Source organism: Arachis ipaensis, chromosome B3 (assembly GCF_059453495.1).
Source record: "Arachis ipaensis isolate K30076 ecotype BB chromosome B3, ASM5945349v1, whole genome shotgun sequence".
Classification (NCBI taxonomy): Eukaryota; Viridiplantae; Streptophyta; class Magnoliopsida; order Fabales; family Fabaceae; genus Arachis; species Arachis ipaensis.
Genome location: NC_142438.1, coordinates 141,946,844 through 142,004,871, shown reverse-complemented (window position 1 = coordinate 142,004,871; position 58,028 = coordinate 141,946,844). Strand labels below are relative to the sequence as shown.

Genomic DNA, 58,028 nt, shown 5'->3' with positions numbered 1-58,028 from the left:
TTAAAAGATCTTATAAAAAAGTAAAAGTAATTTTATGTTTAGATATCTCGTATAAAAAGATCTTTTTATCTATTAATTATGTTTGGATATAACAATATAAAAGTATTTTTTTGTTTATTTATTATATGAAAAATATCTTTTTTCTAAGAAAAAAAGATCTTTTAAAAAAAATATAAATTACAACTTCTCAAAAAAGATGTTTTTTTTTAATATTTTTTTTTACTATTAGAAATTTACCGAACACGTTAAAAAATAAAAAAAATCTTAGTTTTAATATAAATATGGTGGTTACTTGTACAAATATCACTAAGGCCCAATTTGGTAAACAGTTTTAAAAGAAAGAAAGAAATTTAAAAATTAAATATTGTTTACAAGTACAATTTAAGATAAGAATTTTATAAGATTTATATTTAATTTATTTCTTTTTTAATTAATTATGTTATCTTTTTATTATAAAAATAAGATTGTCAAGAAAGATTAAGTTTTTAAAATTTTCGTTATTTATTTTAAATTCATAACAAAATAAATTTAACAAGCTTGAATATTCTTGTCACTCTCTCTTTCTCTATCTCCAAAATTTTTGGTGTCCTTTTTGTGAAAAGGGTTATAACTTAGAACCTAGAAGTAACGTTGGTAGGATGGGGAAGGCGAACGTGTAAAACAAGTGAGACATTAACATTACCAAATGGGTCATTCATTCTGTAGTTAGTTACTTCCACCACTTTCTGTCAATGCTGCTTGCTTTCTACATTTTGAGGAATCAAATTCACACTTTATTTATTTATTTTTTCAGGGCCACATAAACATTAATAAAAGGTAAATGCTATCCTATTCTCTCTAAAATAACATGTAAATTATCATTTTTAATGTGTCATATTTTAATTAGGTGTTTATTTTAATCTAGTTACCTTCTCCACTCTTTCATTATTGTTGCGCCTCTCAAGCATTACCGTCTCATTGGTGTTTTGTTTTTTCTTCCTAAATCATTATTTTAGAAAAGGTACTCAAACCCTCTCTAATTGCGTTTACTCCTCCTCACTTCTTCGTTGTCGGCATTACGCCTTCAAAGCATCATCGTCTCATTGGGTGTCTTATTTCTCTTCACAAATCATTCTTTTAGAAAAGGGCCTCCCAAGCATCACCGTCTCATTGGGTGTTTTGTTTTCTCTTCCCAAAGAAAAGGTACTCCAACTCTCTCTAATTGTGTTTACTCCTCCTCACTTCTTTGTCGTAGTTGTTGTGCCTCTTTTGCCGTCACCGTCTTCCAAATATATTATTAACTCTCATGAGATTAAAATAAATCAGGTTAAAATAAACACCCAATTAAAATATATCACATTAGAGAAGGTAACTTACATATTATTTTAGAGAGGGTATGATAACATTCACCTAAAGATGAATACTACATATTATAGTAGCCTATAGTAAGACATCATTTTTATGCAATGTTAATGTTTCTTCATGTATTTCGTACCAAAACTGAAAAGAAAATAATTGTTTGATGAATGTTTTTGATGCTGATTTATCTGAATTATGGTAAAATTAAATGGTAAAATTATTATTATCATTAAAAAAATGAATGATAAATTGATAAGAAAAATAGTTTTAAAATTTTAACTCATATTTCTATTTTTTTAATTTTTAAATAAAATCTTTTTTTAAATTGTTAATTTTTTTGAAATTTTAAAAAATAATATTTATATTGAAATTTTTATTTATTTAAATATTTAGATAATTAAAAGATAAATTAGGATTCTGATTGATAAAAGAAGTGTTCAAGTACATTGCGTCTTCGAGCGTAGAATCGTAGCCGCTTCGGCTAAGGTTCAGTTACTTTTGAGTTTTTTTCTCAGAAAACATAATAAGATCTTGTTTTTCTTTTTTCGGAAAAATAATTATCATAATTAAAAATCATTTTCATTTTCCATAATTAAAAACACTACTTTTTGGTTCTCACCTGAAGTAGCACCTCGTACGTATCCTTCACCATTATTTCCAATTAATTATTAATTATATTATACCTCCAATTCCACCTGTCAAAAGCATCATAAAAATCATTGTTCTGTTTTTTTTTTCCTCTTTCTAATTTTACTATATATATATATATATAAGAATATAATATATGCGTATTCAAAAAACTATTTGATATTGGGCACAAGAATATAAGGATTCTACACTCTCACAATTCTGTACGGAAATTCTGGAGTTTGATAAATATTGATTGGTGTATATATATTTTTTAATATATACATACATACATGCATACACATACATAGATAAATATTAGATATATATAATTATATACATGCAATTGAATTGCATTTTGGGTATCCTGTGTCTCTGTTAATTTTGTATTGGAATTTTCTTGGTTAATTCATTTATACGCAACTACTCCGTATTCATTCACAACATGGAAACAGAACTTTCTTCGAAGAGTTTTGCTGCATTGAGTACGTTTTGTGTTCTGCATTTGTTGTAATTCTTTTTTCAATTTTGTTGTTGTTTTAGCAGTTATTGAGGTTTCTTTCGAGGTCAGTAACTGTTTGTGGATTGCGTTGATGGTGAATTGGGATGTCTTTGATGGAGGTTGAGTTACAATGGTGCTCTGTTATTTTTGTTGCAGGCACAATAATAACTATTCAATTTGGTTTCTTCAAGATTTTGAATTGAATGAAACAGTTCAAATTGGGTGCCAAAGAGGTTAGTTTCTTTTTCTTCTGTTTGATTTGATCCTTTTAATGAACCTTGGCAATGTGTTTTGTGTCTGTGTTACTGCTCCTCTGTTTCCTTTTCTGGATCATAACCAATTCCAGATCTTATTTTTGTAGTGTTTCTCATTGGAATTTGACAATTTTTGCCTTTTCTTTTTTGTGATTTTTTCATTCTGCTTAACACATTGTCCTTGCGTTTTCATTTATGAGAGCTATTTATGTATCTATAATCAAAATTCATGTTTAGTTGCTGTGCCATCATTTCAAAAGAATGATATAAACTTACCTAAAAACCCTTATTTTAGTTTATCACTGTAGTGTGGCCTAAGAGGTATGATTTTCCCCTCTTTTTCTTTTTGACTGTAAAACTGTGATAAACTTAAGTTTGGTCCATTTTGTTCATGTAAGTTTCCAATTGCACAGTTCTATATGCAATGTATCAATGAACATAGCCAAAATTTCCTTTTTCTTACAAGTGATATTTTGCAGGATAATTCTCTTAGGCACAAACCAAAAATGGAAAATGCTGTTGAACCTCCTAGCAGTCCGCGACACAGAAATGTATGTAGTATTAATCTACTGTGTTAAGAACATCTTTTGATAGATCATGAACAATACACTTAGAAGTGTTTCTACTTTTCTTCTGACTAAACATGAATTAAGTTTTAAAATTAAACGGAATTTTTTTCTTCATTCTATTGTTAATTTTTAATCCCCTGCATTGAATTAGATAAAGTTGTTTAAAGCGGTCTTAATTTAAACAACGTGAATAATTTGAAAATTATGATGAGTAAATGAAATGTCGTGATGCTATAGGTATCAGCCAGGTGGAATCCACTTGAAGCATGTAGGCCTAGAATTGATGAAGCTCCTGTGTTTTATCCTACTATTGAGGTACCTCTAACTACTTTTCTTAGTGTTTCTTTCAATGTTAATTATATGTTATTCTGAATTCTGAATTAAATTTATTATACTGTTATCAGGAATTTGAAGATACTATTGGCTTCATAGCTAAGATCCGCCCCCAGGCTGAATCCTACGGCATATGTAGGATTATACCCCCAACTTCCTGGGTTCCACCGTGTCCGCTCAAAGAGAAGCATGTGTGGGAAAATGCTACATTCCCTACCCGTATTCAACAAATTGACTTGCTTCAGAATAGAGAGCCAATGAGAAAGAAAAGTAAGGGAAGGAAGCGAAAGCGTAGAAAGCAATCGAAAATGGGCTCATGTAGGAGAAATGAAAAACCTAGTTCGGAAGGTGATGTTACTTCTGAGCGTGAAGAGAAATTTGGATTCCAATCAGGTTCAGATTTCACACTCAAGGATTTTGAGCAATATGATAGACTTTTTAAGGATTCCTACTTTGGCCTGAATGATCCCGCCGGAGATCAAAAGATTGGTGATAATGATCAGCAGAAGAGATGGGAGCCCTCTGTGGAGGCAATTGAGGGCGAATATTGGCGGATAGTAGAGCAATCTACAGATGAAGTTGAGGTATTATTTATGGTTTATTGACAACATTGTCGTTCTTTACTTTTAGATAATTGGACAAACACTTTATAATTTTCTCTCTGATTTGTTAGGTCTATTATGGAGCTGACTTGGAAACTGGAGCACTTGGAAGTGGTTTCCCAAAGTCATCATCTTTTACTAAGAGCGCAGATCAATATAGCATGTCTGGTTGGAATCTAAATAACTTCCCAAAATTGCCAGGCTCTGCATTATGTTACGAGGGAAGTGATATCTCGGGTGTTCTAGTTCCATGGTTGTATGTTGGAATGTGCTTTTCAACATTTTGCTGGGTAAGTATTGAGAAACACATATTTCTAAGTCAAAATCTATGAATGAGACTGAAGTTAAGGCATATTGACTAATTTTACCAATCTTTTTTAACCTCTCTTCGCATAATTGGTGGGGTTACTTAGTATAAGTTCTATCCATGAACACTCGGTTGAAAATCCCAACTACAGTTTATTTTATTATACAAAAATTAAAAAGAACTATGTCAGTGTGTTAGTACTCAGAAAATTATGTTGATATATTTGAAATGTTAAGCAATAACTTGCTACACTTTGCATTTCATTTGTTTCAAATCTGAATACCTTCCTTCTCCTTGGAGCAGCATGTTGAGGATCATCACCTCTATTCACTTAATTATCTGCATTGGGGCGAGCCAAAAATATGGTACGGTGTACCTGGAAGCCATGCCACAGCTTTGGAGGATGCAATGAGAAAGCACTTGCCTGATTTATTTGAAGAGCAACCAAATCTACTCAATGAATTGGTAGGACAGTTGAAGCCATGCTTTTATTTTAGTTGCTTTTGTGCTACTCAATTTACAAATGGAAGTTGAGAAAAGCTAATTACAATGACATTTCAAAAGCGGGGGTTATTAGGAATAAATTTATTTGTATGATTATGAGATATTTTCTATTTTCTCCCTGTTGCAGATATAAATAATATTAGGCTTCCCATGTAACAATATAATCTTTTAATCCTCACAACTGTAATATATCTTTATATTCTATGTTCTTTTCATGATGTTTGGTGACTTTATTATGACTATTGGTTATGACTTCATCTTTGAACAGGTGACTCTCTTATCTCCTTCAATTCTTAAATCTGAAGGTGTGCCCGTATATCGTGCTGTCCAGCATTCTGGAGAATTTGTTGTTACTTTTCCAAGGGCATACCACTCTGGCTTCAACTGTGGCTTCAACTGTGCGGAGGCTGTGAATGCGGCTCCCGTCGATTGGTTTTTGCATGGCCAGAATGCTGTCGAGCTTTACAGTATGCAGCGTCGTAAGACATCATTATCGCATGACAAATTGTTATTCGGATCAGCTCAGGAAGCTGTAAGAGCCCTGTCAGATCTAACTCTTCACGGAAAAGAAAATGTCAAAAATTTTAAATGGAAAAGTTTCTGTGGGAAAGATGGAGTTCTGACCAAGGCACTTAAGGTAATGATTTCTTGCACTCTCTCTCTCATTACCCTTCGGCACATTAGAAAGATCCATTATAATTGGGAAGGCTTTCATTATTTATTAATTTACTATGCAATTACCTGTTTAAGTTTTTCTGCATTATTGTTAATTTGTTATTTTGACAGATGAGGATAAAGATGGAAAAGGAGAGGCTTGACTTTCTGGCTCATTTAAAGAGGTTTCGGATGGATGATGACTTTGATTTGCACAAGGAAAGAGAGTGCTTTTCTTGTTTCTATGATTTGCATCTATCTGCTGTTGGATGCAAGTGTTCTCCTGACCGTTATTTTTGTCTTAGACACTCAAATTTGCGTTGCTCGTGTACAATGGATGCAAGATTTGTTCTGTTTCGTTATACTACAGAAGAGCTAACTACATTGGTTGAAGCACTAGAAGGAGACTTGCATGCTATTGAAGTGTGGGAAAATCGAAGTTCTGGAATGGCTTCTGCTAATGCTGAAGATGCTTGCAAAAAATTGGTCATGGACAACGAAGCTATGGCGGAGCAGGAGCTACCTATGGATTTGAACACTGATCTTTTGTCTGGTGAGCATGATTTGCTGCATATTTCTGATAGCCATGACAATAAAGGTGAAGTCTGCTATTCAGTGGCGAAAAAGGAACGAGACAATATGGAACTTGGAGCTGGTGGTATCCTATCAGACTCGGAGAATAAAGGTTTTTCATCGTGTTCAAGAGATGATGAAAATTTCTTTTCACTTGATGGCTATAAATTATTCGGGGTTGATCTGCAAATGCATTCAGATTCAGGTGAGCAGCTCAACAGTGTATTTAAAGAGGGAGATATAGACACCTTTGATAAAACTATATCATTGACAAACCAAAGCTTCTTGATCCAAGAGTTTGGTAATTCTGTTGAGCTTGTAAGTTTGGGCTCAGTTTTGCATGGGAAGAGGTGGTGCAATGAACGTGCAATATATCCAAAAGGTATCATGCTTTGTGAAATACTTTTAAGATCATACCATTAATTTTTTTTGAAGAGCAACTTTTTTATTGTTTTGGTAAACTTATCCAGGATTCAAGAGCCGCGTTAAGTTCTTTAGTATTCTTGATCCAACAAGACCCTGTTATTATGTTTCTGAAATCTCTGATGCTGGATTTCTTGGTCCTCTTTTCAAGGTATTATTTCTGACCTTGTATCTTTCTTTGGTTTTACACCTATGATTGACGAGTTCTTGATCGAAGTTTATTACACATTTTGTAAAATATATTCCAGGTTACCATGGAAGAACATCCAACTGAAGCTTTCACAAACACATCAGCGGATAAGTGTTGGGAAACAATTCTTGACAGACTAAACGCTGAGATCGAGAGGTGTAAGAGTCTAGGTGAACAAGAACTCCCTCCCTTGGAGGTTTTGCAAAGCATTAATGGTCATAAAATGTTCGGATTCCTTAAGCCATCCATTATTCAGGTAACGCAATCTCAAATATTGAAGATCTTTTTAGCCACTGAAGTTATGATCTAACTTCTGAAGTTTTAATCAATTCTGGCGAACAATTTCAGGCCATTGAAGCTCAAGATCCCAGTCATCAATGTGTAGAGTACTGGCATCACAAAGAACTTGCCTCTGAATCTTCAGGCAGTGGAAATGATGCCTCTAAGTGCTCAAATGGTTCAAACAACTCTCTGGGTGATGTCAAGACCAAACTTTTCGGCTTCGATTTGATAAAGCAGGAGCAAGAAGATAACATAGAAGGACATTTTCATTCATTTGAAGAGATGAAGTCATTGCTACAAGGATTCCTAAAAAAGGCCAGTCCTGCTGAGTTGAGTGCAATGCTCAAGTTCTTTAGCTCTGATTCACATGTTACTCAATGGAGAGCGGCATTCGTAGCGTTGATCGAAGAGATCCAGAAAGGTTGTAGATAAAAGAAGAATAAGATCTCTTAGTCATTTTTCAATTTATTCAGTAGTTAGGTCCATTCATAAACTAAACTGAAGAAAATTCTGGGTAAGGCCAAGATATAAAATTTTCTTTTGTTCCTAGTAATAGAGTGAACTTGTTAGTTAGAGATGGCTAATGCTATTAAACACCCATTGTAGTTGCTAGTGCCTTTGTCCCATTTATACTTTTCTTTTTTAGATTTATATTTTTCTTTTTAAGCTAGCTTTTGGTGTCAATTAGGCTTTATTTATTTCATCCTTACTGATCTCCATTTATCTCTAAATTTCTGTATATAAACAGAAAAAAAAATGCTGCTGATATATAATTGATGATTGATATCAGTAGAAACAATACATGGAGAACTTTGCTCCTCAAATAATATGTTATATTATATTAGTATATAAATAATAATATCCAATGTATTGATTATTTTTTTTTACTGAATTAATGTATAATCTATTGAAGGTTGATTTATTATCCAATTTTTTTTCATAAACTTTGTTATATGTGAAAATAGTGATCTTGTTTTTTATTATTATTGAAAAAAAATTTCATAATTTTTTAATTATGTAATTAATTTTTTTTTACCAAAGATAGGAGATTCGAATCTGCAACCTTAGTTGAGTATGGGGAGACTATGCCATTTGAGCTATTACTCATTGGCTATGTAATTAACTTAATTAATAACCTTTATTATTACTTTTATACTAAAAAATATCAATTTATACTATTTACATGTTTTTTCGCTACTAATAAATAAATAAGTATTTGCACTATTATACTTATTGTCCTAGACGATGACTTAAGTTACTTATTTTATATGTTAAATTTATTAAATATTAAGATGAAAAAAAAATATTCAATAAATTATATAAAATAGTCATTACATATAATGTCATGTATATATTAAGATTATCTATTTTAATTATGTGAGTGATTATTGTTATTTTCACTTTTTTTGTTACATTAAAAAATAATATTTAAAACTAAAAAAGAGATAATTAATTTTTTTTAATTTGAATTAAAAAATGTCTTGTAAATATATCCAACTTTTACATATACTAAGTGTTATAATATTAAATAATATAATATTTGTTATAACAATGACTCAAAATATTAATCCAATATATATTTGCACCTAGTAAAACCTCAACGCAAGCTAGATCAACTAAAATTCATTGTTAGGGTCCATATCCAATTTAGGTTCATTACCTTAAAAACCCAATGCAGATAAAGTCCACGCGTCCCCTCTTAAATCGGCTCAGATTGGATCTCCGTTGCTAGTTAGATATGTTAATGAGTACTCAGGAGAAGCCCCTTTCCATCCCTCACTCCTATTTTAAAAAAATGCTCCCGTTCCTTCTCCGTCATTGTAAGTTCCTGTTTAATTACCCCTTAGAAAACGCAGATCTTCTCGGATATCTACGAATATTTTTTTAAAACTTTTGAAAGAAATTAACACAAAAAGATATAATATAATAATCATAAAATAATCAATTTGACATAATTCAACACAATTTATAACATATGCGTTATGAAAAATAATATTTTAAAAGAAAAAAAAAACATAAAAACATATTCCAACATAATAACATAACATAATATTTTTGGAATGATACTGAGCGACGTAGTGACAGCCTTGAGAGACAGAAAAAGTGAGTTAGAGAGAGAGGATCGAGGCTGAGAATGAGTCTGAACAAAAAAAGAAAAAATTCGAATTGGAGGCAGAAATTAGGGTTACTAAATTCAAGAAATGGATTTATGTATATATAAATTAGGATAAATTAATAATTTTATATTTGCGTATATTTAATAGGTTCCATGGGACAGGTACTTATGTCTGTGTCCCCATTAGGGGTGGCAAATGAAAAACCCGCTCTGTCTCGCCAAAAGTCTGCCATCTAGTGGGCTGGCCCGCCCCATCCCGTCTAGTAAAGCGGTCCTGAATTTCTCCCCCGCTCCATCTAGTAGGCTGGTGGGTTGGCGGTGATAGTGGTCAGGAGGGCAGTTTCGTCATCTTAGAGCTAAGGGGACGGAATTATAATCTTGTCATATTCAAGGATCTGAATTCTAGAAGAATTGTGTCATGCCAGTCTTGGACATCAAGAAGGCCAAGAGTCTGTCTCAAAAACAGTGGTGCTAAAAGAGCAACAATTTATAAGACCCATTGGATTAAGGTAGGGCAACAAGAAGTTAGATTAGATCATATTTGATTTAAATTTAAAATTTCTAAAAATACTACTAAGCAAATTAGAAAAGTTTTATTGGGCTTCTTGTTGTCCTACCTTAGTCCAATGGGTCTTATAAATTGTTGCTCTTTTAGCACCACTGTTTTTGAGACGGACTCTTGGCCTTCTTGATGTCCAAGACTGGCATGGCACAATTCTTCTAGAATTCAGATCCTTGAATATGACAAGATTATCATTCTATCCCTTAGCTCTAAGATGACGAAACTGCCCTCCTGACCATGTATCAGGCGGGCTTTCTTTTTTTTATATAAACCATTAAATATTAAATAATATATATAATTTCACAACAATTTCAATAAATTTATAATTTCTAAAAATATAAAAAAATATAATTTTTAAATTCACACACATTAAAGTATTTATAATTATAAATATGTAATAAATATAATTATAAACCAAATTTTTGAAATAAAATAATAAAACCAATATTGTCCAAAACAAAACAAATACTATCCAAAATAAAAGTTTGGCCCACCTGGAAAGTTTGCCCCGCCCCGTCCCGTCCCGCCGAAGTCCGCCAAAACCCATGGATTAGGCGGTGCGAGGTAGGCGGGCTTTTTAAGTTTGGCGGTCTCAAATTTTCAGCATAACCCGTCTTTTTTGGCGGCTTATGCGGGCCAACCCGACGGGTTTCGTCCCGTTTTTCACTCCTAGTCTCCATCCATTTTCGCGTGGCAGATCGTGAGGATTTTACGTGTCTCCATCTATCCCAAAACGCGAGTAATCCCTGCAAAGACCCATTTCGGTTGTTTTGTGATCATCCCTATTGCTAGCATTCATTGGTTCGTGACGTGGAGCTATTCTAGCCACTCAATAAATTCTCAGATAATCAAAGTTTAGGTTATATCATTTTTATAAAGTCACATGTATCCTTATTATAACAATATTAATAGAAGATAAATGGATAAACACTAAGCTATTGTTTGGATATAAGATGGAAAATAGGAGGAAAGAAAATGGGAAGAAAGAAAATGTGAGAAAAGAAAATGAAAAGAAAAGTATATATTTTTTTGTGTTGTTTAGATGAAAAAATGAATGAAAAAAAATAGAGGAGAAATTTTCTTTTGCTTGGATGGAAGAAAAAGTAAGAAGAGAAAAAATTATAATAGCATAAAATTATATTAATGTTTTTATATATTATATATAAATTATAATTCAAATGCTCTGTAATTTTATCCATGTTTGCACTTCTGCATTAGTTTTTTTTGCAATTTTGAAGAGAAAAAATTTACATGAACTCAACATACACTTTTATGTTTTTCGTTCAATTTCTTTGTTGATTCAAACAATAAAAATTTGATTTTTCCATCCATTTTCTTTTTCAGCAATTTATTTTCCTACAAATTCTTCTAATCCAAATAATGCATAAATAAGTCACATTTTTCATATATATAACAATAACTAAGATCACAAATTAGGTTAATTTACGTTGATAAATCAAAGCCACCTCGAAATTACATAAATTCTCCGAACCCAAAAATATTACCTAGTTGTCTCCATTTACATTTCTATATAAATCGAATTTAATGAATTCGAATTAGGGTAATAAGTAGTAAATCGAATCTATAAGATATGAATTACTTGACATTGTGATTTGAAAGTAAATTAAATTCAAAGGATTTGAATTATGTCATCCCCTACTAAATCGAATCTATAAATTTCGATTTATATGATCCATGCTAAATCAAAGCAATAAGGTTTGATTTATACTCACTTAGTAACAATCCATCTCATTGTAAATCGAATCTCCTTCATTCGATTTAATAGCATAGATAGCATCCAAGTAATTCAAATCTTATAGATTCGATTTACTACGAAAACACATAATTCGAACTCCATAAATTTGATTTACATAGATATGTAAATCGAGACACATACGTAGCCTTTTTTACTTTGGGGATATACATAAAATTATTTTGCAAATGGTTTATAAAGGTAATTTACCTCACATATTATAATTTGTGAAATCATAATATTTTGAGAAGTGATGTATAGACAACTTATGTTGACAAGTCTGAAAAATTTTAGAAAAAAAAAAAATCAAAATATTACATATTGATCCATAAGGATTTTTTTTTTTAAAATTGTCCATAGTCTATAATTAATAACTTTAAGTTATATATATTTTATTTATTTTATATATTTTTTTTATTTTATACAGACTTATAATTTTGTTATCAGCGATCTTAGTGATTATAAAGAGATTTTTATCTTTAAATAAATTATAAAAAAATTAAAAATAAAATTAGTTGCTATTTTTTTTGACAATTTATTTAGTTTTTGGTTTAAATTAAAATTAAATTATATTTCAATTTATATTTGTTTGTTTATCCTAATGATTGTATATAATAGATAATATATTTAAGCATATTTTGAAAGAAACTATTTAATTTTATATAATTGAAAGTTAACTATAAAATTGAAACTAAGATGAAGTAAAATACAATAAACATATGAGGAGTGAAAGTAAAATAAATAATTAAAAATAAGGTAATAGAATAATTTAAAAAAAAAAACTAAAAAAAGACAGAAAAATAATGCATGTAGTTGATAAAAATACACCGTAAAAAAAATTAGTATAATCAATGAATATAAAAGATAAAAGATAAAAATTAAGATATATTTTTGTTAAAAAATTCAAAAAAAAAAACATTATAAAAAAGAACCTATTAATCAAGTTTTATGAAAATATTATAAAAAATTTAAAATGTTAGTAAATAAAATAGTAATTCTTTTAAGAACTATTAATCAAAATACATAAAAGTATATTTTGATTCTTAGATATAGAAAATAATAAGAGAACAATTCAAATTAAATTTATTTATTTTATTATTTATTAAATAATTTAATGTTTATTTAATTTTAGTCAAATCAGATAATATAACTGAAACATATTAAAACTCTAAAGGTAAACTTAAAACTAAATATTAAGAATAAAATTAAAATAAAATTACATTTGCTATCTTATAAATTTTTTTTAATAAAAATCTCATTTATACATCTTTAAAATGTATCACTTTAATACCATGATATTTTTATTAAAAATAAAAATTATGATAAATATCTCATATATTCGTTAGTAAATTATATACAAATATTTTTTGAAGCATATCACTTTTATTATATGAAAATAACTTAAATACCTTTAAATATGATTATGATAATTCATTAAGTATTATAATTTTTTTTACTAATTTATATTTAATAATTTACCTCTAACTTTTAATTATAGTAAAAATGTAAGATAGCCAAAAAAAAAATCTAAAGCGACACAAATTTTTTACTAACAAAAAAAGATTTTTTTTTTCCATTTTTTAGACATGTATATATTTTTTTAAGTTATACATTTTAATTTATATAAATTAATGACAATTAAATGTACAAAAAAAATTAATTAATAAAGAAATAAAATCTAAGATAAACATGTCCTGAACAAATTGAAATAAAATAAAGACTTTTAATTATGATAATTAATAATAATCACATATATTTACTTCAAGATTTATACTTTGAAAATTTAGTATATTAATATTTTGTATTTTTATTTCTCAATTTTAGACTATCATAAACATTAGTTACTCTCCAATAATGACAATGCTTTTAAAAAAACTAAACATAATTAAATGATATTAAAATTATATAATAATTTTTAAAATAACAAAAAAATATACAATTATCTAAAATATAATATTTGTGTAGTAACTGAAATTTAATTGCCAATATAAAAGTAACATATAATATCATTTCGTAATCAAATAAGTGTTTAATCAAAGAATTTAATATTTATATAATAATATGACAAAATAAATTAAAGTTTGAATTTAACCATAACAAGCGCTCAAGTTTAAATTTTCATAAATTAATTTATTTTTGTTAAAGTAAATTGCGCAATTAAAAAATTCATAAAAAATTCATATATTAAAGTAGAAAAAGATTTAATTATAAATACAAAATTAAAAAATTTATTTTTAAAAGTTAAATATACAGATAAAAAATAAATTATAACTTACAAAAATTATTTTTAAAATTTATTACAATAAATAATAAAATTGTAAAAATCATGTATCTATATAATTAATTTTTATTAAATTATAAGATAGTTAAATATTTAATCAACCTAATTAATTAGTTTGTAACTGATTTGATTTAATAATTTAAAAAAATTGAATAATCCTTTTTAGAAATATGCTAATCTAAATAATATAGATTGAAGATAAGAAAAATATAACTAAATTATATTATACAACATAATATTCCTAAAAATTTGTTTTATAGCAGATCTAATGCCAATATATTTATTATCATCTATGGTATAATCTAATTTCACAATTATTTAAACGTTGTTTTTATGAAAAAATTATATTATTTATTTTGAAAAAAATATTTACTCACTATTATAATTTAAATAGAATATAAAATAGATATTAAACCAATTTCTTTTTATAATTACTCAGTCACAAATATCTATCAAGGACATGAGATTTAAGAGCATACTAAGTAAATATAATACCTACAATTTTTACACTACCACGATAAAATGATTGTCATAAGTCTTTTTAGCTTAAATTAAACCGAACAACATATAATAATAAAGAAACAATCAAATCCAAAAAAGTTATAGAACACTTATCATACACTATGACTGTTAGTATTGAGGAAGCTTTAACTATTTATTCTTTTATTAGCTATCTTTTTATCTACTCTGCACTTCATTTACAAATATGTTAAGGACTAAACCTATGCTTCAACCTTTCAAAATTTCATATATTCTTGTCAAACACAATATATTATTATGGCTTTTTTTCTTTATAGAAACCATTGAATAGAAGAACCGTTGGTAAAAAGATGAGGTTCTCTTATAATATGTATGATTTTTTATGATAATAAAATAAAAATAAAAAGTATGAAATAATATTGTGTATATTTAAGTTAATTTTAATCTTTTTTAATAACCACATTTTTTATGATGTAACTGATAAACAATGACAGTTAATACGGATTGGATATGTTTTGAGTATGCTATACATTTTATGGTTTTGTACGAAACAATATTAGTTTTAATTTATATATTTATTATTGGGTATTAAAAATAAAAAGCATTTGTATTGTTAGTATTTTTCAAACCTTCCTCAACTCTAACCGTGATTAGGACTAAAAGATCATCTACCTCATTGGAAATAAATGTAATCCAATCAATTTTTATTTGATAGTGCTATACATTCGCATAATTATAAGAGAATTAACTTTAGCGAGATAACAATATGGTATTTAGTTACCACTTGAGTATTTTTATATATAGAATTATCAATCAATTATGTATGGCTTCTAATGAAAATAATATATTCAACATGGATATTGTTTGTTAGGTAAAAGATAACAAATTGACAAAGAAAATTAATTACAATGGATATATTCATTTTAAAAATTATTTTTCTATGTAATACTATATAAAATATCATGGTCACCCTAAATTATTACATGTTCAACTTCCATTGACAACAGTAGAATGCCTAAATTAAGACATTTTCAGACTATAATATTTGTCAAACAAATAATTAATGAAACACTCATCCATACATTCTCATTTTGAGTATATTTACACATAAAAAAAAAAGTTGAAGTAGCAAAAGCGATAAAAATGTTTATTTTTATAATTTTGTGTGGCTATTTATATATAGAAGACCAGAAGACTATGATTATCTAACAAAATTAATTTTATTTATTGCAGTTAATTTAAATAAGTAAAAAATTATCTTATTTTAGTTTAATCTTTAATTCACATGATTTAAATTTAGCTCAATATATATGATTTGATTTGATTTAATTATTAGTGAAAAACATCTCGATAACTTATTTTATTCATAGATTTATTATTTTAATGATTAATTAATTTAATTAATTAATTAATACAGATAATTAGTATAATTAATTTGGTTTAATAAATAAAAAAATAAATTATAAAATACTAACAGAACATTAAAAAAAATAAATTAAAAAATACTACCAAATCAAATTGATATAAAGTAGTATGTGATATTTAAATATTTAATCAAATTAATTAGTTGATATAGTTAATTTATCATAATAAATTGTATTTAATGAGTTCAAAGAAACAAATCGCTAGACACTCTTATAAGCATGTCACGTCAACTCCATCATTAAGTGCAAAAACCTGATTTTTAATAGAATAGATAATAAATAGAATATATAAGAATATGATATGTGACATATTTTAATTATGAAATTTGTATTATATAATAGTTTTTTTCTGAATTCTTATTGCTTGTTCGTTGCTATTTTTTACGTAATTACTTAATAATTTCCACCTATAAAACTATAAACTACCTAATATTATGATTTAATTAATAAAAATGATGACATTAATATTTTTTCATAAGTCTTGTTATTATTTATAATTAAAAAATAGCTATAAATAAATTTATTTCCTTAATAAATGTTAATTTTGTTGTCAAATTCTATATTACCATTAAAATTTTAGCGTAATTGAGTCTAATTTTTACATTTTGAAATAGATTTATTCGAAAAAATTAATATATAAATCACATTATTATTACAAAATTATTTTTTTAACATAATTAGTGGTGATTATTTGAACCGTTAAATTTAGCTTCTAATGATATTAAAATCAACCTATTTTATTATCTTGTGCTTTCAAAAAATTTACACCACTTACATAAAAATATAACAATTGAAAAAAAATTTATTACAATGGGTATATTCATTTTAATAAATATTCTTCTATCTAATACTATAAAAAAAAATACATTAGCCACTTTAATTTGCTACAGGTCAACTTCCAGTAGTAGAATGCCTAAATTGAGATATATTCATCAAACAAACAATCAATAAAATACTCATCCGTACTTTCTCATGTTGGGTCCATTTATACATAAAAAAAAAAGAAGAAAAGAAAAGTTGAAATAGCAAGAGCGATAAAAATCACGATTCTTATAATTTTGTGTGGCCATCTATATATAGTAGACTAGACAACTATGATTATCTAACAAAATTAATTTGTATTTATTACGCTCAACTTGAATAAGTAAAAAATTATCTTATTTTAATTTAGTCCTTAATTCATATGATTTGAATTTAGCTCAATCTATATGATTTGATTTGATTTGATTTAATTATTAGTTAAAAATATCTCAGTTGCCTATTTTATTCATAGATTTATTATTTTAATGACTAATAAATTAATCAAATTAATTAATTAGTACACACAAAAAATTTGGTTTAGTAAATTAAAAGAAATAAATTAAAAAATACTAAAAAAATATTAAAATAAATAAATTAAAAAATACTACCAAATCAAATTGATATAAATTATAATAAATTATATGATATTTAAATATCTAATCAAATCAATTAGTTGATATAGTTAGTTTATCGTAATAACTTATATTTAATGAGTTAAAAGAAATAAATCAGAAAACACTCTCAGAAAACATGCCCATCAGCTCACCATTCATTAAGTGGCAGAAACCCAATTTTTATACAATAGAATAGATAGAATAGATTTCAGTATTGTTCTCCTACAGGGCGTAGTATACCAAGACATGTTTATAAAGCATAGCATTCACAATTTTGTCACCTTTAAATTGTTTAATACTATAGTCATAGTGTCTATCAAAGTGAAATTTCTTTTCCTCCGAAAGTTTGAATAAGATTGAACACTTGGTACACCAAGCCTCTTTTGAAGTTTCATTGTTCTTAAGATCAAATATCTGCTATTTAAAATATTCTTATGGTACGTCAGAAACGAAAAATGAATAAAAGAAATGTGTCCCGGAATTGTTAAGTGAGGTCATTTTCATCCAAAGGCTGGTCTTCTTGTCTGGCAGTGTTACCCTTCAATGCACTCACATCTCCTGTTGGCAGTTTCCTTGCTAGCCTAATCATCTGCAGAATTCAAAACTCACATAGTAATTTTCACATCACAAGAATTGTGCCACAAGTTCTTACATCTTACTACTCAGTATGCTTCCATTAGAAATCAATGTAATTAGGGACACAGTAACAAAATATATAGTGAAAAATAAGTAATATCCCAAAATAATTTCTAAGAAAATTTGTAGTCAAATATTTTGTTCTTCAAATATTTTAATCAGTCTTTACATCAAATTGTTCATTTATATATATAGAAGAACAAATATGAAAATTTTAAAAATCTTTAGCAATTGTTGTGTCTTTGTTACATAATAACAGGGATCGATTTGTCTAAACTTTTACCAAAATTTGACGTCTAATAAAATAAAAGGTTAAAGCCTGATTTGGGATTAAAAGTTGTTGAGGATTAAAAATCTTTTAGAAACTGATTTCGGTAGTACACTCTAAAAAATTGATTCTCTGATGTATGAATTTTCTGACTGAACAGTTATTAGAACTTCTTCTAAAACCATCTTGTATGAAATCTGAATATTATCATACAGAGGAAATGCAATATATACAAACTTAGGTTACCGAGTGGTCAAGATTTGAAATGCTGCTTGATTGGGCGATACGCTTGATTTCTTCAATGTCTCCATCTGAGTATGCAGCAAGGAGATTGCTAGCACAGCGATTCTGGTCACTTTTGCAAAAAGCATCAATCCTAGACACACCACACAACCATATTATCCATAGATATTAATAATTGATTAAAGTGACATTCAATCTTTTGTAGTAAAGGAAACTAACAATAGAAGAGGCAGAAACTCACTGAGAGCAGTCATTATAACACATCTCTGCTTGCTTGTAGTCATTAGTATAAAGGTAGATAATAATTGCACTGAGATATGCCTGCATTTATGAGCATCTCTGTTAGAGAAATTTCTCCCTAAAAATAACAAGCAAATTCCATCACAGCAACATACAATATATATACAGTTACAGTTCAAATGCAGAATGCAAAATTAAATCAATCCTAACCTTGCACTGGCTATTGGTAGCATTACACTTGGAAGCTGCTAAGCCCAACTTCAATTGGAGAGGCGCAGCGTCCGAATACCTTTGTGTTACAGAAACATACCCCGGAAAATGTTGCAAAATCAGCATACAAGGAAAATTGGTAGAAAATTTTGAATGGAACTTCATACTTTACTACAAAGACTTACTTCTCAAGTTTTATATAAACAGCAGTAGCAGAACGATACAGATCAAAGGTCATTTGTCCTCCTCCATCTTCCTCAAGAATTGTAATGGCATCAGTATATAGCTGAATAGCTTCTTCAGGCATGATTTCTTCCAAAGCACTGCATAGTGAGAAAATAAAGAAAGCTACATAATATCATTTACATAATTCAGCATCTCCAAGCCATAAAGTCCATTTTGTTTGTTTTCACTTGTTCTTTAACAAAATCCTTAAAGCATAGAACACTGAAAATGAAAACAAAAACCAAACAATACCGGGCACCCTTTGCAAGAGCATCTGATGCAGGTTGTGGCCTCCCACACTCAATGTACAATTCCGACGCCCTTCGAGAGAAGCTCACAACTTCTCTCCAGTTTCTGAGTTCCTTTGCCATATTAGCAGCTGATTCCATGTGCTTAGCTGCATCCCAAGGGCTGGTTTACTTGTCAAGGACACAGAAACACAGAATCCTTTTACTGTTTTACAGTGATTATAGAACAAGCAGTTATAAATAAGGATACGAAGCAAGCATCTCTTGTCCCTTGGAAGCTTTCTCATATGCTGCTTTTGATCTCTCATAGTCCTTGGCAACTCTAAATCGATTAGCTATAGAAAATAAATAGTTACATGCTTTAATTTTCATACATCTCTATCTATATTATAAGAATTTAAGGTATGAATAAATAATGTTGTTTTACCAGCCTGTTCATAAAGGGAAGTAGCACTACTCCAATCTGCAGTCCACCTTGTGCTACTGAGGGTTGTTCTGAATAAAACAAGAAGAAAAAAATATTTACAATTTGATCAGAAGCAAAATAGAAATGTTGCGTGATAATGATTGATGATGATTATATATATATAAATCGGAGATCAGTGATACGCACAAGTTATCAGCTTGGGCTATCATTTTGTGGGGATCAGAGCCAGCCATTGTACGAGGTTAATACCGAAAACCTTAATCAATTGTACGAGGTTGGTTTTGTTTTGATGAACATTGGTGTTTGATTTGTTCTCCTCAATTCTCCCACGAATGAAAAATGTACAAAATATTTAGAGAAACTAACTTATATGCCTATGTTCGCATTCTATTTTAAAGAGTGGAATTAAAATAAAAATTTAATTTTTATGTATTGTCAATTAAAGTTTTATACAAATAATTAATTAAATAGCGTGATATTAATAAAAATAATAATTATTTTGATTTACGATTATGATCCCAGACCTCTTCTTTGATTTCATTAGTTCTACGATTCTTCAAATACTCATAAGCATGCAGCAGCTTCAACCATTTTAATTTCCAGTGAAAGCCTCATCACATTAGGGTTTATTCTCTTATTTCATAGTTGCACACTTCGTTCCCTGTAATTTACGTTCTTACTACTTCATTATGCATTGCATGTCAAGTTTTTTTTTCCTTTTTGCTCCAATCATTTTTCGCACTAGGGTTTAGCTACGCAATTTCAAGATTTTCAGCTTTATAAATTCCAAGATGTTTTTCTTAATTTGCTCTGCTGCTACTTCATCTATGCATTGCATGTTAAGCTCCTCTTTTTTTTTTCCACTCAATCTTCGTACTAGGGTTTATCTACGCAATTGCAAGATTTTCAGTTTCATTGTTTTGCATCTTATTTTCTTAGAAGAATAATTACGTTTGAGCCTTTCAAAATATCTCTATAAACTTTAGAATGTTTTCTTTTTCTAGGTTTTTCAGAAAGAAAGAAAGAATAGAAACTTGAAGGTCCAAAAAGACGGAAAAGACAAAAGCAGAATCATGAAATATGGTAATGTATATCGTAGAGTTGGTGATTGACGTGACAGAATCTCATACCGTACATTTTTCTTTTTGAATTGAAACGCATGCAGGAGGTGAGGATCGATCACCAATTGTTCCTAAAAGAGAACAGGGCAACGCTGAAACTGGTAATGATTGAAGAAGATGGTGCTTTTGCGACATGAGAGCATGGCCTACCATCACTTTCAAGAAACAATGTTATCATCAGCACGGGTATGCACATGAATTTTCCACTCATCATATCTTTTTAATTATCAGATTACATGCTATATTGTTTTTAACTAGAACCTTCTTCATATTAAAATATTGTTCTGGTTCAGAATTTTTTTCGATTTAAGAAAAAAACTTATCTGAGGCATGCGTGGATCGCATAATTATAACTAATCAACTAGGCTAAAAAAGATTCTGAAACATGCAGTTTTAGAATGCTATATTGGACTGGTGATGCACTATCACTAAGTATCACTATGACATGTGCACAAAGGTAGTAGCACTTATGTGCCACCGAACCCCAGCCACAATGTGTCCACTTTCTTTGAGGCATAGGCAAAATTAAAAGGATTGCTTTAAATATTTGAAAGTTGGTCTAGGAGGCAATATTTGGACAAACCGTCCATCAAATTCCCTTACACGCCCCACCAAAACTTTCCTAACTGATTTTTTTTTTTTAATTTTCTTTCAAAAATTGCTTAGAATTGGTACCTGTGATGTCACAAATCTGATATGTACCTTGGTAATTGAGCGTGATGGCCGTCTTTTTTCTTTAACAAATATGCTTCTTTATTTACAATTTAGTTCCACCTATATACTATAATAAGGAATGTTAATTTTTTTTTTCTGTGTAGTATCTCGGCCAATAAACAAAGCATTTAAAGTTACAACTTTCTCAGTATCCAAGGTAGGTTCTAGATTTTCCATACTTAAGCTATTATGAATACTGATAGAAGTCACAGACCCTCCCTTCTCCAAAAGTGTCCTCGGCTGGTTCTTATCTCACAGAATAGAGTTCACTGCTTTTTATCTTTTTCTGTGTTGAGTTGACACTTGGATTCATTTTCTCCACTTCTGCTTCATGGGCTAGACTCTAGGAGAAACTATAAAACAATGCATTATTTTGACTCTTCCACTAAATAAATAATATCTAATTATATAAATGTTAAAGGGAAATCTTGCCAGGATGAGTTATATGTGCTACTGAAGAATTGTTCTCAGCTTCTTGTTCATACTTGTACCAAAACACAAATGGGGAACATTTATTGGGTACATGTGGGGATGTTGTGTTTATATGGAATGCTTATACTACCTTCCTTTTGTCAAGTTGATTCAGGTGATGCAGCTACTGCTGTCTACATTGTTACTCTGAGACAAGCTCCTGCTTCTCATTATCAGGATGAGTTGGCAAGAAGGGGTCACAGCTTCAGACATGGTACTTCTTTGAGAAGAAATAGACTCCATAGAACAAGGTAACCCCATCACTTTCACAGTTACAAAAGAAAAATGTTTGAAGGATTATTTTTATCTTTTTGGTAATTGTACTGTTAGATTCTTTCTAGTTACATATTTTTTCCTTTTTCGGCTCTCTTGTTCTTCTTCATTTTATTTTCCCAGTTTCGTAGGACTTATGATGTCGGAGTGAGTTAGTATTCTGTGTCTCTCTCCCCCGCCCCCCACCCAGCGCGTGCGCCCCAGTTGGTTAAAAGTTAAAATCAGAAGTGGAAGTTTTATATTTGTGGAGTGATGATATGCAATTATTAAGTGATTGTTTAATACAATGTATATTGTTCTTGGTCGTTTGCCTGAAAAACTTATCATTATATTTTCATTCCATGTTCTGAATTCTAGGTACTTTGTATCATCCTTCCTTATCTTTCCTTTTGCCAATTTCTAGAATTTTTGAGGTTATTTGTGAAATGAATGCATTTATTTGAGGGATATGGTATTTTGCTGTTCTTAGACATCAAAATCTTACGAAGCCAGTTAGGAGCCACAGCTATTACATTGCCCGAGCTCATGATTCACTTTTGAAGAAAGTGTTAGGAGGAGAGAAATATCTGAAGCTCTATAGCTATCATTACCTGATTAATGGATTCGCTGTGTTGGTTACCCCACAGCAGGTATGACACTAATTTTCACCATCTTGATTATCTCATTTTGTGTTTGGTGCATTTATGCTTATTACTTAGCTTATTGGTTCTGTATGTGATATGAGTAACTGAAACATGTTCATTTTTTGAATTACTTAATGGTAAAGGCAGAGAAGCTATCAAAGAGAAGAGAAGTGTCAAATGTGGTTTTGGACTTCTCTGTCAGAACTGCAACCACCCATACTCCACAATTTTTGGGTCTGCCAAAGGGAGCTTGGGTTGAAGCAGGTGGATTTGAAACTGCTGGAGAAGGAATCACCATTGGTTTTATTGATACTGGCATTGATCCTACACACCCCAGTTTCCAAGATGATAAATCTGAACATCCATACCCTGTTCCTGCAAATTTCTCTGGCATCTGTGAGGTTACACCGGATTTTCCATCTGGTTCTTGCAATAGGAAGCTCGTTGCGGCCCGTCATTTCGCAGCGTCTGCTATAACCAGAGGAATATTTAATTCAAGTGAGGACTATGCTTCTCCATTTGATGGCGATGGCCATGGCACGTGAGTTTTTGGCATTTCCAAATGGATCTTATGTCTCATTGTTTTTTCAATCACATGTTCTCAGCATAATAGTTACGTTAAGTGGTTGCACCAGTAAACTTTGACTTGTCAATCTTTCTTCTACTAATTATCCATTCTGATGTATCTACAATTTGCAGGCACACAGCTTCTATTTCATCAGGAAACTATGGGATTCCAGTGGTCGTTGCTGGGCATCATTTTGGAAATGCTAGTGGGATGGCTCCCCGTTCACAGTAACTAATTTCAAACTATCTGATTTAAAAAAGTTGTCTCATGAGCATTTCATGTATGATAATTCAGTATCTGGAGTTTTGCATTGTTCTGCTTCATCCTATAGTTGCACTCTATCAGGGATGTAAACTTATTGTGTACCTACACCAACAACTTAAGAATTTATTTGAAGTGGTCCTTGATCAAGTGCTCTACAACTTGATCAGTGCCAACCCATTCTTATCTACATTGTTGCTTATTTTCTCTAAGCCTTGGGTTTTTTTTTATTACTTCTATTTTAGTTGACATAAGAATGTTATGCTTATTTTTGTCTCCACATAGTTTTCTGGCAACAAAAAACAATTTATCCCTTTAATAAGTTATTCTGCATTTTCAGTATTATAGAGACAATTTCATTATTTATTTATTTTTTTAATCTGAAAACAGACATTTTATTTATCTAGCCTGGATTTCTAATATTTTCAGATGAGCATAATCAATTCTTTTGTTTTAATCTTGTTTATGTGATTTATGAATGTGAAAGGGAGCCTTGGAGCAACATTTTATCTCTTCTAGCCTCGGACCATGCATTAACGGGGGATGCTTGTGCACTGGCTGGCTGGCTGCCTTTTTTTTCTTTATGTGATTTATGAATGTGTTTGATTTCAATCTTTTACAGCATTGCTGTCTACAAGGCATTATACAAGAGATTTGGTGGATTTGCTGCAGATGTTGTTGCAGCTATTGACCAGGTACATGTATTGATAAATGATGCATTGCCAACATAATATGTTTTTGTCTGCAATATATGATAATTCTATTTGTTAAAATGTCAGTTGTTGTCATATTCTATTCTTTTGTATAATTATCGTGGATTTATGCTCATTTGCCTTGTACCTTTTAATGAGAAATATGTGATGAATGACTTGTTAACTATATAGCTATTGTTATCCATTTAACAAGGGCCTTTTTACTAGCTTCATACTACTTTTGCAGAAGTTCATTTTTTCAATAGACTGGATTGGAATTTATTCATTGACTTTTACAATGCTTCTTCTTGGTCTTGAATATAATAGTTTAAAGATAATTTTCTTTTGCCTTAAAAATATTATTCACGTCAAGTGCATCGTCAATTTTATATCTGGTAAGGCTTACAAGTATGGTTCATCATTTACAGGCAGCTCAGGACATGGTTGACATAATATGCTTGTCAATCACTCCAAATAGGCGCCCTCCTGGTATTGCAACTTTCGTCAATCCAATAGACATGTCATTGCTATCAGCTGTAAAAGCTGGTATATTTGTAGTGCAAGCTGCTGGCAATACTGGACCCTCACCTATGAGCATGTCCTCCTTCAGTCCATGGATCTTTACTGTTGGAGCAGCCTCTCATGATCGACTTTATAGCAATTCCATCATTCTTGGAAATAATATGACCATACCTGGAGTTGGACTCGCACGTAGGTTTTCTTTTTTTTTTTTACTCTAATCCTGGTTAGCTATACATTATTTTCCAGAGAAATGCCAAGTATTTTAGTTGATTTCTTACCTTATAATCAAACTTCAAGGTGAAACTTACATGTTTAATATAGAAAAGCATAGAGCAAACCATTTCTTTTTATTTTATTTTCTTTTTCGCTGTGTTCTATGATTCTATCATTAGTTTTGGACTCATGATAGATTAGGAAATATTTTCTGTTCAAAACAGGATTTCTGCATGATCAAGGTAAAGGTTCCAAACTTTCTAGGACTGTTCTTGGCTTATATGTGTGTTGGTAGGAGTTGGTAGGTTGGGTTAGTTATGTAATGTTTTTTGTAAAAATCACAAAAATGGAGTTCTTTGTTTTGAAGTTTCAGTTGTGGAAAAGCTTAACTTTTCTTTGAACATTCTCAGCTGATTGAGGAATTTGTAGTATCTAACTTAGCAATATTTTAAAAAGAATCCTATTTCGCCAAATTTCCTTATCATATTTACATCATATAGAGGATGCTTTTCAGTGCTTGTAGTTATTGCACTGCATGAGATGTAAGCATAGTGCATCTCTGCATTCTTATTCCGTTGATATTGCTGATTTAAAATGTACTAAGTTGCTATCTTTCACTGGTTGATGAACAGCTAGGAAGAACAATAAATCAGATATCGGAGATCGTCACTCATTCATTCATTATATTGTTGAGAACCAGTTCTTGTTGTCTTTAAAGATTTCTCAGTAACCATGTTTCATTGATGAAATTCTCTCACAATTTTTCACACATTCCATTTGTAAATCATATAATTGAATTGCTAATATGTGCATTATAATTTACTTTATCAATATGGCTATTGGTATTTGTTTACTACTCAATTTTTACATATTTCTTCTGTGACTTTCCACAGCTGGAACACCTAAAAACATAATGTATAAACTGGTTCATGCGCATCATGCTTTGAACAATGACACAACAGTTAAAGATGATATGTATGTGGGTGAGTGTCAAGATGAAAGTAAATTCAATCAGGATTTGGTACAGGGAAACATCCTGATCTGTAGCTATACGATCCGATTTGTGGTTGGGCTATCCACCATCAAGAGTGCCTTAGAAATGGCCAACAATCTTAGTGCAATTGGTCTTGTTTTCTGCATGGACCCTCTTGTGACTAGTTTTCAGCTTAACCCAGTTCCAATGAAAATGGCTGGCATAATAATTGCATCTGCAAATGATTCCAAGGTGAAGTTATTCCTTTCTTCTTGTTATATGCAGGATTAAATATACATGTGTATTTTATGTTCTGTGCATACCACATTTGATGCGCTCATTGAGTTCTTAATCTCATAAATTCTAAAATGATCCCCTCTCCCACAAATTTCAATTGGACAGATATTACTGCAATACTACAATTCTTCACTTGAAATAGATGAGACTTCAAAGAAAGTTGTTAAACTAGGGGCTGTTGCTAGCATCTGCGGTGGACTAAAAGCAAACTATAGCAATGATGCTCCAAAGGTTATGTATTACTCTGCTAGAGGACCAGACCCTCAGGACAGTCTTCCTCATGAAGCTGATATTTTGAAACCCAATTTGATTGCTCCTGGAAATTTTATATGGGCAGCTTGGAGTTCTCTTTCCACTGATTCCGCTGAATTCCTAGGTTTATAAATAAGTATAGCTAGTTTTTAGTAGAAAAACAAAACACAAATAATTTTTAGGTTTCTTTCAAGTTAAAACATGACACCCTTTTTTATTACAAATTTATAATCTGTTACTATTTTTATTGTTATGGTGAATTTTTTACTATCTGATCTGCAATTGGTTTGGTGAATTTTTAGGTGAGAATTTTGCTTTAATGTCTGGCACAAGCATGGCTGCACCTCATGTTGCCGGTCTTGCTGCACTCATTAAGCAAAAGTTCCCCCATTTCAGTCCTGCAGCCATTGCGTCTGCTCTTTCCACCACAGCTTCTCTGTATGACAGCATTGGTAAGCCAATAATGGCTCAGCGGTCATATGCCTCTCCAGACTTCAGCCAATCTCCGGCAACTCCCTTCGACATGGGAAGCGGTTTTGTGAATGCTACCTCAGCATTAGATCCGGGATTGCTTTTTGATTCCAGTAAGTCACTCAAAAGAATTTCTAAATTGTCATGAAGTTAAGGAAAGCTTCTACCTTATATTGAAAATTCAGCAATTATTGCAGTTTAGAGAGGTGTGTCATGTGTGCACCTTTGATACTTATCGCTTAACATGCATAAAAAGTGCACTGGGATCTTCAAACAAAACTTAGTGAAACAGTGAATTGGTGTCTTTACATGTTTATATATGTCTTTGGCTTTGTAGGTTATGAGGATTATATGTCATTTCTATGTGCTATCAATGGCTCAGCTCCTACAGTGCTAAACTACACCAATCAAAACTGTTTGCTTTATAACTCTACTTTATATGGCCCTGATCTGAACATTCCCTCAATCACAATAGCAAAGTTAAACCAAACTAGAGTTGTCCAGAGAACATTCCAAAACATTGCTGGGAATGAAACTTACGGCGTTGGTTGGAGTAATCCATATGGTGTTTCAGTGAATGTGTTGCCAACTCGCTTCTCTCTTGCCAATGGGGAGAGACAAGTCTTAACTGTGATCTTCAATGCAACCAGCAACAGCACTGCTGCAAGCTTTGGAAGGATTGGGCTATTTGGTAATCAAGGTCATGTTGTAAATATTCCTGTGGCAGTCATCACTAAAATCTCATATAAATATAACTTCACTACAAGCTAACAGGATTAGTGTCTTTACTTCTTTAGCAAGTCATTTCAATTTTTTATTTTTCGTCTGTCTTTTCTTAGCTTACAAGGTTTGATAAGGATGTTCTTTTTTTAAATTCATGTGCAGTTATGTAGATGTTACAAATAATGCTACACAACACAGGTTATATAGCATGGATGTGTACCGGATACAAAAACCAGAGATTGATTCCATTTATATACTGATCTGGTACACACCCGGGCTAGCCTACATTGTGTTGGAAGAGGCACTAGATGTAATAACCCTTGTGTTTAGAATACCTGTGTTTGCTCTATGTTTATGGCTGAGCATGCAAAGAAGCATATCTTATGCGGTGCCCATAACAGAATTTTTCCCTCCTACCATGATGCTTTCACTCTTCAAAATTATATGATTGGTATTTGTGTGGACTAGGACAAATACAAATTTTAAGAAAGAAACAATAATTTCTCTAGATGACAATTTGTGTGTCAAAAATTGCTATAAGTAGAGTATAGCAGCAGCAGGCAGCCGTCTTATTTATTCATATATACATTAATATAGTAGTCACCTTATTCATTTATACTTATATCGTATGTAAAAACCATAAACCTGCTGTTAACACGTGCTTTTCTTATGTCTATGTGTTGGGAAAATTTTGCCGAAATGCGACATTATTTTCCATTAAGAATAAACCTTAACAACAGAGAAATAAATTTGGCGATATTTATATATATAAGAGATGCTTACATACTAAGTGTTTCATTCTCTTTTCTATGGAGAATTATTACGTTCTCTCATTTATATTCTACGAAAGTACCATGCTATATATGTACTATGGCAAGATTTCAATATCAAGTTACAACTTGACCATTATTTGTGAAGTGTAGCTGCAAAAGAGATAAAATGGTGCCAACCATGAGTCATACGAGTGCTCTCCACAGTATTTATTCTGTTGAAACTTGGTAGTAACGTTTGCTAGTAGCTGCAGCATTCTTACTGTCATTGTTCTTCAAAAAAGAGTCTCTAACTGATTTTAGTTGGCGAAGAGCTTCTCGAATGCCAATTCTCGCATCTGGGGTGTCTGCAGCACAGGACAAACCAACTCCAAGAATTCCATCCAGACAATAGAGTTGTGGATTTGGACCTTCAGCAGGATCATGATCATCATCAGAAATGAGGGAGATCAGCCGAGGATCAATGACCTCCAATTTCTTTACTTTGTATGCTGATTGCACCCATCTTGTTAGGCTTAGGCCACCGGCGAAGCACTCATCTGTCGGGCTCTTCCCAGAGAACAGCTCAAGTAACACTATCCCAAAACTGTACACATCTCCAGCTGAAGATGGTTTCTCTCCCCATCCATACTCTGCATTTCAAGTACCCTTTTGGTTAAACAAAGCATTTTCATGATCTGTTATTCAATTAAAGATGTTGTTAGGCTACTAACCTGGTGGAATGTAACCAATTGAACCCTTAAGGACATGAGTGGAGCTAATGGAGACTTGATTATTTGTTGATCTTTCAATCAGCAACCTAGCCAATCCAAAGTCTCCAACCTTGGCAGTCATGTCATCATCCAAGAGAATGTTGCTAGGCTTCAAATCACAATGCACAATCGGAATTTCACTATCATTGTGCAGGTAATCCAATGCACAAGCTGTGTCAATAGCTATATTCAGTCTCTCCATAAGCTTCAAACCATTTCCATTTGCATGCTTTCTCTTCCCTTTAATCCAGTCATCTAAGCTCCCATTGCTCATGTACTCATAAACCAAAGCCAGAAACTCATTGTTCTTGAAGTCAACACTAGAGCAAGATGTGATCACCTTAACCAGATTTCTGTGCCTTGAGTTCTTCATAGCCTCACACTCAGCAAAGAAACTCTTCAGAGAACCAGTTCTTAGAATGTTAAGCACTTTCACAGCAACAATACTTCCCTCGCGTAGAAGGCCTCGATATACTGAGCCAAAGCTCCCAGATCCTATTAAATTTTCCTGGCTGAACTCGTCAGTTGCCTGACGAAGTTCATCATAAGAGATCATCGGAGCATGAAGCTTTAACAGCTCAGATGCTGCCGCAGATGTTACCTTGACTCTTCTGTTCTTTATGTATAGTATCAAGCCAATTGTGAGACATAGTATCAATGTCACCACCAAGGCTACGATGATGTAGATGGTCCTTCTTTCATGGCCATGAGGCACACATGAGAAATGCAAGCAGAGTTTTGTATTACCTTCTAAATGGACAGCAGAGAGATTCTGGAATACTCCACCACTAGGAATGGCTCCCTCTAAATCATTATAAGAGAGGTTTAAAAGCTGAAGGGCATGTAGATTTTGAAGTTCACCAGGAATGGATCCTGAGAGTTGGTTGCAGGACAGGTCCAAAGTTCCCAAACCTTTCACATCTCCAAGACTACTTGGAATGGGACCTGAAAGCATATTCTTTGCCAGAGACAGTTTTTCCAAGCTCAGGCAATTGCTAAATGAGCTGGGAATCTCACCATACAATTTGTTGATGGAAAAGTCTATGGTGGCAACACTAATCAAATTCCCAACTTGAGGTATTGGTCCACTCAAGAGGTTCATTGACAAATTTAAAACCTTGCTCAAAGTTTGGAGATTGAGTATCTCCCCAGGTATGCTTCCACTGAGTTTGTTGCTGGATAAGTCCATAAAGAGCAGGCTTTGAAAGTTCCCAAAATTACTTGGTATTGTACCCACAACTTCATTTCTTGAAAGATCAATCTGGTTTAAGTTAAGGAGATTACCAAGAGACTTTGGAATGGTACCAGATAGCTGATTTCCAGCTAGAATCAGCTCTTGTAGATCCTCTAATTGGCCTAACTCTTGTGGGATTTCTCCGGTGATCAAATTGTAGCTCAAGTTCAACAATCTCATGCCACTAAGATGGCCAATGGAAGAGGGTATGCTTCCATTGATTCTATTCCCTCCCATGTATAATATTGAGAGATTCTTGGAGAGGTTACCAATGGCTTCAGGAATCACACCTTCCAACCTGTTACCATCGATCGCAAGGAAGTTCAGTTTGGTGCTGTTTGTCAAAGAATGAATAATGTAATCCAAACCTCTTCCTTGAGAGCTAACTATCTTGTTGTATCCAATGTTATACATGCGCAGGAATGGCAAATTTCCTAGACCAGGAGGCACTGTCCCTTCCAAGAGGTTGTGAGCCATTCGGATGACCCTAATGTTAGTGAGGTTGTGCAGAGAAGCCGGAATTCCACCGGTGAATCTGTTGAAGCAGAAGTTGAACACCAAGAGATTTGGAAGTGTATGACCAACATCTTGAGGAAGCTCACCCCAGAAGGAGTTTGCAGCCAAGGCCAAGTTAACAAGGGAAGTTATGTTATATATAACTGGTGGAACAGTCCCTGTGAGATTGTTGATGGTGAGATCAAGCTCTATCAGATTCTTGAGCCTTCCCAAGTCACTTGGAATCCAGCCACTGAGATAATTGGTGCCAAGACTGATATTCCTGAGGGAAGAAATGTTTCCCAGAGAAGCTGGAATTGCACCATGCAGATTATTCTTTCCCAACTTCAAGACTTGAAGATTCCTCAAGCTTCCAATGTCTGTGGGAATGCTGCTCACAATCTTGTTTGATGATAAATCAAGAATCTGGAGCTGAGTCAAGAGGGTGATGTTAGAAGGAATCACTCCTTCAATATTGTTAGAGCTCATGTTGAGAACTCTTAAACGGATGAGGTTGCCAATGGAAGAGCTCAATTGACCTGAGAGTCCTAACCCTGAAAGATCAAGGCTAGTTACTCTTTGGCTTAGTTTGTTACACTTGACACCAGTCCAGTTGCTGCATGGGGAAGTGTTCTGGTTCCAAGAAGATAGTTTGTTGGAAGTGTCATCACTGAGCTGAGACTTGAGTGTGATCAAGGTTTGTTTATCTGTGGTGGATGATACACCAACCACATGGTTGTGAAGGAGGAGGGTGATTAACAAGGGAAAATGAAGTACAAATGCTTGAGAAAACAAACCCATGCTTTATTGTTTATTTGGTTTGGATTTCATGCAATGCAGGCTTAAGATATTATCTATTTATAGTGATGGAGATTCTCTTTTTTTCAAATGGCGATGTATGTATGTATGTATGTATGTATGTATGTATGTGTACTCAATTTCAACATCCACCGTCTCTGTTATAAGTTATAACGCAGAAGCAGCCAAGTTCTCATATAATAAACTTTAGCCAAAAAGGGAAGTCAAACTTGAATTGTGTTAATGACCAACTTTGTCTTTGAGATGTTTATAATATAATACAATTAAGATTATAATTAATTTATTACTTTTCTTAATAAGAATCTTTTAAATTATTTTTCAAATTGAAGAGTTTTATTAATTGTGATTTAATTGGGGTTTTAGATTTTTAAGAATAATTTTGCAGAATACTGTTGTGATTCTTTATATGAGTTTAAGTCATCTTTTTTTTATTAATGATGTTACGTTAGCAATTCTAATAACTTGGCAAAAGATGAAAATTAACCAATCACTATTTAGTAAAATATTTTAAAAAAATTAAAACAAAAAACTCTGATCTATTATTATTCAATTGAAACATCAAGTACTAATTAAATACAATAAACATACATTAAAAGTGTCATAATAATAATAATAATTATAAAAAATTTCAGTTACAAATATTCAAATTCTACAACTTATACATATTAAGTGATACGTGCTTCAAATGTTCGTGATATAAAGAGATCAAGTGTTATTTAGAAGATATTAGTTTACCATTTTAGAATATTTTAATTTAATATATTTTGATTTTGTTTATTTAATTACTAGATTAGGCCTTATGTTTGTGGGCTTTAGGTTTTTCTTTGTTTTAATTTAATAAGAAGTTATAAATACCTCCTTAACTATTGTAGTCGTAGATAGAATATTTAGAGGTTTCAAAATTCCTTTTTTGGTTTCGTGATGAAACCATGGTGGTGTGAACAATTGAGATTGAGGACCTCTCTTGTTGCATCGGGGAATTGGGTAGAAAGTTGAGGAGTCCATGCGATTCAATTTCCAAACTATGGCGTTGACAAGTTAGGTTGAGGAGTCTCTTTCTTGTTGCGTCAAGAAATTGAGTAAAAAGTAGAATGATTCTCTTTCTATTCAATTTCAACATATCCTTTTTTGTTTTTATTTCAATTTTAATGTATATTTTCTATTCAATTTCAATTCTTGCCTTATTTATCTTTTTATTTCTTTATCATCAAGACTCTTACCACTCTTCGAACTTTTTCTTTTTTATATTGTATTATTAAGTGTAAAATCCTCGGTGATGGACCAAACTATGTGTTAAATACTCTTATGATCATTTACAAAACGTCAATAACGTTTTATATTTTTATAATTAAAATAATATTTTTTAACAAAACGTCGATCACGTTTTGTGTTTTAATAATTAAAATAATATTTTTTATTACAAAACGTCAGTGACGTTTTATTCTTTCATAATTAAATTTTTTTTTTATTAGAAAACGTCAATAACGTTTTGTGCTATTATCACAATTGTGTAAAACACTAAAATAATCAAATACTTTTGTATTTCACTTTAAAATTATTTATATATAAAAATTTTAGCCCTATTCTTTATTTTTTAATTTCTTATACTAATTGTTAAAAATTTCTTAAATTTAATATAACATTTTTATATGTTTTCATTCTCATTCATTTATTTTTTTAATTATTTACAAACAAAAAAATCACAAAAAAAAACAAAATATAGCCATTAATGTAAATTAAAAAATAAAAAAAATAAAAATACAGTTTTGTATAACTCTAATATAAATAACCTATATCTTTTTTAAAAATAAATAAATTCAAAATCCATTTATAATATGTTTTCTAAAATATTTTTAATATAACATTTATTAAAATATATTATATAGTATAAATAATTTACCTCGTCGTACATTTTGCGGGTTTCATCCTAGTTAATTTTTAACTCTACGTACACGTCGATCTTAAGCTATAAAATCGAATTCGAGACGTGACACATAAGCAACTCAAACAACTATAACTTATATTAAGCATTATAATTTTGTGATTCTCTGTTTATTGAGCGTTTTGGAGAGTCTAAAAGTGTTTTTTTTTATTATATATTAGAGTCTAAAATTTTTAATAAGCCATAACACTACACTATTATATTAAGCCTTAATTTCGACATTTTTCTTATATTGACTTCCAATAATAAAATTGACAAAGACAAATAAATGTTCTCACTATACACCTAACTGGTTGCTAACGTAAAAAACAGTAAATAAATAAATAAAAAATTTAGGTAAACGGTAATGTTAATTGTCAGAAAGACAATAATTTAAAATTATTTTATTTAATTTAATATTTATAATTTTATATTTGTAACATCTATAATTACATATTTATTTTATTTAATATTATATAATTAATCTAATAGTAATTAAAGAATGCAAAATAATACAAGCAATAATTACAATACATAATAAGATAATTTTGAATTATTTTAGACTAATTTTTTTATTGTTTTCAAGATATTTTTGTTAATTAAAATGTGTCTTAAAAACATATATTAAGATGATTATTAATAAAAATTTTAAAATATTTTACTTAATAAATACATAACAAATATATTAAAAACTTGAAAATTTTTTCAATTATTAGCTAAATAATAATAATAATAATAATAATAATAATAATAATAATAATAATAATAGAGTCCTGCTAGAGAATTAATGGAATATTTGTACAATGTGTATAATGGGCTATTTATTTGGCCCAATATGAGTTAAAAAATGAACATCACTCGTACTATTCAGAATAACCTCTCTTGACCTTTCGGATCTAAAACTCTGATACCATGTTATGAAACCACTTATCCTAAAAGCTTAAACTGATAGAAAAATATAACACTAATGGTTATATCTCTAATAATGAATCGGACATTCCTAAATCTCTATTGTACATATTATACAACTATTCTATTGGCTCCCTATACTTTCTCATAATAATAATCTTTCTGGCTAAGAGGATTATATTCTTTATATTATTTTAGAATAAATTACTATTTGTGGTGACATAAAAGATGCAAATCTTGACAAAATTGTCTGTAGAAGAATTAAAATAATCTTATATCCAAATATTAAGACTGTACGAAATGTTAAATTTTCAAATTAACATCTTCCTCCTCATTATGTGGAACATCAGATTGTCAACTTTTTTTTTTCTACAGAAAATTCTCACCTTATCTTTGAATTGATTTGACCTCTTCTAATAGCAAATCAACTCAAACCCTTCCAAACTTCAAACTCTTCTTCTCTCCCTTTATTTTTTTTCTCTAGAGTGATTCGTTTTTGGAAAAGTACAGGTAACCAAGTATTTAACTAGTCAAAAAATGAACAACTTAATTAATTATAATTATTAATAATTAATTTTAAATTTTTAAATTTTAAATTTAAAAAATTTTAAACTGATTGCAATGTGAATCACGAAAACTAATTCAATTAGCTTCCGTCTCTTCACTCTCCTTTCCTCTCCAAATGCCTAAAACATAATAAATCAAAAAATAGATTTAGAACCATCCAATTTACAAAGAAAAGAAACATCCTAATGCTTAGCATAAGCACCATCCACGTAGAAATTTTAGATTCAGCTAGAGTAATTTGACTGATTTTTGGCTGATATCTTTTTGATTCCCTAACATTGTTGTTGATTTTTTGGGTAGTGTTATTTAAACTATTTTTTAATAAAGTCTAGAGTTAATATTTAGGCACTTTCCTTTAAAAAACAAAATCATTTTTCTATAAATACAATATGAATGGAAATCATACATAGAGAATTTTATCAACATAAAAATATGTTAATTTATTCTATATTCAGCATTTTGAGAGTAAAATGTTATACCCTCACGAAATCGAAGGACTTGAGAATATGAAATTGTAATATTCTAAAAATGCAATGAACAAGGACATGGTCGGGAGTGAGTGAAGGAACATGTATGAATATAAGTCTTTCCATGTAAAATGGCACTCACAATTGAAGTGACAAAGTCATCATACAAAAATATACACGGAGTCAACACTCAAATAAGAACTGGATTACCACTTGACCCAACTGAATCAAAGCGTCACAAATAGTAAACCCAAACGGGTTTTAAAAAAAAATGGATTAGTTCTACCGTTGAGTTGTGTAGACAAAAACTAAAAAAAAAAAAAAAACTTTCCCATATCAACACTAATTGATTGACCGACTTAGATTGGTCAACCAGTCATTCATTCGTTTAAACAAGTGTCGAGAATTTAAATTTTGTGTTGTACATACAGTAATTTATTTGTGAGCGACAAGCCTTTAAATGAAGCTTTGATTCTTAATGAATTAATTCTTAATTTGTTGGATTAGAAAACACCGCGAAAAAACAAAAAAAAAAAAGCCTATTGGTTCGTAAGGTGGCTATTTTTTCTAGCGTAGATGTGAATACGATTTATGGTTCCTGCAACGACAATTTCATGTGAATAGTTCGTGCTAATTAATAATGACAGTAAATTACTTGAACGAGCAAATTCTAAGCTGAATAAGTCTTGTACATGAAAATTCTAAGCCCCAGTTAGAAGTTAACATATGAAGTCCTTTAATTAGGAGGGTTGGTAAAGTAGTTAGTAGGTGTTTACTTTCCTTTCCTTAACCAGATTACACGAATTTAAACATTATCTTTGGGAATATCCATAAACTCCTCCTGTACTAATTAGTCAAGCAAGTCTTAGAAGTCCAAAACCCGGCCCCAATGGCATGATGGCAAAGCATGTTTTGCTTCTTTGAGTGTTTGCCCCGTTGGATGGATACCAAGTGGAAAAAAAGAAAGAACCAAGTATCTTCTTTGCAATTGTGTTGTGTGGTCCTTATGGTTAAACAGAAATGATATTATATTATATTATATGAGTCCCGTTAGGGAGACAATGAACTATTTGTACAATGTGTATAATGGGCTATTGAGTTACAAAATGAACATCCCCATATTATCTAGAATAACCATCCGAGTACTAGGGATAATAAACATCTTCCCAAAAGTTTAAACTGATTTTTGGGTTTACCAAGTATCAAACTCTTAACATTTCGGATTTAGAGTTCTAATACCATGTCATGATACCACTCATTCCAAAAGTTTCAACTGATGGGAAAAAATAACACTAATGGTTATATCTCTAATACTCCCTAAACTTCCATTATATACATTGTATAAATATTCCATTGGCTCCTCTACTTTCTTTTATTATATATATTTGAAGAGTTTGATAGGTTTCTTTTAGAAAGAAAGGTTAAGTTTTATGTAATTTGTTATGACTGGTGTTTGCAAGTGTCAGAAAAATATTAGTTTTTTATTTGGCTTTGTTTTTACAATGGGTTTCGTAGTTTTACAACATTTGATGTCTGTCATAAATGCCAACAAATTCTTAAATCTCTTTTTTATTACTGTCTCAGAGACGATATCAAAACTAGAAAAATTTAAACTCTCTTGGATATGTATTTTGCAGGTCCTAACTTAAAAAACTAGTTGAAGCAGAATTTTAACGAACTTTTTAATTTTAATACGGAGGGAGGGTTGGTGTATAGTAGAGTTATGAAGATATATGGTGTTTTAACAAGGTACGAGGATGTACTGAAAATTCTAGGTCCGATTTGTGTACCGGTAAAAAACCCTAAATCCGATTTGTGTAAATCCTGGGTTCGATTTATGTACTGGCAGAAAACACCGGTCCGATTTGTGTAAACCCTGGGTCCAATTTTTTCTCACTAAAGCAAAAAATTAAAAACTGTCACAATCGTGTATATCTCCCCAATACTCCATAACTCAGCATAACTCACAATCAATTTCATATAAAAAAAATAGCTAGAGGAATACTTTCTTATTTTATTCAACTCTTTAGTAGATTTAGAGAGATAAAAACAATCATCTTTTTAACTCTGACGATGAATAAGGTGCCAACAAAGTGGCGCTTTTTAATTTACATATGGCGCTAGAGTACGTGCTGGACTCCATTATGAGAAAGGGGTGTGCTTAACATATTTGTGGTGTTAGGAGGGAACAACTCGGACCCTGCGAGTTGACACCACCCACACGGACAGTCCGATTTCATTCACCATGTGATTTCAGCTCTCAGTTCACCAAAACAATTTCTATCTGTACTCAAAACGGAGGGTCCGAGTTCTTTTCAAAATCAAAGCATGGAACTCGGACCATGCGACTTGTACTACATTGCATATTAAAAAACTACGTTAAGATAACACGGAGGGTCCGATTTAGAGCACCTCAAATTTTATTTCTCATTAGCATACAAATCGGACCGTGCGATTTGATAGGCAAAATTTATAAACAAAAAAAACGCACGGTCCGAGTTCTTCTCTGTGACACTGACAAAAAGCTGTCCCACATATACGTCTAGTCCCCCATGCTTCCATATCCAAGAAAAGCACACGTATAGGTTCCATTTCGATAAAATTGAGCCACAAAGTGGCCAGTATGACTCAAAACTCAAAAAAAAGCTGCATGTCATTTTTAATATGCATATTTTTTTTATTTTTTTTGTTATTTTTTTTTTGGTCCCTTTTTTTATACACTCGCTTAAAATGAATTGTGATGCTAGTTAGAGCCTTTTTTATGAGTAAATAGATTTTGGTTGCCTTATTTATAACTTAAATGAGTATTGAGTGAAAGGTTATTTCAAAAAGTTAAAAAATGCTAGTGTTCTTTAGGTTGAACTTTTAGGAGGGACTTAATCCTTGTTTGGAAATGTGATTTTTGTTTTCCGTGAGATGAATTATTTAGACACTTTTTCTATGATGCAAAGAAGAAATTTTGATGATATTGTTCTGAAAAGAGACCTAAAAAAGAAGATTGAAAAGACTCTGGATTAGAATTGAAAGACTTGTATCACTTTAATTCAAAGAACAATCAATCATGCAGTTGATATTATAGCTAAAAATACTAAGAAATATGTGGAATGGCTCCAACTTTAAAATAAACTTTTATCATTTTATATACTTAAATAAAAACCAAGCCTATTAACTTGGTTTTTTTTCTTTCTCCTTTTCTTCTATTTCTTTTTTTTTTCTTTCATATGTAAACACCAAAAAGAATAATTTTATTTTTTATTTTTTCTTTCATTATTCTTGTTAATTTTTTATAATCATATTTTTTATTATTATATTTTTCATCTCAAATTTTTTGAATAAAAAAATTGAAATTTGATAATTTATTCTAGTTTATCACCAAACAGAATATAATTTTCAGGATTTTGTCTTGTCATATTCTCAAGAATAAATGCAGCCTTGTAGAGTTATAGATATCGAATTAGCTTATATATTTAAATTTTTGGTCATAAAAAGTAATAATATATTATTTTAAAAATACATTTAATATGTGCTTTAAAAGTTACCATAATCATACCTTCTTGATATTTAATATAAGTTTTAATTAATATAATTGACCAAGCAAAACACAGCCATCACAGTTACAATTGAGAAAGTATGGGGATAAATACAGATAATACATGTCACGATATTGCTACTGAAGTTAGGTTATTCGCATAAGATGTTAGTAACGACATAATATTCCTGGACCATACATGTATATATACTGGACCACCACGACAACATCATCTAAATTATAAAAATGACAATATAGATATACAATAAAACAATTAAAAGGACCATATAATTTCAATTTCAATGATATCATACAACCACGAAGTCATTATGATTCCGAAATTTTTTAAAATAATAATGATAATAAATACTAACGTAACAACTTAAACATTTTTTTTCCATGCAATCATAGAACTTAAAATCACAGTTTTCTTTTTCCCTTGTTTACTTAGCGGGATTGTTTTTTTTTTTATTATGATCTTAAATTCAATATAGCTCGCACGATGCTATAATTTATTTATGTTAAACTTGCGCCAGTCTCGTCCATGTGGTTTAGCATTGATTCTAACTAGAAATAAAGACGTTTTTATGGTTAGTTTACCAATTTTTATTGCTATTATTCAATACATTATTTCAATTTTAAAAAAAAAATGATGAGATCACATTGTTGATCAACGATATGATAGCATGTCCAAAGTGTTTGGTTGTATATAATGTCGACAAAGAAAACAGGTAAAAAAAAAAAAACAATAAAAAGGTCCATGCTCTCAGCATGTTTATAGGAATGAGTAGATATTATATTAAAATTAAATCTTGATCAACTTATAGCATAGCAGAAGTTAAAAAAAAATGAAAATATAGAAATTTTATGATGTCAGCTAGAGATGGAGTCTTGTTTGGAGATCAATTTAAATGAAATTTGAACACAAAATCCATCCTTCAATGAAATTGGGTAGAGTTTGAAAATGGATTTTTTCATGCAATCTTTGTTTCTAATTATGATCACCTTTGTTATATCCATCTTTGTTCTGAATAGAAAAAATCATGATGGCACCAAAACCCTGCCCCAAGGTAGTTTTGGATGGCCTATAGTGAATGAAACCTACCAATTTCTGTTCCATAAAATTGATCATTTTCTTCAAGAGAAACAGAAAAAGCACTCCTCAGATATCTTCAAGACCAAGTTACTAGGAGAACCAACAGTGGTTCTTTATGGTCCTAGTGCAAACAAATTTATCTCCACCAATGAACCAAAACATGTCAAAGTTTGGTACTTGAGGACACAAAGAATGCTCTTCAATCTTCCTGATCATGATCAGCCGCGTGCGAAAAACTCGGCCGCTGTAGCTGCGGCTCCAGTGAAGATCTTAGGGTTCTTGAAACCAGAAGGTCTATTTAGGTACATGGGGTGCAACATTGAATCCATCATGCACCAACACTTCATGAGAAATTGGGAAGGAAAAACAGAACTAAAGGTTTATCCTTTGGTGAAAAATTTTGCTCTTTCACTAGCCTATCAGTTCTACTTAGGAATTGATGATCCACTCCATGTGGCAAAATTTATCAGCAAGTTTGATGATTTGTATTCTGGAATTTATGCCGTTCCTGCGAATTTTCCGGGGACTACATTTCACAGGGCAATGAAGGCTGCAAGTAAAATCAGAGAAGAGATTCAATTATTGATCAATAAGAAGATTGATTATTTGTCAAAGGGAATTGTTATGAATGATTTACTAGCTCATTTAGTTGGTGCTGTTGAGGATGGAAAATATGTGCCAAAAATTGAAATAAGTAACATCATAATGGGATTGATGAATTCTAGCTACACATCAATAGCAATCACACTTGCTTTCATGATCAAACACATTGGATTGGATCCTCATATCTACCAAAAAATTGTATCAGGTAATGTAACATAGCAACTATATTAATATAGTGTAGCTGCTTTAATAGTTTAGGATAGTAATTGTGTAACACTTTCTAACACAATGACAAAGATACTAATATTTTGTGGTTTCTTTCTAATTGAATCAGAGCATGCTGATATTACAAAATCAAAAGGAGCAGGTGCAGCACTAGATTGGGACACCATACAAAAAATGAAATACACATGGTGTGTTACACAAGAAACCATGAGACTGTACCCAACTGCACCAGGAGCATTCAGAGAGGCAGTAACAGATATCACCTTTGAAGGTTTTACTATTCCAAAGGGCTGGAAGGTACCCTTTTCTTTACATTAACAAACTTGATACACAAGAAAAAATTAATACTACATTTATTTAATAGATGAAGAGAAAACATTTAGTAACTTGTTGGTCAACCTTTTTTTTTTTAAACAGATATTTTGGGCAATGATGGGAACAAATAAGAACTCAAAATACTTTGATGAGGCTGAAAGTTTTGATCCATCAAGATTTGAAGAGAATGGCCCTGTTCCATACAGTTATATACCATTTGGTGCTGGAGCAAGGTCTTGCCCTGGAAAGGATTACACAAGGTTTGTGATTCTCACTTTCATTCACAATCTCATTACCAAATTCAGTTGGCAAGTTATGCATCCTCATGAGCAAGTCTTAGGTTCTTTGGTGCCTCTTCCGGCGAATGGAATTCCCATCCGAATTCGCCACCTCTAAGGCCTAGTTTGGTTAAAAGGTAAGAATAAGATAAAACTTGTTAAGATGAAAATTCACGTATAGTTGTCTTCATATGAAGTTGATAATTAAAAATTATTAGATGATAATTTAAACAAACATGTTAAATCATCTAACAATTCTCAACCATCAACTTCGTGCATGTAAGTCTCTACCAATTATAAAATCTATGGGGTCTATAATTAATCCATCACCTTCAGTGTACATTGTATGAACATGTGAATATTATCATGTCCTAAATTTGTGACTGCCGTAATATTTGTACCATTTAACTCACAGTACATCCCCATAAATCTCATAAATCCAAGAATACAAACTATAAAGCATAATAATGGTTGTGTCAATCAATGCTTCGATTAATTGTGCTCCTATAAGGACTTTTGTGGCAACATATGGAATTGATTATGATTAAAGTCAACCAATAATTGCCAACATGATACTGGACCACAAATTCATGGGTCCCAAAAGCGACAATCTGCAATAATAGTAGGTACATCTAGGTTCTAGATACCGGACCAGGACCACCTTTCACTCTTGTCGTTTTATTTTTTAAAAGAAAAAAAAATTTATTTGTAAGTTCAAACTAGTAATGTCACCTAATGAACAATCATATAATTTACTAGCAGCAATGTATTATTAATTTATTATTGTTATTATACAACTGAGAAGGTAAGAATCAAAAGCTAAGAGAGTGAAAAAAAAACTATACCATTGGCTGGGCATTTATATTATTGAATCATATTATGTGGTTAATACATATAACGAATGGACTAATAATTCCCTAACAACCACCTACTGAATACCAAATCACTGTAGAGTGAAAGAAAGAAAGAAGAAAAAAATTAGTAATAATAATAATAAGTATGTAGTAACGATAACCCCTCTTCTAAGATAGCAATAGTAACTAGTAAGTGCAGCTGACATATGAGGCTGCTGGGGTTTCTTCTCTAGTTTTCTGCTATGTTAGATCTCTAAATGATTCAAACCACTGCATTTGAAACACCATAACCGTTATGATGAGATTTCTGCCATCTCCATGCAACCTTCAAACTCTCTAGAAGATCCGCGTGTTGAGCAGTCCAATTCAACTCATTTCTAATCTTTGTCGGATCGCTGTATACCTCAGCGTAATCACCAGGGCGACGAGGGAGGTATTCGACTTTAATGTCCACCCCTGTAGCCTTCTTACACGCGTCCACAAACTCCTTCACTGATCTACCTGATAAACATAACCACCACAGGGGAACGAACATTTGAGGCAACTAAAAAATATACCAAGCAAATTGAGGCATTGTATTCTGAATTGTTAACATACCCTTTCCAGTGCCAACATTGAAGATCCCAACTTTACCAGATTCTGCCTTTTGAAGAGCCTTGACATGAGCATCGACAAGGTCAGTTACGTCAATGTAATCTCGCACACAAGTTCCATCGGCTGTCTTATAGTCCGTGCCTCTAACCTGCAGGGTGGCAAAACATGCAATGAGAAAACTTTCAAGTACTATATGCATTCAACAATTACAAGTTTATGAGACTAAAGAATAAGATGTTTTCCTTTTATATGTGAACTCAGAAATTTAAGCGAGATATACCTTTAAGCCAGGTATAATACCACGAGCTGCATCAAAGCAGGCACCTGAAATTCGGCCTTGCTCTCGTAGTTCAGGTCTTGGAGCTTCACCTAGTCTTCCCTCAGGGTCTGATCCAATCACATTAAAGTATCTGGCGGTTTCCCATATGAAAACATATTATTAATGATCAGCATACATAATTCCTAAGTATCCAGTGACGGCCTATATTTCACTTAGAGACACCTCAAACTGTTACCAATAGTCCAAATAACATACAGTAGTCAGTTTTGTTATGCCAATAAATCCAAAAAGTATTATTTTTAATTGTTTTCTGTTTGATACATGCTAATTAGAAAGGTCCACAAGCTCCCTACAATCTTCCCAAACACACATAGATAAACCTAAAATCTAGGGCGTGAAAATAAGAAAAAAGCAGAAAGCCAAAGATAAAAAAATTCTGCATTAGTTACATGGACCCATAACCCAACCATTGCGCATTTGTTCGCAACCCACTTTTCAAGGCATCCATACATTTCAAAATCACTTCTAGCTAGCCTAAGCAAGGAAGACCACGCTGAATAAAGTATGAGCAAGTTATTTAAAAGGAAAGAGCCGGGAGGATTTATGTAGAATACAAACCTCAGAATCATTACTGCCATGTCTGAAGTTTTAGAAAAATCAAGGATGATATCTTCGGCCATCTTTTTGGCTTTCCCATACGGATTGATTGGGACCTGACATTAGAACATTAATTTTATCACAAAAGCGTTAAAGCCAATACAGATACAATGAGAAACGTAAAATATTCTCAAGCAACCTCCATAGTTTAGAGGAATGTTATATGCACTCCTCTCTATATACCTTGCACTTTTGGTATTAAAGTGATTGATTAGAAATGAGAGAAATGAAAAATGTCTTTTATACCATAAAAGAAAGGTATACACTTAGTGGTGTATCAAAGAGTGGTGCAAATATAATCTCATAATTTAATCACCTGCTGTGTTTCTTCCGTAATGGGCATCTTTTCAGGTTCACCATACGTTGCACATGTACTAGAATATATCAATGTCTTCACATCATGTTTAGCCATAGCTTCTAATACCAACAATGTATTTGATGTAATGTTGTGATAGTACCTGACGATATGAAAAAAAGAAACGATTAAATATATATTCAATAAAACTGAAGTAGATGAATCATAACCATCAATTAGCATTATCGCAAGTATTACAATTTGATACTGCTCAAATTTGATACAACTCAAGAATTAAATCTAAATTAGAACCAACATCAACAGCAAAACAGCTTTAAATAAAAATGTTGTTATAGTGACTATGTTATCAGGAACACATTTACAAGGCCGGCACAATGATAAATCTCATACCATATTTAATATGCCACTAAACAAGTCAATCGGTATCTAAATAGACATGTTACTTGTGCAACTTGGAAGGAGGAGCAAATTACAAGCAGAACGCAAACATTCAACTGAGATTGAAGTGCTTGAATAAACTCCAGAAGTACTTACTTGAGAGGATCCGCAGTGCTTTCCCCAACATATGCAACAGCAGCAAAGTGCATCACAGCATCAAACTTATTCTCCAAAAATATTTTATTAACCTGGTAACCAGTTAAGTAGAAAATCTTTCTTGGGTATTCTCCACATAGGTTTCAATCAAAGTTAAAAATACGACAACAAAATATTTCTAGTGATGAGGAAAGTGGGTAAGGATACAGATGTCCGATCTCCCAAGTCAGCATATATAAATTGAAGCCTTCCTGGTTCTGGAAATAAATTTTGAAGAACTCTGACGGCACCCATATTTCCTCGTGACAGATTGTCCTGCCAAAAAGGAAAAAACAATGTTATGCCTGTCGCAACCACACTGATAAGTGCATTTGATTTTGTCAGAGAAATATTTCATTTTTATTAATAGACATACTACTATAGTGACACGATAATTTTCCTTCAGAAGCCGAAGCGTAGCATGTGAACCAATGTAGCCTGCACCGCCTGTTACTAAAACATGAGTTACCCCAGGTTCGCGAATGGCAAACTGGAAAAGGGGGAAAACAGAAACGAAAATGATAAATTAGCTTAAATAAATAAAGAAAATTAGCTTTAGAGAAGGCAAACTCTTATATCAGGATAGTTCAAAGAAAGAAGAAAACTATAACTGAAAAATATATATCGTCTTTCTAATTTTTCCCTTACAAACCATCCCCTTTTCTCCTTCTTTCAACTATCTGGCTGACAAAAGTTGTGAATGGTAACTAAACATAACCAAGCTTCACTCTTTATGGATAAAAAATTAAAATAGTTCATATCATTCATCAATTCATCTCTATCAACAATCTACCACTTTTAAGATATCTTTCAAAGGGTAATAATCAAACCGCTATGAAACTATAATGAATATGTACATCTCTGGTGTGGAGGGGACAAAAAAAAGGGAAAGAAGCAAAGACATAAAAAGCTCTCAAAGAAAACATGTGTAAGATGACTAGCGATTACCGGACTAGTGGAACTCAAAGATGGAGATTGCTTGATCATGATAATGCATAATGCTGTTAATCCAGCAGCAAGAAAAACTTTTCCAAGAAAATTGCCTTTCCTTTTTGGATCAGCATAATCCAAGCCTAAAAGACAGAAAAACATAAACAGGAGAAATTAAATTGAAAAGGATACATCTATGATAAGCTAAACAAATCCAATGGCATGAAATAAACTACAGAACTTTAGAACTAATGAATCTGCAAACACCTTATGACTGTGCAGTCATATACCAGCATTCATTCTATCCTAGATTAAGGTGTTGAAAAAGGCAAAGCCTTCGCTCCAATTTTCAAATTGATTAATGATTTGAGTGACCAAGCATGAAGCATCTTTCAAGAAAAAAGGAAAGTTAACACCATTCATGCTCAAATTTGGAGGACATAATCTTACCTCCCATTGGTAAAGGTCTAGCTCCTGCCCTTGGCTGACTTCTGGACCGGACAAAATTTAGCATTTGCAAAATCCTTATTATTTATTGCAGAGAATAAGGTCTTTTCACTTGATATGAATGATTAAATCAAGCTTCACTTCCTTGATAGATCTTCAGAGACACGCTGCATTAAAAAAAAAGGCCATGTAAGGAAAAAATTTCATTGTCAACGTACAATGAAAACAACCCGAAAAGAAGTTGAAAATGAAAAGTCACCCAAGCAAATTAACAAACAGATGGAAGACAAAGACACAAAGAAAACGAATAAAGGTCAACATTGAAAGCAAAAGAAACAACATAAAACATGAGATGATTAAAAGCTTCTCGTGGCTGCAATTCCCAGCAATAAATTGAAGATCCAAATAAAGCAGCAGAGGAAGAAATCACTGAAACGATTGATTGAAAAACAGAGAGAAGGCAAGTTCTGCATAATTCACAGCAATGGAGATAAGGCACATGCAAATCAATCTTCTGCCAGAGCTTTAATTGGGAGAAAACAAGAAAGAAGGTAAGTAAAATGGTTACAAAATGTTTGAGTTGCAAGATCCAAGACATGACGAAAACAAACAAAAGCACACAATCACATGTTTTCAGTACAACTAAAATTAAAAAGAAAGGAAACTGTGAATAAATCAAAATTTGAAAAACAAGAAACAAAATCCTTTGTCTTTTGGCGAAGCATGATTAATGAGAAAACGAAAAAGAAGTAGCCAGAGATAGTTGGAGTAGCAGCAACAGTTTACATTAAGAAGGCAAAAGCAATAGGAAGATGGAAACGGGAGCTTTCAAAGTTAGCGATAATAATATCTCAGAAAAAATTAAGAGAAGAAGAAGGTAGAAAAGGTGTGAGAAAGAGAAAGATAGAAAATGGAAGGTGAAAGGAGGGTCCCAAAAATGTTGGGGTTGAGAGAGAGAGAGAGAGAAAACGAAGGGAGGAGAGAGAAGCGAGGGAGTATTGCAATGGCTCTGTGTCGACCGACTCCATTTTGTGAAGCCATTGCCCTGTTCCTGCCGGACATCCATTTGCTAATTGCTAAGGAACACCCCTTTTTTTTCTTTAATTATATCATTAATAAACATTGAAATAGTAAATACACTAGTACTTATTAATAAATTAGTAAAAATAAAAATATATAATATTTTAAAAAATTTTACTAACAAATATCCCTATAGTATCATAACTAAATAATTTTACTAAAAGACATAAGTTTTTAAAATAGAGGTGGAAAACTTTTATGTTTAATGTTGTAAGCAATGTCCATAACACCAAATCTTACTTCAAAATGGGAAAGCAACCTAACTACTTGTAAATCATAATGGCGGCCGAAAATAATTCCTAGGTTGATAAGCCACCTTGCCCTTTGTAGTTGTATCTATTTTGTAAGTGGGAGCAAATGAAAAAAAAGTAGCACGAGAAACGAGACACAAGTAACAGAGAACCAATTTGGATTTATGCCAGGCAGATCTACCACTAAAGCGATATACCTATTAAGAAGGATGATGGAGAGGTATCGTAGTAATAAAAAGGATCTATGGTATTAAGTGGGAGCAAATGAAAAAAAAGTAGCACGAAAACTTGAAAACTAATTCTATGGTATTTATTACTTAGTATTTAATTTTTGTTTATTTTTTTATAATTTATTTAAAATTTATTAAATTTTATACTTTTAAATTAAATATTAATTATTTAACTTTTTTTTTAACAATCAAAGAAGATGCTCTATAAAGACGTAGAAAACATCTTTTTTTTAATATATTTTTTAATAATTAAAATTTAACACGTATAATCACTTAAATTATGTTATTTTTGTCAAAATTAGGTCAGACAAATTAATTTGATCGAAAAATAGTAAATCAAATTTTGAATTCGTCTAAATTAATATTATTTTTTATAAAAAATAACTACAATACTCCTATTATATAAAATAACTAAAATACTCTTATTATATATATTAATTTTCAGAATTCTAAATTCTAGTCTTTTTCTTCTCTATTGTTATAGGGTTAGAATTTAAAGTTTTCAAATATATATATATATATGATAGGAATATTTTAGTTGTGTTTTATAATAGGAATATTGTAGTAATTTTTTATAAAAAAAATATTAATTTATATCAATTTAAAAATTTAATTTATTAATTTTTTTGTTAAACTGATTTGTCCAATCTAATTTTAATAAAAATAATATAATTTAATTAATTATATGTATTAAATTTTAATTTTAAAAAATATCTTTAAAAAAAGACGTTTTTGACGTCTTTATCTAAATAACTCCCACAATCAAATACTAAATTTGTAAGTACCATAGAGTCAAACACCAAACTTGAAATAGAGAAGCATCCAATCACGTGTGCAATGCACTTGCTATTTTCTTCTCACAATTTGCAATTTTGCATGCCCCTCAACACCCCCCCCCCCCTTCCCCTCCCTCTCTCTCCCTCTCTCTCTCTCCCTCTCTCACAAACTTAGTCCACTTTTGGACCCAACTTTTCCTCCCTTCAATCCCTTTTCTGCAATCTTTTTTGTGTAAAAAAAAAATCTCTAATTTCATAATTTTTTTTAAAAGATAAAGTATTAAATTAAAAATTTGAATCCTCTAAATTTTAAATTTTCACTTTAGAGGATAAAATGATATCTCTAACTATTGAATATTTTTTCTCTCATATTTTTTCTTGGTCCCACATATTAAATAAATGATGATAGATCATACTTTACCTTCTAAAATAAAATTTAAAATTTAGAAGATCTAAATTTTTAAATTGGTCTCCTATCTTTGGGCGTAATTCTGTTTTGGTTCTTAAGATTTAAAGTGTTCTATTTAAATCTAAAATAGTTTCATTTAGCTTTAATATAGTCTCACCCTAAAGTCAAAATTAAATAATTAACAAAATATCTTATATGACAGTAAACACACTTGTTTCAAAAATACAAAATTAACCGTGGATGCATCAATATATTTATTTATCATTCTCCTTAGTTCTAGAGAAAATATTTTATTTAAATGATAAGAAAAATGATAAATAAATGTATTGATGCATACATGGTTGATTTTGTGCCTCTGAAACTTGTACTTGTTCTCCATATTATCGATTTTGTTTTTGTACTACTTTCATGTAGGACATTTCGTTAATTATTTACCTTTTGACCTCACAGTGGAACTACATTGAAACTAAATGAAACTTTTTCTTTAATTTAAATAAAACACTTTAAACCTTAAGAACTAAAACAGAATTACGTCCAAACGTAAATGACTAATTTAATACTTTATCTTTTTTAAAAATAAATTAAGACATGTTTGAGGCTATTTTTTAAGTAAGAGAGGCCTTTTACCTCTTATGCAGTGTTATAGAATGGTAAGTGTGTTTTCTTTTAATATGATTCATGAAAGTAAATTGGAAGTTTTGATTTGACTTCTTGAAATTTTTATAAAATTCTGAGGGTCAAATTTGTTAAGGAACAAAAAATTTGATGTTTTGAATTTCGATTTGAACGAGATACACAAATTTAAATGTGTATTAAAAATTTTTAAAAATTAAAATACACAAATCTAAAAGTCATATTTATATTTTAAGTGACAACTCTGATAATCCAATTTATATTTTTCGCATCCTAGTTAAACACATTATCTTATCTCTAATATCAAAAGTAAAAAATGCATGTTTGACAATGGGTGTAAATACAATTTAAAAAGCAAATTTCTAGAATTTTAAACACGAACACTGGCTTGTAGGTGGGTGGCATGAAAACTATGCTGCTTGTTATTATAAATTAATCAATGCTAATACTTTGAAAGATCAGGGCTTGCTTTACAGGAATACTTTATATACACAAAAAAAAAATTAATCAGTACATATTTTTAATATTTATATATATTTATTTTATATATGTTTAATATATATTTTATATTGAGTGATTTATAGTGTACATATAACAGATTAATTTATTTTATTATATTCTAAAAGGCATACGCATGTCCAACATTATATATGAGGCTACGATCATGTGGTTTGCCTTTTTACAAGAGGGAATATTCTTACAATTATTGTTGGAAATATATACTATTTGATCTTAATCTTATTATATCATGATGTTTGCATGATCACTCTTTTTCTATTCTCATTTTTTTTCTATTTTTTTTTAATTCTCATTGTTAATTAATGTGAGTGACTGTGGTGCCAAATGAAATGAATCCGAGTCGGGCTTCTTTGGCGCTCTCATTTTCGTATATCGTTTTATGACCACGAACTACTTTTGCATGTTTAATTAATTTAATTTATTTGAGTTATCTCATGAGTCTATTTTTCATTCGATACATATATGATAAACAATATTATATTATAAGAATGCTTCCTCAGAAATTAATTAATCTTATCACAAATGCAAGAAGAACAAACACACATGGAGTACAATTTTATTTACAACAATCCCGAACAATGACACTAGTTAAAATATTAAATATCACGTTAGCAAAAATATTAGCATTCTCATCTTAAATAAATAAATAGTTAAATGTTTTGTTTTAATGTTTTTTTATTTTATTTTTTTCTGAAAACTGAAACTGTGATACCTAGGTATACCTTTTCCGAAACCGACGCAAAACACATGGCCCTATTAGCTGACCCAGTTGTTTAATTATTACAGGAAAAATAACGCAAACTTGCTTACATTTTTTAGTATCATTAATTATTTTAAGTATATAGATATAGTCAACAAAATTGTCTTTACTAGAAAAGAAAAAAAAAAGAATACATAAAATGATAAAAATACTTATAGTAGCGACACAGCACAGAAATAGTTTAAAAAAAAATAAAAAAAGAAATGGGAATATTTGTGTGCATGGCCCCCCTCCTTGCTCTCTCGTTTCATATTGTCGGTTACAATTTATGCTCCCTATTTTAAAGCCTACATTTTCTCAATCCTCTCCTTAAATTAAGTATGCCTAAAGTCTCCAAAGTCAAACAAGAATTGCCTCATTATCAATCATTGTGAAGCACATCAACACCCAACACTTTCTAGATTCATACCATAACCAAATATAAAATAATATTCACACATATGGAATTCTTTAATTTGGATACATTATGATTTGTTCTTCCTTAAAAGCATTAGTGTATATGTTCACAAAAAGAGGGTGGCAATATATATGAGTAAAAAGAAAGGTGGCAGTTTCTTTTTCCTTGGTACCTAGAAGAGTGCCCATTTTATATATCATGGTGAAATGGGTCAATTACCATTATCGAGAGGAATCATTAAAGGAAAGAAGGTTACTTAATTGCCTTGATTGTGAAATTAGGCAGACCTTGAAATTTTGATGTGTATTTATTATTTGCATAGCTTCTAGTCTTCCACCAAACATTTGAACTTTGAAATAAAATTCTTACATAATTCAATAACTCACATTTACAAAATGTTAACAATAATAGGAATAAATTCAATTAAATTTCTTTAACATATATTTAATTTTTATGAATCTTAAAATCTTTTGAACTGTGAATGTATCAATGTAAATTATTAGACTTATATTATTAACTTTCCTCCTTTTCTTATTGAAAACATATGATTTATACGCCAAAATCAATTATTATTCATTAAATTAGTAATTATATATTTATGTATAAATATATATATTGTTATTCTTAGATTTTTTTGAGCTATAAAAAACTAGTGGTGTAATATTAACTTATTAGGTTGTTAATGGTAATGTCAGAGACAATAATGGGTTAATTGCTCTTTAGTTATTTTTGTTTTGGTTAAATTACACAGTTAGTCCCTACACTTTTAGTGAAATTGCAAATTGGTCCCTATAATTTAAAAGTTTGTAATTGGATCCCTGAAGTAAATTAAAATTTGTAATTAGGTCCTCAATAACGTTTACCGTAAAAAAAATGCACATTTACCATATTGTCCTCTTCTTCCTCTTTTTCTCTTTTTTTTTCTTCCTCCTCTCTTCAGAATTTTTCTGTTATTCTTTTTTAACAACAACAATAGGGCTTCAACAACAACAATCCCAGAAAGATAACATTTCAACAAATCAAACAATCAGAAATTCAACTCAACAACCAAATCAACACACAACAACAATAAAATCAAAAAATAAATCAAAATCAGAAACTGGAACAGTCACAAAAATAGAAGCAGAGGCAGTAACAGAAGAAGAAGCAGAGGCTCAAGCAGCAGAGACAGTCACAGAGGAAGAAGTAGCGCTGGCGGGGTCCTCCTCCAAGCTTAGCCGGCGCTGTCCCCCTCCCCCTCCCCCTTCCCCCTCTTCCTTTCCCCTTTTCCCTCTCCCTCCCCTTCCCCTTCACGTTTCCTTTCGGCTCCCCCTCCCCCCAACCCCCAAAACGCGTTTCCTTCCCCCCACCCCACTCTTTTTTGTTGCTGCTATAATCTGTGCTCCTTGGAGAATCAGATTAATTGCTTCCAGTAAACAAGTCTCAGTAATTAAAATCTAAATTCACTTTATCTACTATGAGTTAAAATTTCAGATTCAGAAAATTGAAGAAAAATATGAGGTCTAACATTTCAAGCAGAAGCAGAGAGAAAGGTTGAGTAAGAATAACAGAAAGAGAAGCTTTGAGAGCTTGAGAGGGAGACAAGAGGTTGTCTTCCCTGGAAAGGAAGCAAACAACATCAACCATGCACACTTTGCCAACGCATCTACAACACTCTCCTCCTTCTACTTCTCCTTCTTCTTGGAGATTCAGATTTCAACAAAATGAGGTTTACGATGGAGTTAGGTTTCCCGATCCAAAACCCCTCTGACTTCAACAATGTCGTAGAAGCCTTCGACTGGGAGGAGTTCCCCTACCACCGTGGCGCCGCTCCCCACAGCAACGTTATTTGCCGTGTGTTCACCGCCAATGAGTCCCTACCGAAGCCGTTCCCAAAGTAGCCTTCACAGGAGCAGGTAAGAAGGGAGAATTAGCCATGGCTTTCAAGAGTGATGGTGCGATTGTTGTTGTTGCTGTGATCTTAAGAGAGGAACTTGATTGTGAAGGTTGGCATTGGAGCGTAAAGAATTGGAAGAGTATGTGAGGAAGTAAAGGAAGAGAGAAATGGAGTTGAAGATGAAGAGGAAGAGGAGACATGAGCGTAAAGAATTGTTGTTGTTCCTTCAATTCATGACGCTGGGGAGGGGGTGGAATGGGTTAGGGATTTTTCCTCTGTTTTGGAAAGTGGAGAAGTGACAGTGAGAAGGTTGAGAAGGGGTGGGATGGGTTAGGGATTTTTTTTGTCATTTTTAAATAGTTAAATTATAGTGTTGGTCCCTATACTTTTACTAAAATTGCAAATTAGTCCTTACTGTTAAACACGTACAACTCACATGCTTAAAATAGCGAATATACTGAGGAATATTCTGTTAAATCAAACGGTGTTTGAACGGTAGGGACCCAATTACAAATTTTAATTTATTTCAGGGACCCAATTACAAACTTTTAAACTATAGGGATCAATTTGCAATTTCACTGAAAGTGTAGGGACTAACTGTGTAATTTAACCTTTTGTTTTTTGTTGTTTTTTTGTCTTTTGCTCCGCATGTATTTTTTTAATTTATTTTTTAATATATGTTTTATATAAATAATGAATTTAATGGTTGGTTTTTAATGTATGCATGAATGTTTATTATTTATAACATTTGGTACCGCTCAACAAATTTAAGAGAGACAAATTGATAATTAACTAACACGGTAACACACCATATGCATTTTTTCTAATTTAGTTTGGGATGCAAGCTATTTTAAGTTTAATCTCAACTAAGCTTTTGTCAAACTCATTTCAAAGTTCAAACAAATTAAAGCACTGGTGAAAGGAAGTTATGACTGCACTACATACCAAACATTTTTTTAATTAATATTTGTTTCCCCCCAAATTTTATTCCTTCAATAATGAAATGTTGAAAGAGACAAGTACTAGATTCCTCTATTAGTGGAGAATGAGTTGCATATACACATACTTGTCAAAAGTCATAAGTTATTGAACCCTAAAAATAGTGTTTTAGATCACATGGTCAAGGACTTGAGTACTTGGAACAGTGAAGTTCAGTTCTAGAAAAGTTAGTTGACCATTCCACTTCGATACATATATAATTTGGCACACCATAGGTATAGAGGAAAACATAGTTTGGTAAGAAATTTTGTTTCACATTTTCTAACTCTGGATTACGTAGAGATTCAGATGTTTTTATATGAAGTTGTTAGTTAAGAAGTATTAGATGATTTGATATATTTGACTAAATTATTATTTAACGATTATTAATTAACAACTTCACATGAATACAAATTGCATGTGAGTTTTGACTGTGGATTATAAAAACATTGGTTAATATTGCTATGTTTGTTTTATTTATATAAAATTATGTATGAGCAAAAATTTAATATACAAGGATTTGCAAGCACACTCATTAAAAAGTGGTTATATAGCACGTTAACAATCATGAAATTTACTTAAACACACGAGTTTTCATATAGAACATACTCTTTTCAAAATCTAAAGAGTCTCACTTTAGTAAAAGTGAATTGAGTTTTAGCCTTTTAGGCAAGTTTTACTCAGAGTTGGATATTTAAATTCTGAAAAGTTCTCTCAATACAATAGAATAAATGGTGGAGTAACGAACAAAATTCAATTATTCATTTAAAAAATATGAGCGAATTGACAAAGAGCCATAAATAAATAAATGGTGGAAACTCGGGTGCAATCGACTTCACGTGAAGTTGATAATTGAGAGTCCACGTGAAGTTGACTGCGCCTGAGTTTTCATCTAAATAAATAATGAGATTTTCTTACTCTGTTTTTTTTTCCTTGGTGGGAATAGGATAGATGTTTTTTTTTTATTTTTTTTGTGGAATTTGAGATTGATGTAGCCAGGTCACGTTTGACTTAAATGGGCTTACTGGTCTGAGCTAGGCCCATAAGCCTCTATCCTTCTTTCAGGGCTTCCCCGATACCGTGCCCTTCTCATAATAATAACCACTATCTTAGACAAAAAAAAGAAAATTTAAACCAAAAAAAATCTTAAACAAAAAAAATACCAAAATCAATTATCAAATTTACCTATAAAATAGATATTAAAATACAAATATATATTAAAATTAAACTATGTACATAATTATACGCAAATATATTGGTGGCTGATTTTAGTGGTTGATTTTGGTGTACGAATAATATTTAAAAAAAAAAATGCATTGCAATGTATGAATTTGTTCATCATCAAATTATGATGCAACAAGATCTCTTTTTGTGGTTCATCATCTACTGGTTCCTCATGAAACCTCCAAAAATTATAAATCTCATTCTGAAACTTCTTCATTGCTGTTATCTTCTTCTTTCAAGGGGAGGTTTGGTTGTATTGGCCTTGAGTTTTTGAATGTCCTTAAGGAGGGTTGAGTGAAAATGCTTAGGAAATAAGCATCAAGGTTTTTTAGTGAAAAAGTGAACATTGTTTACAGTTTATCTATCATGTCAGGACACATATTAAGATTACAAAAAAAAAAAAAAATTAAAAATATAAAAAATTTAAATTTTTAATACATTTATTTTTTACCGGATTCGGACCGTGAGACCCGAGCTCTTACTTGGCTAAGTTAGTCGATCCACTTGCCTTTAGGGGCACTTCTTTATAGTTTTGGGCTGACCAAGTCGGGTCTGACCCATTAAGAATGATATGTCAATTTTGGATTTTTACTTTAGCGTTTGTTTGGACTATGAGCATGTACTGCCTTTGTTTGGTTTCACTATACTCTCCCTAAATAAAAAAGCAAAGCTCATCTCGAACTATTTATTCATTATTAATTTCTATTTTATAGTGACATTTGATTAACGACCCGTTTGGATAGGTTCATAAGTGATTTTTTTTTAACTTTTAATTTATGAAAATATGTAGTATTAATGTCGGTACAATTTTTAAAATAAAATTGTAACTTTTTAAAAAGTTAGTTTGGTGCTTAAGGAGAAGTTAAAAAAAATGACTTCTCTCATAATAAAAATTTTTTTTTATCACTTTTCTCTTAAAATAAGTACTTTTAGAACTAAAAAACCAAACACAAAATAACTTATTTATAAACTACTTTTAATATAAGCATTTATTATTTAAGTTATTTTTTTAAAAATAATTTAATTAAGTTATTTACTCAAACTAGACCTAAATATGACGGGTAACTTTAAATGTACCAATTGTCATGTTATTATCCTGAAATATTAAAAACAAATCAATTTTTTGTTTTAAATTAGAATGTTAATTAAAAGAGTAAATTTTATATTAGATAGTTCATTTTTTATTATTTTAAAAATTAGTCTCGCTAAATAGATTATTAGTCCTTTTATAGTTTTTAATAAAAAAATTTTAATATATATATTAGACAAATAAGACTCTAATAAATTTTGTTATATATAATATAATTAGGTTAAAAATATTAGGGTATAGTTAATATGTATCTTAGGACACATGATAAGTTTATCAGTTACCACTAGTAGAAAATTTTAAATATTTTTATTTAATAAATATAAAATAAATACATTAAAAATTTAATTTTTTATATTTCAATGAATTTTTTTTTTGTTTTGTAATATTAACATGTGTCCTAAAATATTATTATAAAATATTTTTTTTAAATGACAAAGAATCTAATTTATGTGATAAAAGTAATTCTCCGAAATTTAAAAAATAAAACAAATTTATTCAAAAATAAAATATCTACTTTTTCTTTCCCTTTAGAATCAATCTAGATGTATGTTTACTCTAGTTAAAATATAATCGTTTGAAAAGACATGCATGTCATTACTTTTTAGTTTGAAAATATGGTAACATTAAATAGATCGCATTAAATATTTAGATTTTTGGTCAAAGTGGGCATTTAATAATTATCACAATAAATATTGTTGACTTTTTTACATTAGTAAACAAATATATGGGTGCTTTTAGGGGTTTTTTAATAAATAAAAAATATTATATTTATTAAAATATATAATTTGTAACATATTTACGAAAATTTATCATATCGTTTATTTCATTTATAATGTAAAAGAAAAAAAAAAGTATATATCTCGTTCAAAGTGTACAAAACGAAGTAGTCAGATCACGTTTATACACGTAGTGTGTAAGTAATCATATCACATTTGTACATGTGGTGTGTAACGGCCTTATTCGTTTATAGTGTAAACGAGATAAAAGAGGAGGCGACATATATATAGAATTCATTTACAGCGCCATTTGGATAGATATTTGTCCCGTTTCTTCAACTTTTAACTTATACTATTTTCTAATCATATTGTCGAATTACTCGTAGATTATGGCGCGAGCAGATGCACATGATGCGGACATCAACCGACTGAATGCGAGATGACACATCGCTGGAGCAGCCAACTTCGAGGTTAGTGTTGTTATTTTTATGTTTATGTTAAAACATATATGTGTAGCCATACTTAGGGTACTTTTATAGAACTAGTATACAATATATGTTAGGTGGATGAATGTATTGTTAATAAGAGATAACTAATA

General features: G+C 30.9%; 6 protein-coding genes across 10 annotated transcripts; 3 read left to right on the top strand and 3 right to left on the bottom strand.

Annotated features, from left to right (window-relative positions):
* Nucleotides 1-2,150: 2,150 nt before the first annotated feature.
* On the top strand, nucleotides 2,151-7,982 carry LOC107631716 (lysine-specific demethylase JMJ18). 3 transcript variants are annotated; one of them, XM_088507329.1, is made up of 12 exons: nucleotides 2,151-2,189; nucleotides 2,624-2,700; nucleotides 3,201-3,272; nucleotides 3,528-3,605; nucleotides 3,695-4,207; nucleotides 4,297-4,515; nucleotides 4,836-4,997; nucleotides 5,305-5,673; nucleotides 5,823-6,645; nucleotides 6,734-6,837; nucleotides 6,935-7,132; nucleotides 7,225-7,982. In XM_088507329.1, the coding sequence occupies exons 2-12, from the start codon at nucleotides 2,671-2,673 to the stop codon at nucleotides 7,588-7,590; spliced, it is 2,934 nt and encodes a 977-aa protein (XP_088363455.1). In that variant the 5' UTR covers nucleotides 2,151-2,189; nucleotides 2,624-2,670; the 3' UTR covers nucleotides 7,591-7,982. The 3 variants fall into 3 exon arrangements, with proteins under 3 accessions (XP_088363455.1, XP_016190734.1, XP_088363454.1); XM_016335248.3 differs by lacking the exon at nucleotides 2,151-2,189 and adding an exon at nucleotides 2,316-2,450; XM_088507328.1 differs by lacking the exon at nucleotides 2,151-2,189 and adding an exon at nucleotides 2,478-2,531.
* Nucleotides 7,983-17,535: 9,553 nt separating this feature from the next.
* On the bottom strand, nucleotides 17,536-20,922 carry LOC107634749 (gamma-soluble NSF attachment protein). 2 transcript variants are annotated; one of them, XM_088508996.1, is made up of 9 exons: nucleotides 20,822-20,922; nucleotides 19,687-19,754; nucleotides 19,510-19,594; nucleotides 19,264-19,422; nucleotides 18,972-19,109; nucleotides 18,787-18,865; nucleotides 18,578-18,657; nucleotides 18,340-18,469; nucleotides 17,536-17,778 (listed from the first exon to the last, which is right to left on the bottom strand). In XM_088508996.1, the coding sequence occupies exons 1-9, from the start codon at nucleotides 20,845-20,847 to the stop codon at nucleotides 17,674-17,676; spliced, it is 870 nt and encodes a 289-aa protein (XP_088365122.1). In that variant the 5' UTR covers nucleotides 20,848-20,922; the 3' UTR covers nucleotides 17,536-17,673. The 2 variants fall into 2 exon arrangements, with proteins under 2 accessions (XP_088365122.1, XP_016193661.1); XM_016338175.3 differs by lacking the exon at nucleotides 20,822-20,922 and adding an exon at nucleotides 19,873-19,996.
* A 773-nt stretch (nucleotides 20,923-21,695) lies between these two features.
* Nucleotides 21,696-28,271, top strand: LOC107633901 (subtilisin-like protease SBT2.2). Its single transcript, XM_021119810.2, has 10 exons — nucleotides 21,696-22,243; nucleotides 22,735-22,894; nucleotides 23,032-23,429; nucleotides 23,588-23,683; nucleotides 24,340-24,412; nucleotides 24,838-25,120; nucleotides 26,038-26,369; nucleotides 26,520-26,790; nucleotides 26,969-27,250; nucleotides 27,475-28,271. Exons 1-10 carry the CDS (start codon nucleotides 22,023-22,025, stop codon nucleotides 27,906-27,908), a joined length of 2,550 nt encoding a protein of 849 aa, XP_020975469.1. The 5' UTR covers nucleotides 21,696-22,022; the 3' UTR covers nucleotides 27,909-28,271.
* Nucleotides 28,272-28,593: 322 nt separating this feature from the next.
* On the bottom strand, nucleotides 28,594-31,942 carry LOC107633903 (uncharacterized). The gene is made up of 2 exons (XM_016337495.3): nucleotides 29,344-31,942; nucleotides 28,594-29,262 (listed from the first exon to the last, which is right to left on the bottom strand). The coding sequence occupies exons 1-2, from the start codon at nucleotides 31,910-31,912 to the stop codon at nucleotides 28,841-28,843; spliced, it is 2,991 nt and encodes a 996-aa protein (XP_016192981.2). The 5' UTR covers nucleotides 31,913-31,942; the 3' UTR covers nucleotides 28,594-28,840.
* Nucleotides 31,943-40,102: 8,160 nt separating this feature from the next.
* Nucleotides 40,103-42,252, top strand: LOC107631717 (beta-amyrin 28-monooxygenase). The gene is made up of 3 exons (XM_016335250.3): nucleotides 40,103-41,227; nucleotides 41,357-41,544; nucleotides 41,665-42,252. Exons 1-3 carry the CDS (start codon nucleotides 40,288-40,290, stop codon nucleotides 41,956-41,958), a joined length of 1,422 nt encoding a protein of 473 aa, XP_016190736.1. The 5' UTR covers nucleotides 40,103-40,287; the 3' UTR covers nucleotides 41,959-42,252.
* Nucleotides 42,253-42,668: 416 nt separating this feature from the next.
* LOC107631718 (UDP-arabinose 4-epimerase 1) lies at nucleotides 42,669-47,581 on the bottom strand. 2 transcript variants are annotated; one of them, XM_016335251.3, is made up of 11 exons: nucleotides 47,278-47,581; nucleotides 46,495-46,658; nucleotides 46,063-46,187; nucleotides 45,491-45,604; nucleotides 45,283-45,390; nucleotides 45,076-45,167; nucleotides 44,542-44,683; nucleotides 44,187-44,281; nucleotides 43,569-43,698; nucleotides 43,292-43,436; nucleotides 42,669-43,195 (listed from the first exon to the last, which is right to left on the bottom strand). In XM_016335251.3, the coding sequence occupies exons 2-11, from the start codon at nucleotides 46,556-46,558 to the stop codon at nucleotides 42,957-42,959; spliced, it is 1,254 nt and encodes a 417-aa protein (XP_016190737.1). In that variant the 5' UTR covers nucleotides 46,559-46,658; nucleotides 47,278-47,581; the 3' UTR covers nucleotides 42,669-42,956. The 2 variants fall into 2 exon arrangements, with proteins under 2 accessions (XP_016190737.1, XP_016190738.1); XM_016335252.3 differs by lacking the exon at nucleotides 47,278-47,581 and having other exon boundaries at nucleotides 46,495-47,131.
* Between the last annotated feature and the right edge of the window lie 10,447 nt (nucleotides 47,582-58,028).

What these genes read in the sequence shown, in the direction of transcription:
- LOC107631716 (XM_088507329.1), top strand. Translation starts at nt 2,671, where the DNA reads ATGAAACAGTTCAAATTGGGTGCCAAAGAG. An exon ending in GCAGTCCGCGACACAGAAAT is followed by an intron (nt 3,273 to 3,527) that starts GTATGTAGTATT and finishes GTGATGCTATAG; the next exon opens with GTATCAGCCAGGTGGAATCC. An exon ending in TTAAGCCATCCATTATTCAG is followed by an intron (nt 7,133 to 7,224) that starts GTAACGCAATCT and finishes GAACAATTTCAG; the next exon opens with GCCATTGAAGCTCAAGATCC.
- LOC107634749 (XM_016338175.3), bottom strand. Translation starts at nt 19,919, where the DNA reads ATGGCTGGCTCTGATCCCCACAAAATGATAGCCCAAGCTGATAACTT. An exon ending in TTCCCTTTATGAACAGGCTG is followed by an intron (nt 19,595 to 19,686) that starts GTAAAACAACAT and finishes TATTTTCTATAG; the next exon opens with CTAATCGATTTAGAGTTGCC. An exon ending in GTTTATATAAAACTTGAGAA is followed by an intron (nt 18,866 to 18,971) that starts GTAAGTCTTTGT and finishes TGTAACACAAAG; the next exon opens with GTATTCGGACGCTGCGCCTC.
- LOC107633901 (XM_021119810.2), top strand. Translation starts at nt 22,023, where the DNA reads ATGGGGAACATTTATTGGGTACATGTGGGGATGTTGTGTTTATATGGA. An exon ending in TTGTTGCAGCTATTGACCAG is followed by an intron (nt 24,413 to 24,837) that starts GTACATGTATTG and finishes CATCATTTACAG; the next exon opens with GCAGCTCAGGACATGGTTGA. An exon ending in ACCTGGAGTTGGACTCGCAC is followed by an intron (nt 25,121 to 26,037) that starts GTAGGTTTTCTT and finishes GACTTTCCACAG; the next exon opens with CTGGAACACCTAAAAACATA.
- LOC107633903 (XM_016337495.3), bottom strand. Translation starts at nt 31,912, where the DNA reads ATGGGTTTGTTTTCTCAAGCATTTGTACTTCATTTTCCCTTGTTAATC. An exon ending in AATTGGTTACATTCCACCAG is followed by an intron (nt 29,263 to 29,343) that starts GTTAGTAGCCTA and finishes CTTGAAATGCAG; the next exon opens with AGTATGGATGGGGAGAGAAA.
- LOC107631717 (XM_016335250.3), top strand. Translation starts at nt 40,288, where the DNA reads ATGGATTTTTTCATGCAATCTTTGTTTCTAATTATGATCACCTTTGTT. An exon ending in CTACCAAAAAATTGTATCAG is followed by an intron (nt 41,228 to 41,356) that starts GTAATGTAACAT and finishes TAATTGAATCAG; the next exon opens with AGCATGCTGATATTACAAAA. An exon ending in CTATTCCAAAGGGCTGGAAG is followed by an intron (nt 41,545 to 41,664) that starts GTACCCTTTTCT and finishes TTTTTTAAACAG; the next exon opens with ATATTTTGGGCAATGATGGG.
- LOC107631718 (XM_016335251.3), bottom strand. Translation starts at nt 46,558, where the DNA reads ATGCTAAATTTTGTCCGGTCCAGAAGTCAGCCAAGGGCAGGAGCTAGA. An exon ending in CTTTGAGTTCCACTAGTCCG is followed by an intron (nt 45,605 to 46,062) that starts GTAATCGCTAGT and finishes CCCCTTTTCCAG; the next exon opens with TTTGCCATTCGCGAACCTGG. An exon ending in TTACGGAAGAAACACAGCAG is followed by an intron (nt 44,282 to 44,541) that starts GTGATTAAATTA and finishes TTCTAATGTCAG; the next exon opens with GTCCCAATCAATCCGTATGG.